Source organism: Carex rostrata, chromosome 34, assembly GCF_964058835.1.
Source record: "Carex rostrata chromosome 34, lpCarRost1.2, whole genome shotgun sequence".
Lineage (NCBI taxonomy): Eukaryota > Viridiplantae > Streptophyta > Magnoliopsida > Poales > Cyperaceae > Carex > Carex rostrata.
Genome location: NC_135951.1, coordinates 1,791,852 through 1,863,940, shown reverse-complemented (window position 1 = coordinate 1,863,940; position 72,089 = coordinate 1,791,852). Strand labels below are relative to the sequence as shown.

At 33.8% G+C, this 72,089-nt stretch overlaps 7 protein-coding genes and 2 pseudogenes across 10 annotated transcripts in view; 4 read left to right on the top strand and 5 right to left on the bottom strand.

The window, feature by feature from the left end:
• Positions 1-26,197, bottom strand: part of LOC144549004 (putative disease resistance protein RGA3) — an 87,641-nt gene extending 61,444 nt beyond the window's left edge. The window contains exons 1-3 of one of the 3 annotated variants that reach the window (XM_078297742.1): positions 25,421-26,195; positions 22,507-25,157; positions 22,146-22,302 (exon numbers count right to left, since the gene is read on the bottom strand). In XM_078297742.1, the coding sequence (XP_078153868.1) occupies positions 23,553-25,133 (1,581 nt within the window). In that variant the 5' untranslated portion in view covers positions 25,134-25,157; positions 25,421-26,195 and the 3' untranslated portion in view covers positions 22,146-22,302; positions 22,507-23,552. Of the gene's footprint in view, positions 1-22,145; positions 22,303-22,506; positions 25,158-25,420 lie in introns of those variants that run through there. The other 2 variants (XR_013509538.1, XM_078297745.1) reach the window with 2 other exon arrangements.
• Positions 10,146-13,316, bottom strand: LOC144548998 (wall-associated receptor kinase 5-like). Its single transcript, XM_078297727.1, has 3 exons — positions 12,336-13,316; positions 11,995-12,153; positions 10,146-11,560 (listed from the first exon to the last, which is right to left on the bottom strand). The coding sequence occupies exons 1-3, from the start codon at positions 13,258-13,260 to the stop codon at positions 10,341-10,343; spliced, it is 2,304 nt and encodes a 767-aa protein (XP_078153853.1). The 5' UTR covers positions 13,261-13,316; the 3' UTR covers positions 10,146-10,340.
• On the bottom strand, positions 14,638-16,081 carry LOC144549010 (wall-associated receptor kinase 3 pseudogene; annotated as a pseudogene).
• A 4,371-nt stretch (positions 26,198-30,568) lies between the features above and the next one.
• Positions 30,569-32,827, bottom strand: LOC144549008 (putative wall-associated receptor kinase-like 16). Its single transcript, XM_078297755.1, has 3 exons — positions 32,624-32,827; positions 30,944-32,101; positions 30,569-30,848 (listed from the first exon to the last, which is right to left on the bottom strand). The coding sequence occupies exons 1-3, from the start codon at positions 32,769-32,771 to the stop codon at positions 30,760-30,762; spliced, it is 1,395 nt and encodes a 464-aa protein (XP_078153881.1). The 5' UTR covers positions 32,772-32,827; the 3' UTR covers positions 30,569-30,759.
• Positions 32,828-36,525: 3,698 nt separating this feature from the next.
• Positions 36,526-40,446, bottom strand: LOC144548999 (wall-associated receptor kinase 17-like). The gene is made up of 3 exons (XM_078297728.1): positions 39,427-40,446; positions 39,128-39,295; positions 36,526-37,951 (listed from the first exon to the last, which is right to left on the bottom strand). The coding sequence occupies exons 1-3, from the start codon at positions 40,304-40,306 to the stop codon at positions 36,750-36,752; spliced, it is 2,250 nt and encodes a 749-aa protein (XP_078153854.1). The 5' UTR covers positions 40,307-40,446; the 3' UTR covers positions 36,526-36,749.
• A 5,268-nt stretch (positions 40,447-45,714) lies between these two features.
• On the top strand, positions 45,715-47,186 carry LOC144548852 (UPF0481 protein At3g47200-like). The gene has a single exon (XM_078297564.1). It carries the CDS (start codon positions 45,715-45,717, stop codon positions 47,146-47,148), a length of 1,434 nt encoding a protein of 477 aa, XP_078153690.1. The 3' UTR covers positions 47,149-47,186.
• Positions 47,187-49,391: 2,205 nt separating this feature from the next.
• Positions 49,392-50,117, top strand: LOC144549011 (pathogenesis-related protein 1 pseudogene; annotated as a pseudogene). The gene has a single exon (XR_013509539.1). The product of XR_013509539.1 is annotated as a pathogenesis-related protein 1 pseudogene (transcript).
• Positions 50,118-56,760: 6,643 nt separating this feature from the next.
• Positions 56,761-60,274, top strand: LOC144548851 (uncharacterized). Its single transcript, XM_078297563.1, has 5 exons — positions 56,761-57,111; positions 57,787-58,221; positions 58,341-58,406; positions 58,511-58,576; positions 60,158-60,274. The coding sequence occupies exons 1-5, from the start codon at positions 56,761-56,763 to the stop codon at positions 60,272-60,274; spliced, it is 1,035 nt and encodes a 344-aa protein (XP_078153689.1).
• A 729-nt stretch (positions 60,275-61,003) lies between these two features.
• LOC144548850 (uncharacterized) lies at positions 61,004-63,743 on the top strand. Its single transcript, XM_078297562.1, has 2 exons — positions 61,004-61,073; positions 61,855-63,743. Exon 2 carries the CDS (start codon positions 61,863-61,865, stop codon positions 63,741-63,743), a length of 1,881 nt encoding a protein of 626 aa, XP_078153688.1. The 5' UTR covers positions 61,004-61,073; positions 61,855-61,862.
• The last annotated feature ends 8,346 nt before the right edge of the window (positions 63,744-72,089 follow it).

Below are 72,089 nucleotides of genomic sequence, written 5' to 3'. Positions count from 1 at the left end.
ATTAATCAAAATATAATTAAACACCATGTTTAGTAATAATACATGATTGAACTCGTGCAGCTTATGTAGTTTCTACACAGTCTGTGCCAAGTTAGAAAATGAGGAGAGTTGTGATAGATGTGACAAGCCAATGTAAAACACGGTTTTTTTTTCTATAGAAATGAAATTCTCATGAATTCCGGTTTGAGTTTCATTTTTAGCATACTCTAACGTGTTTGGCACTAAAGACTTAATTTGTTGTTGTTGTAATAATATTTAATGTGCGATCTATGATGATTTGTGGTGCTCAGCCTCAAGATGCAACAAAGACAGATCATTCATAAAAAGAACCCTAAATTAAAAAAAAAACACATTTATTATCACCCTTTACTTTTGAATTTTGAATTTATTATCCACAAGAAAAAAACCTGAAATGGATGCAGATTTTGGATTTTTTTTTTTTTTTTTGATATTAATAAACACTCTACCGATGCTCTGTTCTTTAGATGTAAGTTGTGAAAATCATGAGAAGTGAGTAATTAAAGAGAGCAGCAGTCTTTTGATTTGAATCATAATCCATCAAATTATCTGAGTATAATATGAGTAGAACTAGGGTGTTCTTAAGCTCACCAAAGTGTTTGGTGAGCTTAACTGCAAAACACATCAAATATGTTTCAAATAATAAATCTGAACTGTTGAAACCCACCTGCCTTACGAGTGATGAGTCTATATATGAAAATTTTAAACATTAGAATTAATTTAGTATTAAGTCAAGCGACAAAAAACGTTCAAAAAATGAATGCACTAAAATTAATTTATTAACCTTCTAATTTTGACCGATTGACTTTATACTAAACTAATTCGAATGTTTAAAAATTTCACATGTAAACGCATCACACGTAAGATAAGCGAGTTTCAACTGTTTGAATTTGTCATTTAAAATCAATTTGATGAATTTTAAAGTTAAGCTCACCAAACACTTTAGTGAGCTTAAGAACAACCTAGTTCTACTCGTATAATATTAGCAATTTGAAATTATACGCATGTTGCCAACTTTTTCATTGTCGATATTGTCGCTTTAAATATTTTTATTTTTACAAAGTGACAACATCGATAAAGCAAAAAGTTAAAGACAGTGGGAAGCGCACCCTTATCGTTGCTTTATATTTATATACTTTAAGCGCTCCCTTATCGTTGTTCAGCTGAGACATAACTAGTATAGTGGGTGATTGGTTGACCCGTGACAAAAGAAACACTATATTTTTTGTATTATTATATTTCTAAATTAATTTATTTTTTATATATAAAGAAATTGAATTTGTTGAATCCACCGTTTAAGAAAGTTACTTTTAATGAGAAGCTAAATAATTTTCTTTAGAGTGCAAAAAATGTAACATACTTTGTTTTAAGAACGGACTATATACAAATGTAAAATGCATATATAATTTGCATATAGAGAAATAAAATTAACGGTTGTAAACAAAATTGCCTCCAGCAATCAAGATGACCTCGTTTCAAAATCTTCGGATGGCTACTTCTACTAAACAGGGTATTAACCACTGAAAATCTTAACAGGAGAGGTTTTAATTTTGTCAGTATTTGCTACTTATGCCGAGCAGAACAGGAGACCACAATACACCTGTTTAGAGATTGTATAATTGCAAGACAGGTATACAATCGGGTCCTCAATTCAGACATGCTGCATTGCAGTACGCAACTGTTCCATGACGTGGATTATGCAACTTTGCTGATTGACGGAAGTAAGCCGAAGGAACTCAGAGAATTAGTGCTCATCACTTTGTTTATACTATGGAGGGAGCGCTGTACAAGATTGTTCAGAGAGCGTTCAAAGTCGGTTGAAGAATTGACGGAAGAAGTTAAAACCCAGTGGAATTATACAAATCAAAGAAGATTCAGATGATTAAGAAGATCATTATGTTTCTGTTATGTTCTAGGTTTTTTTTTTTTTTTTTTTTTTTTTTTTTGCAATCACATGTACATCCATCAGAGGGTTATTTCTCACAACCCTCAACAAACAATGTAACCAATTGCGGTTAATAAAATAGGAGCACGACTCCTATTCTTACTCAAAAAAAAAAAAAAAGATGACCTTCCTTCGCTTTTTTCATTCGTAGACTACTCACAAAATGTATTATCCGGTGCCATACTCACAAGTAGTGCTTTTTTTTTGTTCATGCACCGCTAATAACTCAAAGTTTAAGTTTCAAATAATATATATTACTAAAATATTAAATTCATTCTGAACTGCTTGCGCTTTTTGCATTTATAAATATACATAAAATTGTGAGAAGAATTACATACGATGTAACTTCAAAATCTATCAAAATGACTTCTAATGACAGATTCAAAATTGTTGAAACCGATCTAGCTACTTGCACTATATACTACAAAAGCCACATTTTCTATCGCCCATTTATCATCGGGTGTCCTTCGACAAGTACAGATGGTGTATGTAACGAGCGGCGAATCATGTGTTTACATGTCTAATTTATAAAAAAACTAATACCGAATTTATAAATTAGTACAATGTCCTTTCTAGAGTCATGCATTTACATGTGAAATTTATATTTTAGTACGATGTCAGGAGATAAAAAAAATAGGTTTATAAGTTATATAATTTTGATACATTCATTGTTCATTTTATATTGACTGTTTGATTTTGTATTAAATTAATTTGGTTTCAACAGTTTGGATTCGTCATTTGAAGTCATTTCGATAGGTTTTGAAGTTGTGTGCACTAATTCTTTGGGTAATTAAGTTGAAGATCGAAAATCCTAATTTTTTGGATCAGTGTAATTTTACACCAATTCAAAGTTTAAATTGGTAAAAATTCTACCTATCCTTCTATAGTAGTCTTTTTCTTTTCTTTTCTTCTTTTATATTACTTCCTATAAATAAAAAAATATTCATTTGGTGGAGTGGGTCACTATTTCTCGTTGTTTCTAAAAACACACCGTCCCCCGTTAAGGATTTTCTATATATAGCTTCTATATATAAATAATATTTTATTTCAGAAATTATATAAAAATAATATAGAAATATAGGATATATATTCGATAGATTACGGTAAAAATAATGAATAATTATAGAAATCCCCTCACCCTTGTCCCCCTATTTATCCCCACACTTTTTTTCTCAATATTAACTTCCTTAACTGCTATTTTCTCTCCATTTATTCCGCTTATAATTTTCATTTATTGCCACATTAAATTATACTATCCTTTAATAACAATCCCCGCATTAATTATACTATCATTTAATAACAATTCCACTAATAAATATTTATCTGTTTATTGATGTTCAAGAAAGTATTTATCATTGTCTCTGACATGCCAATACTTTGATTGATTAAACATTACTTATTGACAACTTCAAGAAATTATTTATCATTGATTCTGAGAAATATTTATTATTGTCTCTGAGATGATGATACATTGATTTGATTAAACATTACTTATTGACAAGTCTAAAAATAAAGTTCAAAAAAATATTTATCATTGTTTCTGACAAGTATTTATCATTATGTCTGAGAAGTATTTATTATTGTCACTAACATTATGATACATGATTTGATTAAACATTAGTAAAAATTCCAATTATGTCTGAGAAGTAACTATTCATGTAACATAAAGTATTTATCTATGTAATATAAAATATTTATCATTATGTCTGAGAAGTATTTATCATTGATGTTTCACTAAAAGTTCAAAAAAAAAAAATTTGTGTGGGGATAAGTGACAAGTATTTATGAGAGAATTGTTTATTTAATGGTCCCCAGTTGTGTGGGGACGATTCAAAAAAAAGAAAATTTTGTGCGGGGATAACTAACGGATTGATTTATCATTTCATAAATAGAGATCATTGCAGAGAGATTACTACTTTACAAATTCAACATAAATATTTTGATGCTTCAAGTTAAAACACTAACAGTTTCTATGGAGTATTAATGATTGAGCTGTCCCCCCATGATTGTTTTGGAAGTTTCTGTGGGATTTTTTGCGGGAATAAAAATGTGGAGATTGTTATCAGAATCGAAAAATAATATAGAAACCGCATGGTTCAAAGGAACCATTGCTGATTTGGTTTCTTCTATTGCATCAAAATTCCACCATAATCCATCAAACCTATATTATTATTATTATTATTATTATTATTATTATTATTATTATTATTATTATTATTAGTTCCATGCCACTTCAAAATGGTGAATTTAGAAAAATGCCACCCCAAAATTTTCCTTTTGCTAAATGTCACTCCAAATCACATTTAAATAAACAATTTACAGTATAAGTGAATTGACCAAAATAGCCTTGATCTTCAAAATTTCTTTCTCCATCTGTCTCCTTCCAAACAAAACTTATGATAGCTGCACTCCATTTTCATTCTGAGATTGGACTTTATTTTAGAGTAGTTTTTTGGTTATTAGGATAAGAGTGAAGGGAGACGAGCAGAAAATTAGCATCGTACTAGTGTTTTTCAACCATTTTTGCATATACTGGTAAGGAGGAAGCTAGTAGTCAGAAGCTTGAAGAAGAGTTACAGTTGGACCCCCTAAGCTAGTCAGTATTTGCAAAATAGATAAGGGGCGGCACTCACAGGCTTTTAAATAGGAATTTAGATGAAGGGTTAGAAGTTATAAGTCTTTTATGTTTTTAACTTTACCGCAATTTTCATTAGTTTCTTTTCATTTGCTTTATGCTCAAATGTTTTTGAGCAGAATTGCTTTTCTTACTTAGTTACATATCTTTTGTAACTCGAAAATGATTAATGAAACAAGGGCTAGACCCTTTTTTCTTTGTCAAAAAAAACTTCACCACAATTTTTAAATTTTTCACAGCGAGTAGAAAATGTAATACAAAGCAGTAGACATTGTTTTCTTTAATGCAAAACCTACGGGTATTTCTTCAGAAAAAAATATTTTGGGTGGCTTCGACTGGGAGGGCTCACCACTGCGACTGGGAGACAAAGAGATGAAGAGAGATGACGAATTTCTGATCGGACCCATTAAGGAAAGGAAAGGGTTAGGAACTGAGCGTATTTTTGGAATATACGAAAATACTCAACATATTCTATTTATTTTTAATTAAAAATGTATAATAATATGATATTTGTGGTAATTTTTTTAATAAATGTGATTTGGAGTGGCATTTAGCAAAAGAGAAATTTTGAGATGACATTTTTCTAAATTCACCATTTTAGAGTGGCATGGAACTAATTTCCACTTATTATTATTATTATTATTATTATTATTATTGTTATTATTATTTTCAATCATTATTGTTATTATTGTTATTGTTATTATTATTGTTATTACTACTATTATTATTATTATTATTATTATTATTATTATTATTATATAATTATTTCTGTAAATATTATATGATATTAGACGAATTGTTTCAATTGTCAAAGCCTACAGCAGTAATCGTATGGCCTGGTAATTTAAAATATATAATAATTAGCGTACATTTTAATTACCCTTAATGAAATGTCAATCGTAAATATCGTCATCTCAATTACCTTGAATCCATAAGCCCTAGAAACAACTCTCAACATGTCAATAGGACAGTTATTGATTATGGCGTTATCTATATTTCCATTATACTTTATGAAAGTGCAATGCGTATTAACTTAGAATCATCCTTAAGAATGGCTGCAACAAATTAAACATCATATTTAGAAATCTATAAGAATTAATTAATCGAAATAATCCACAAGAAAATATTTCTATTTGTAATAATACCTAATTAATTGGAGATTTGTGCTGCTCAACCGCAAGACGCAATAAAAATGTATAATTAATTAATCCATGAAAAAAACCTAAATTACATTATAATCAGATTCTAAAATACCCTAAATTAAATTGTACTACTTTAATCAAAATTGAAACTAAATTAAACTAAATTGGCATGTAGCATGTAATTAACGTGGGTCAATATATTAGTACTGGGTTACAACGGCCCATAAGCCCTAGCACACCTGTTTCTCTCAGATTATTAATTACTGGGCTCTATGAAATCCTTGGAACAGGCCTTCAATTTATTATAACTAATTCCTTGTTTTTCCTTCCATGTAAAGCAGAGGATTTGTGTGTGTGTGTGGGGGGGGGGGGGGGGGGGGGGGGGGGGGGGGGGGGGGAGTGAGAGAGAGAGAGAGAGAATGCCAGTTAGCATTTGTTTGATATTGTGAAGATGATGAAAATAATCTTGTATATTAAACATTAACCTTGTTGTGTTGAGTCTATATGTTGACAAGTCTGATGCTTATGGATGTCTTAATAGTGTTTTCCAACAAACGAATTATGTGGTGGTTTGTAAAGGGTACAATATAATTTTGTGGGTTAGTATCTTCACATAAATACTTGTTTTAACCTTAGTCCTAAGTTTGTGGTAGTGATTTTGATACTATTGATTCCTGTTAGGGAATTTTTTCAATGGTTATTGTTTGTTTTTATTTTATTTTTTTGTAATACTCTCATTTTCCTCAATAGATGTTAGTGATTGTCAGTGACATGAGAACATGGTAATATTTCGGGTTATTATTTTTGCTTGATCCTGAGTTTGACAGTTATAAGAAAAAAAGATTTAATTGTGCTTTCAATTCATTTTGCTTTTATTGCCACATAGTAGTATAAATGAATGAAATCAGAGGTTTAAATGATTGATGATTGAGGTTTAAAATCTTTAGAATTTAAAGTGCTCATGGGCTTTACATTAAAAAAATAAATAAAAACAACGACTTGAAAATAACTCAAAAGTATATCTTCATAGAACTAATTTGAAAGAGAAAATCAAATATAAAATATTCGTATTTTTAAATTTGCAAAATTCATCACGGTTCATAGGAAAAATGGAAAAAAATGATCAGAGAAAAGAAAAAAAGAGTGGATGAAAATATTATTTTCTTTTTTGGCTTAGAAACAAAAGTAGTTAAGAGTGAAAACTATCTAGATTTGTGATTTTAATAATTGTAGATAGAAATTTAAATTCTTGGGAGTAACATTTTAAAATGTTATAAATAGAATTTTAAAAATTTGAATATTAACACTGGAATTTAAATGCATGAAATGGTTGTTAATATTAACGCATACATGCATTTATTTTATGTCAATAGAAAATATTAATTTTCATTTCGTTTGAGAGAACCCGAAGAGAAACGATGGAATCTGCATAGGGGATGTATGACAAATTTAAATCACTCTCATAAATGAGGAAAAAAAACAGAAGAATAAATGAGGAAAAAAACAAAAATTAACCAAGACCAAGCAGTCGATCGGAACAAGGTGAATAGTGAACTGTACAGGTGGCAGCACACTGGACAGTTCCATATTGTACCAGCCCCTACTCCTTACCAGTTTACCGGTACCCTAAACCCTAAACAAAGAGAGAAAGAAGAAACTAACTTTGACAAAGAGGCACATACTGTCCCTGATGAACGCTCTGCTTGTATCCAGTGCCAATTTTACAGCCAACCGCCTAACATAAAATAATAGCATCTGGGACGAGCAATTTTTTTTAACAACCAATAGTCCTATTAAATAAAAAATATATTTAGAGAAGCCTGCTGTGGTGAGAAAAAAAGGCTCATATTCTGACTTGAAGTTTGAATTGTGCTAAACGTGGAAAAAGCCGGAGAAAACTAAATTGTGTGTGTCATCCTAGCTTTGTATCTATATGGTTTCCATCAGAATTTAAAATATGCAACATAATTCTTTTTAATAAATTTAAAGATTGGTCTTATTTCCAATTTCCAAACGGTTATGGTCTTTAGATAGAATTTTTTTTCCCAAAAATAATTACAACAAAATTTAATATGTACAATGTAGAAGGAAGAATAAATGTGTAATATCCGAGATGTCTACAGCCTTCGTTCCCATACTTTGAAAATTTTACCTTGGTGAGAGTGAGGAGAGCGATGGGGAGAAGGGGTAAGGGACAAGAGCACTGGTTGATTGATTGAGCAGCCTTGGAGGCACCACCTCTGCTGAGAAACTGAATGGCAGGCGGGAGTTTAGGTCTTGGAGGATTTGGGTTTGAGGAAATTCACCGTAGATTACATCAATCAACCCTCTCAACCCTCTCCTTTGCCTTTTTCATTTCTCTTTGTTTTTCTCATCTGAGAGAGTCGGGGAGAGGGAGGAAGAGAGTCCCAGTGCCGTCATCGTTCTCCTTGGTCGCGAAATGGAAACCCTAGAGGCGCCATCATTGTCCTCCTCTTTGCTCTCTCTCTCGCGCGCGGCGTATTGTAAAAGGAGACGCCTAGATCGGTGCTTCGAATAAAGAAAAGAGACACTTCGCGTTGGGAAGAAGCGAATACAGAAGAAACACGTTTTTCTATTTGTTTAAGTGAAATAATTTTTATGCGGTTTTTCATGTAGCTAGTATATTTCGAACTAAATTTAGACTTTTACACATTTGACAACATGAAACAGATGCATAAAATCAGAATTAATGATAAATGGCTGAGATTGAAAAATGATTTTGATCAATGGCTGAGATCTTTTGAATGGATGACTCAGATCCTCTCTGGACATGTAGAGGTTTGGGTGCCAAAAAATCCAACGTGATATTAATTAGTAGTGCTGATAAGAATTATACAAAAAAATATAAAGATAAAGAGTAACTTTTTATTCCTTAAACCAGTGAAAGGGTTATCTTTTCATTTCACTTAAAAATATTGCATTAACATATGACCTTAGAAAATCATTACTATTTTTTGGTATACTTTTAGAGTACTTCCATGTCTTTTTTTTTTTTTCTTTTTTTTCTTTCTGCCCCTCAGGTCCTCACCTCCTAAGAAGATATGGATGGAAGAATCAGTGGTGCACGCACTCTCGAAAATTGCAGCATTTATGTCCACTTAAAACCAGGACCACAAGGAGACGCTACAAAGACAAGCCAAGTCAAGTCATTACCTACAGGAGACGCTACAAAGACAAGCCAAGTCATTACCTACAAGTCAAAGTAAACCTCCCATGTACTTTATAACAAATCATTAACAACTCTATTATTGTTCTTTGTGCATTGGGAATGAATGAAAGTGAACTTCTATAACTATACAAACAAATTTTGTCTTTTCCAAATCTTACGCGCGGTGAATATGATGAATGAAAGGTATAAAGATTCGATTTTGAGTAGCAAATATCTTGGCCCGAAAGTGCCGAAACATTTCATGAAAATGTACAATTCTGAACACAATTTATTTACAGAAAAAACAGAAAAATAGATGTTCCTATTTTTCTCGGTTTTGTGTATGCTTAGAAGAAAAATGAGAGCAAAGATTTATGGAAACTCAATAGATGAATGAATTAGCAGAAAAAAAAGTACAAATAAATTTGATCAGTCTAGTTGGGTCGGGTGCACTAATGGGTCGTGTCAAACTTGGAGATAAACACCAGAAATTAGTTCAAACAATTTGTGTATATATACCATGTCTAATTGGAAAGAAAAAAAAAATGTAGTTCAACCAAATATGAAGAGTTAAGAAGATCATCATGTTTCTGTTATGTTCTAGGGTTTTTTTTTTTTTTTTTTTTGGCAATCACATGTATATCCATCAGAGGGTTATTTTTCACAACCCTCAACAAACAATGTAACCAATTGTAGTTAATAAAATAGGAGCACGACTCCTATTCTTACTCAAAAAAACCAAATATGAAGAGAAAATCCTCAGTCAACTAATCCAGCAAATTAATATTATTGCAATTGTTATAATTGTAGAACTACAAGCGTGCTGAAAAGTTGCATTGACCTGAGGTAAACGGAAAATATATCAACCAATATGTTTTTATGTTGTTGGTGCTCCATTTACAAAAGTTGTAGGCATCATCAACCAACTTTATTGTTTGTGGATTGCACGGTCATCTATATTTTATTGTACTATTATATTTGTTAATTCGACGACCTACATTTTTGTTTTATTGCGTTTATATATAGTATAAAATTGTAGCATTTCTGTCCCCTTGATTAAAACCACAGGTCCGCAAATTTCCGTTTCATGGACTCCGGATTCTCTATTTAAATTTTTCTCATGTACTTTATAACAAATCATTAACAACGGAATATATACAAAGCCCTTATTGTTTATAAGATCTCAAATTTACAATTAACTGACGAATAACTAGAAATGGGTGAAGAACAGAATAGAAAGTTTGAAAATTATTCAAACTTAGTATTCAAATTACATCTGCTAAATAAGCACACCAATAGTAATACAGAGAAATCATCAAGATTTAAGAATATTACATGATCTATTTAAATTATAAGAATAGATAAAGAACTACAATCATCGAGCAAGGAGGAACTCACAATAAAACTAAAATATGATAATCACACACATTATTAGATCGAACGAGGATCATTTACAGAGAGAAATGATGATAACTCTAGCTCTTGTTCAAACCTACATTGCAAGGTTGTATCAATTCCCGCAATGTAGTCAGGTAACATTAGCTGCCTCTCCTCCAATCTTTGGGACTTCCAAGGATGTTCTTGCTGTTGGTTGGACTGCCACAAGATGCTGAGCTGTACCTCCACTTCCTTCATTGTTGGTCTGTCTTCTCCTTTCATTCTCAGGCACATTTGTGCAAGCTTGGCAACGGCTTCGAGTTGTGTGTTGTTCTCCTCGTTCACAACTTGGGGATCGATAATCTCAAAGAGACGGCTCTCTGTCATAGCAGAACTAAAATAAGCAATGAGACTACCACCTTCAAACTTCCTAGAGGAGAATAATGGCTTTTCTCTTGTTAGCAATTCAGCTAGAATGACACCAAAACTGTACACATCACTTTTCTGTGTTAATCGGCCAGTACAATAGTACTCAGGATCCAAATACCCGTGCGTCCCTTGGATAGCTGTAGTTACACCTGTTTGATCTATTTGGACAGATCTTGAGGCCCCAAAATCTGATACTTTTGCTGTGAAGTAATCATCCAAGAGAATGTTTGATGATTTTATGTCTCTGTGAAAAACTGATATAGAGGCAGAAGAGTGAAGATAGGAAATTGCCCCTGCAACCTCAAGAGCAATTCTTAGCCGATGCTTCCATGTCAAGGAACAATGTTCCTCGACATGGAGATGACCAAAAAGTGTTCCATTCGAAATGAACTCATAAACGAGCAGTGGGACTTCAGTCTCTAGGCAACATCCGTAGAGTTTGACAATGTTCCTATGGTTGACTTGTGAAAGAATAACCACTTCATTTATGAATTGATCGATTTCGGCCGGATCAACAATTTTGGACCTTTTGATGGCCACAACACGTTGATCCGACAAAATACCTTTATAAACTTCGCCATGACCACCACGACCAATAATGAGTGCATTATTGAATCTGTTTGTTGCCTTTTCCAGCTCATGTAATCTAAGAATTCTCATATTTTGTGTTGCATCTTCATGGGAGGCAATCAGTTGTTGGAGAAGCAAACCCCGATTTTGAAGAAAGAACTTTTGTTTTAACTTTTCTTGTTTTTTCCGTTTAAAGATTTTGATACGCTTGGCTATAACAAAATATAATACAAGAATACTAGAAACAGTACCAATTCCAAGCAAGATTATCATACCTGCGTACATAAATAAATCATGTTAGAAACGAAAGAGCCAAGAATAATTTACACATCTAGTGTTGTAGTTAATTCTAATTGGAAGATACTTATATTATGTGTGTAATTCATTCTATAGGCGTTCCCATAAAATGGCCAGAAACGGAACATATAGATTAGTGTTGAATTATTTATGGCCAAACATTTGCCGTGGTTTTTTTCTTTTTTTTGATATGTAGTGTGGAATTGGAAAATATGATTATGTAAGTCATATACATTGTGAATGTGAAATTATCCAGTTTACATATATTAATGTTATATTTGTGTATTCATTGTATATATTTTCTTCAGTCATAATCAAATATCATTGTAATCTAGGTATATGTTTATACGCGTTATATTTTTGTGTATTCATTGTTTAAGAATCTAAGATGAGAAAAATGAGAATTGCATACCCAAAATATAAGCAAGGGGGAATGCCTTCTTGCAACCACTTCCGTCTTTTCTGCCATCACCAGTCATTCTTGAAGGACAATCACATCTGACACTACCTTCTGTGTTGATACAGTTTCCACTACAGGGGTTTAACCCAGGATACTGACATTCGTCAACATCTACAGAACCCACAAAAGATACACGATAAAAAATCAGAGGCAAAATTATATTTCGATTTCTCTTATAATCCACAACAAATTCTTAACTATGTATGCAATGAGATAAGTTTTGGATTTGCATAGTCTAGAATGGAGCTCTCAAGCTGCTCTTAGATGATTAAACTAGGCATATATGCACTTACCCCTGCAACCACCTTGAAGATAAGGATTCCCTTCGTATCCTTGGCTGCAATTGCACAAGTATCCCACTCCATTAGGGGAACCATAGCATTGGCTGTTTTCTTTGCAAGCAAAAGAATTTACATCTTTCTCGGCTTCCACACAGGACTTGTCTCCAATCGCCCAATTCAGAACTACAACGTGGTCAGTTTGGCTGTCTTTAGAGAACGTTGTGCCATCAAGGTATGTGGTGCTGAAATAAAACTCATTGCGCATTGCAAAGAATGCTGAACTACAATTTGGGAGTCGATTGAGTCCATTGACTATTATATTCTGAACTTTATACAAATTCAGTTCAAATCTCTTTAAGTCTCCTGGCCCTGGTAATGGCATCTGGCAACACCCAATACCAGAGCAAGATCCGTTAATTCTGCTCCTAGAATCACTACAATATGCCACACAGCCACTCGTGAAGTTCTCACCACCAACATTACTATCTTCAACAACATTTTTTAGCACTGCAACATCGTTACACCCTATCAGAATAAAAGTTGTATCATCTTTTGAAAGTGTAAATGGAGTCCCAGAGAGATTTAGCCAGCCATTTCCATGGTTAAGGATAATCATTTCAGTTCCAGCATCATAACACTGTTGGTAGATTGGTCCAGTGAGTATTCTCACTTGACCGTGCAGAGAAATGCTTTGAATGAGATATGTACCAGTAGGCAACAGAAGCGAGGGATTTATAAGACTTCCTCTGGTGCTTGTGCAAGTAACCTCAAAACCTTTTAACGCAACACCTGGTGCTCCGAAAGGGTATGGGACTGACTTGCAATGTGAAGTGTTATTTGTTGCACCTCCGTAATGTGATATGGAATTGATTGGCATAGATACAGAGGTGAAGCATATCAAAAGCGACAGTAAAATGGAAAACCAGAGAGAGTCCATAGTTGTCTTCCTTAAAATTAAATCAGTACTGCATATGCTTAAAGTGCTCTCTAGTCTCTGAGATGTATTTCATTTCTCAAATAAAGAAAGGGATCAAAATTGTAGGAATTAGATTGAGACCAGTAGTCTTCTGCATCATTTTACGTGAACCAAAATATGTAGCAAGATGTTGCTTTTCTCTATCTCATGTCCCTTGAACCTTACATTTGATCTGTTGTATATTGTGGTACTTCCAGAGTGCCACAAAAAGTCAAAATCTTGGAGAAGAGTTGGAGTAATTCTGGTCCTACTAGTCACAACATATCATTGTATGGACAACTAAAAGTAATAAATAATTAAATATGCTATATACTGACAACAACATCCTAATTTATTATTTTTTAAGAGTTATGTAAATATAGTGAAAGATGAAGATTAACTTTTCATTGCCTTAACATATGACTAGAGAGAATAATTATTCTCTTTTGTATAGTAGCGTACTTCCATGCCTATATTTATGTATCTATTTTGTTGCAATAACTCTTCATTTATCTTTTGTATAGTAGCGTACTTCCATGCCTATATTTATGTATCTATATTTATATATTTATAGGAGATATGGAATCAGTGGTGCACGCACTCTTTTGACCAGGTCAAATGATAGTGGCTGGGTGACATTAAAATTCTAGCATTTCTGTCCACTTAAAACAACAGGTCCACAACGAGACACTACAATGAAAATCCAAGTCAAGTCACTAGTTGCCTACATGTCAAACCTCAATGTCCGGATTCTCTATTAAAAATTCTCTAATATGTACTTTATAACAAATCGTTCCCGATGAAATTAGGAGATTTTATCATTTGTAGGATCTGTCTTAAATTGTATTAACAAATATGGCAAGTTTTTACGTTGTTGTCTAACAATAATAATGACTATTTCATTATTAAAAAATTCATTATTGGTCAAAAATAAGGTGAAAATTGCAAAATTAGATAATAAATCTATTGTAGCAATTTTAATTAGGGATTTTGAATTGATGGTAGTGGTACTAAGAGATACGAGTTTTTAAGTTCCAATAATTAAGAATTTACCTTGTAAATACATTTGGGGAGATGATGCGTCAACTAATTATAGTTCTCCTTAATTTCCAGTTTTTCTGGGTTTACTATTCAGTGGTTTTATCAAATTTTACTTTTATAAAACAGAAGTTTTGCATTGAACCTGGCATCAGTAGTTAGTTTCAACACCTGCATTATTTTATTGAACAATGAATCCAAACCTAAGTAATCTAAATTTGAGTTTGTGGGGTTCATGTCCAAGACTAAATTATTAGAGATCCACCACAGGAGTCTAACAACATTGCTACTTCTTTATAATAGATGAATATCTAGAAATCGGTGCACTGCAGAATATAAAAGTTCGAAATTGATTCAAACTCAATATTCAAATTACATCAGCTAAATTAGAAAACCGATAGTATTACATAAAGACAAAACAATATGGTGGATTTAAGAAAAATACATAATCTCTTCAGGAATATAAGGAAAGATAATGAATTACATAATTATGTAATGAACAACCCACATTACAACTTAAACATGATAATTAATCACATTATTATACCTAAAAGATCGAGTTCATTTACCGAGGGAAATAAGATGATGATTCTAGGTCTTCTTCAAAACTGCATTGCAAGGTTGTGTCAATTTCTGCAGTGTAGTCAGGTAGCATAAGCTGCCTCTCCTCCAAACTTTGAGACATCGAAGGATGTTCGTGCTGTTGGTTGGACCGCCACAAGGCATCTAGCTGTAACTCCACTTCTTTCATTATTGGTCTTTCTTCTCCTTTCATTCTCAGGCACATTTGGGCAATTTTGGCAACGGCTTCGAGTTCTGTTATTTGTCCCTCGTTCACAACTTGGGGATCAAGAATATCAAAAAGATGGTTCTCTTCCATAGCAGAACTGAAATATGCAATGAGGCTACCCCCTTCAAACCTCCTAGAGGAGAATAATGGTTTTTCTCTTGTTAGCAATTCTGCAAGAATGACACCAAAGCTGTAGACATCACTTTTCTGGGTTAACCGGCCAGTGCAATAGTACTCAGGATCCAAATACCCATGTGTCCCTTGGATAGCTGTTGTTACACCCGTTTGATCTATTTGGACATATTTTGAGGCCCCAAAATCTGACACTTTTGCTGTGAAATAATCATCCAGTAGAATGTTGGATGATTTTATGTCTCTGTGAAAAACTGATATAGAAGCAGATGAGTGAAGATAGGAAACTGCCCCTGCAGCCTCAAGAGCAATTCTTAACCGATGCTTCCATGTCAAGGAACAATGTTCTTCTACATGGAGATGATTAAAAAGTGTTCCATTCGAAATGAACTCATAAGCGAGCAATGGAACTTCAGTCTCTAGGCAACATCCATAGAGTTTCACAATGTTTCTATGGTTGACTTGTGAGAGAATGACTACTTCATTAATGAACTGATCGATTTCGGACGGATCAACAATTTTGGACCTTTTGATGGCCACAACACGTTGATCCGACAAAATACCTTTATAAACTTCTCCATGACCTCCCCAACCAATAATGAGTGCATCATCGAATCTGTTTGTTGCCTTTTCCAGCTCGGATAATCTAAGAATTCTCATATTTTGTGTTGCATCTTCATGGGAAGCAATTAGTTGTTGGAGAAGCAAACCCCGATTTTTAACAAAGAACTTATGTTTTAACTTTTCCTGTTTTCTCTTTTCAAACAATTTGATGCCCTTCACAATGACAGAATATAATACAAGAATGCTAACGGCGATGCCAAATCCAAGCGGGATTATCATAGCTGCGTACATAAATAAACCATGTTAGAAAAATAAAACCATGAAAGTTATTCCACATTATTTTATTTTCTTAAGAAATCAAAATTTCCTCCTATTTTTAATTTTTTATGTTCAGTTCAACCTTGCATGACCTACATATACAAAGATAACTATTGTCCTAGGTTTACAAGTTTGTAGGAGACTAAACTATTAAACTACACACTACATCAAGAAGAGTTACATAACATGTTCCTATGAGTTATACTGAACTGGTATTTTATTCTAATCAACTCAATCCGAAAAAGAAAAAGATATAACGATCCAATTGTGTTAAGGATTTTTGTCAATGTAAACTTCTTCTGTTGACGTGACTACATTTTTATCTTGCTGATATAGATAAACGATGTCATTTGCATCATTAGTTTTTGGAAATTGGAAAGAAATCCAAGGACACAGTACTAATCCAAATGGGTCAAGGGTAAACGCAACCTGACTCATGTAACTTAACTACTTACTTATTGATTTTTTTTATTAATAATGCAAATTAATCCCAATTAATTAATATACAATTTAATATTAATTATTGATAAAGTTGAAATTAAATATAACAAAACACAATTAAATAGATCAGGTCGGGTCATGTACCTGACCCAAGACGGTTAGACGGGTCAAAAATTCTACACCCGGACCCACCCCATTGAGCCATTTGATAGGTTTGGATTGACCCAATTCATTTGGGTAAATTGACACCTCCAGTTCTCTGTGTGTTTAGGACTTGGAGAATTGTTCTGGCGGCAATGGTATTTGTAAATTTTCATGGAGTTGTGTAATAATATTAAACGATCGATGTGTATTGAACTGATGATTAAAGCCTGATTTGAGTGGTCTACTTAAATAGGTAATGGAAGTGGAGAAGAACGTTACTATTATATAATAGAGGAATTATCCTTAAGAAACTTATTTTGTATTAAATATGTGAGAATCTGAAAGATGCTCCCAAGTAAAACTAAAAAAAAAAAACTGTAGAACACTTCATAAATATTAGGATTTAAAATAAAAAAATTACCAACAACATCAAGCCGGGTGTCAGCATTTGAGAAACCGATTTCAGTATTGTTATCAGATTCATGACATTCATTGATGGCTGAAAAAGCAAAGCAAAAACCATTTTGTCAGGAATGATTAAATGCAGTTTCAATTAATGGTAATTTGCTAGGGTTGGAAAATTATGTATTATACCGATGCAGCCATCTTTGACATAGGGATTTCCTTCGTATCCTTGACTACAGTTGCACAAATACCCGGCCATCGATGGTGAGTTATAGCAGTAACTATTATTTTTGCATGCAAAGGAACCAACGTTGTTCCTAGAAGCTTCACATGACTTGTTTCCGATTGCCCAATCCAATTGTATGAGGTTATTGTTATATATGTCTGTATCATAAAATCCACGGTAATGATTTGACTGGAAAACATCTCTTGGAGCAAAAAATGCTGCACTGCAGTTGGAAAAATCTGCACTTGAATTTGATATGCTGACTCGCGTAAATTGAAGATCAAAGCTTTTTAGAGTGCCTGGAAGAGTAGCTTGGCAACAACCTAGGCCAGAGCAATATCCGCCTGCGAAAGTATCCTGAGGGTCACAAAATGTGACACAGCCACTTGTTGAGACTAAATTGTCACAGCCAACAACTGTCAGCATATTATACCGGTCAGATAATGCAAAAGGAGTTCCACCTAAATTGAACCGTCCGATCCTTCAGTCTCCATCCATTTACCATTGGGACCAAAACACCTTTTATAAATTGGTCCCGCAAAGATTTTTATGTAGCCTTGTAATGATATTTCTTGAATTATGTACGTGTTATTGGATATGGACAAGAAGGGAGGGGACATCCAGGGATTCTCCTTGGGGCACCCGATCTCGAAGCCTGGTAAGGCGATGCCGGCAGTGCCAAACGGGTATTGAACAAGATCACATGTTAGATTATTGGAGGAATTGATGCATGAGGACAATTTAAGTGACATAGATATTGGTATGAACAATAGTAGTAGGAAGAGGTGGATCTTTATGAGCATGGCTGATTTCTGGAGGATATTAGATGATATTGTCTAAAAATTCAATGCAATACCTCTAAGGACTGCTTACATGGAAACAAGCAATACAACACCCTTGAAACTTTATGTACATTATGTTTCCTATCTTTGACTAGTTGACTTTGGAGTAAATTTCAGTATTGTGTGTGGTCTCTTAATTATTCTTTCTAGTAACTGATTTATTTTTTATTTTTGTTTCACATATATAGAGAAGATAATTTGTTTGTGCCCGAATTAGAGGTGAAAATTTGTCCGACAGAATGCTCCAAGTCAATGGTTTAAGTCTAACTCACTATTTTTTCCAAACGGAAATGGACTAGTTTTGGAGAGAAAAGTCTGATTGCTCAACTTAGCCCCACCAACAAACGTCTTCCATTGAACAATCCCATCATTTGTGGTTAGCAAGCTTCTCTGCTCTTTGATATTTAAAAGACTATTGAAATTATTATTATATTATTTCCTACATTTCGTTTTGGCATGAAATTGTAACCCACATAAATTAGCTAATCCAAGCAAGCCATTATATTTTACCACATATATTCTTGTTCCTTGTACTCTCTTTTCATTGGTTATGATCCTTCTCTCTTTTTTTTTAATTGGTAATGACACTATTTTTTTTCTGCCCCTCGGACCCTCACCTCCAAAGAAGATAAGGAATCAGTGGTGCCGTCACAACTCAGATTTTAACCATCCGAAACATTATTATATAAGCATATTCACATCTTACCTTGGCACATCAAACTACGTTGCCGACATATTGAAAAAAAATAACAAAACAGAATCAAGTACAAAGTTCAGTAACAAGATATTTAACCATGCGTTTCTCTATAATTGGCCTAATTTAATAACCATTCAAATAGGATGAATTAATCCACACAAATATATATCAAATTATGCATACATATTCAACCAGCGATAACATATGGGTCTAAGCTATCCGTAAAACAAGTCACACAATTTTCACACGTGGAATCCCTGATGTAGGCGATTCCTATATTCTCATAACAGGCGGTTCCCACATTCTCATAAGAATTATAGGAATTAGATTTGAGACCAGTAGTCTTCTGCATCATTTTATGTGAACCAAAATTTGTATAAAGATGTTGCTTTACTCGGTCTCATGTCCCTTGAACTTCACATTCCATCCATTATATATTTTGTTGCTTCTTGAGTGCCTCAAAAAGTCAAAATCTTGGCAAAGACTTCGAGTAGTTTTGGTCTTAGTAGTCGCAACATATCTTTGTCTGGACAAATTAAAGTAATTTATATAACTATTTACCAACTACAACATCCTGTTATTAAATTTATAAGAATTAAATAAAATAGTGAAAGATAAAGCATTATTTTTTATTCCTTATACCAGTGAAAGGGTTATCTATTTATTTCACTTTGAAATATTGCCTTAAATTATTACTTTTGTATAGTTATATTTATTTAATGTAATTAATATAACTATTTACCAACAAAAACATTATGCTTATAAATTTTTAAGAATATTTTTCCGGCAATGATCCTTCTTTTTTTCCTACCTCTTAGGTAGAGTAGGAAAAATGGCACGGCAGAGCCGGTTCCGTCATGGAACGGCATGGCACGTATGTCGGTTACATGCCATAGAAGTGAATTGAGTACCAAAACATATTCCAGTAATTGATTCTAGGCTGTGGGCTGAAAATTTTAAGAGAGAAGTTTTGGCGTCATGCAGCACACGTACAATAGCATCAAAACAGCACTGCACATGGTTGGTGCGCTGCATAAAGTTAAAACTGATCTGTTAAAATCTTTACCCTAAGCTGTGGTTTAATTTGATTTGTACCAAGTTGTATTAGATAGTATTCCTGCAGTTGCTTCCTTTGTCCTTTTGTATGGTGTTGGACTGTTCATAGTCAAGTTTAATCGGTAATGACATGTTTCCCCTATCTCAAAGCGATATGTTTATAATATAAATAACAAAAGAACTGAAGATAAGTCATAAGAGTAACTTTATATGGTATTGTCATCTAGGCCATATAACGAGACATGCATCAAGAAATTGCACCGTTCTCTCCCTTATTTCAATGGGTTTTTTTTCCCTGGATTGGGATTAAGTTTTGAATTAGCATTTATTAGTACCTGCTGCCTACACTAATAAAAGGATACCGAAGTTGTGATGTCTCTGATGCTATTATTTGTCAGGCATGACCTCTGTTAGAAGCAATGTATGATAAAAATGCTCAATAAATAATTCATCTTTTCTCTGAGTTATGAGCAAGGCTAGGGTGCTAACGTTTGCATAGAGGGCCTCTATGCAAAGGCTCAATATTCGAGTTTTCAAAATCCTAACGGTCGATCCGAACCGTTGAACATGATCTCCATATGAATATGTACTTGCAAACCAAATTTTATATTTTTTAGAATTTTTTTTACTATTTTTTTTAGATTTTTAGAAAATCACTTGATCTAAAAAATTCTGCACCATTCAGATAAAAAATTCTAAAAAATATAAAATTTGGTTTGCAAGTACATATTCATATGGAGATCATGTTCAACGGTTCGGATCGACCGTTAGGATTTTGAAAACTCGAATATTGAGCCTTTGCATAGAGGCCCTCTATGCAAACGTTAGCACCCTAGCCTTACTCCTGAGTTATTATTAAATGTTACAGCCAAGGAATGGACACGCCTATACGCGACTGGAGCTTAGGTACAATGGGTGGATCTTACTAGGCATCTTTGTACTAGGTAAAATATTTTTCATGAATGGGATATATGCTTTATTCAACCTCATTGAGGACTAGCGGTTAGGAGATTTGGGGCTTCTCGAGTTTTTTTTTTGGGGGGTGGGTGGGGGTGTGTAAGGGGGCCAAAAATGTCTCTAGCATTTGTTGTTCAGGTCTGTGGAGATTTTGCGATGATGATGAGAATAATATTGTATATTAAATATTAACCTTGTTGTGTTGAGTTATCTGTCGACAAATCTGATGCTTATCGATGTCTTAATAGTGATTTCTATGTTGTGTGTTTGTGTGTGTATGTATTGTCTGTATATGAAGTAAATTTATCTCATATAATAGGAAGACCAGATTTTTTTTTTTCTTCAACACAAGAATTATATGGATGTATGTTTTTAGAGTAAAATTTAATTTTGAAATAAGTGGATGTATGTCTGGTATTACTGGTTGGTATCTTCACAGAAGTACTTGTTTCAACTTTAGTCGCAGGTTTGTGGGTTCTGACACAACAAGAATGAGACACTTTTCGCAAGGATAAAAAAGTGACTTTTTGCGACGGACTACTCTCATTGTTCAGCTTTTTCTTTTTGCGACGGACGACCGTCGTAAAAGCGTTTTTTCTCTCGCAAAAAGTGTCTACTTTGTTGTAGTGTGATTTGATATTTATGATTCCTGTTAGGAAGGTTTTTTTTTTTTTTGGAGTACTCCCATGCAACTCAATAGATGTTAGTTATTGAACATGGTAATATTTCTGGTTGTTCTTTTTGCTTGATGTTGAGTATGACAGTTGAAGAACACTTTTCTTGGAAGTAAAATTTTTTTATGTGGAATAAAATGTAATTTGTGTTTATCAGCCTCTGCCAAGATTTGAAAAAAAAAAATATTGCCACTTTGTTCCCCCAAGGGAAGTTGTTGGACTCAAAATGATTCTGTCACCCATTGGGACTCAAATTGATTATCGAAGTGCTGTTTTATGAATTAATTTTATGTCTAACAAAGAGCAAAAGGCCTTATCAGAAAGTTGAAAATTGGAGATAAATATAATAAAATAGCAGATATCCAAATAACGACAAAAAATTGGCCAATTTTAAATTTCAACATCGCCTTGCTTAATCATTCTTCAAAGTATGTTTGATTGCAAAATAAGAATAATTAAAATAGTTAAATCAAGAATAGCTATCGTTTGTCTTATTATAATTGTCAAATCTCAAAATTATTAGAAATAGCCTATTCTAATATGACAAAAAATTCGGAGAAAAAGAGTATAGAAATAAAAAATGCAAAAACAATGAAAATGAGTCCTCACAAGCCAAGAAAATTCTTTTCATTTATTACAAATCATATAATAAATTGGATAGTAAATTCATTTCTATCGATGGTCTTCGAGGGGACTCCTAAATGTTCCTTGTGGGCGAAAGGGAGACATCATCAAAAGGGCTGCAAAAAAAATGTGGACAAGAGCTTATGTATCAGAAACAAACAAGTAATATAAAAATGAAATATTTATTTGTCGAAAATGGAGCAGCTTGATTAGTCAACAAATCTTACCAAGGCTTATGGTTACATAAAAGCGAAAAAGTTCAGTGGTCAAAATCTAAATATTCAAATAATAATAATTATAATAATAACAAAATTATGAACCTTAATTATAAAATGATCTTTTGTAGTCAGGGCAGCCGCAACCTTGAACATACACATCACAAGGCCCAGATGGAATCAACCCATTTGGCAGAGAATGAAGCGAACCACAGGAATTAATTGTCAACCTTGTTAGTGATGAAATGCTCTGCCGATTAATATGTGGTCTTTCATGAGAGGAATCACTAAAAGGCTCAGTACATTCCACCAAATGCAGTCCATCCATCGTTAGTGATTTCAGGGTTTGACAGCAAAAAATATGCAGTGTTTCCAACATATTCAGATGCCCTAGTCCGGTAATCAACTCCAGGTGGTCAGAAGTATAAATATGCAAAATTTCAAGCTGGGAGGGCAGCTGCTCCAGCTGCATAGTTTGGATACTAGAACATCCAATAATCCTGAGGTCCTTGAGAGTGTGAAGATTGCCGAATGGAAGGGATTCAATATAGCCACAACGTACTAACTTGATTTCTTGAATTGACTTCAATAACAATGGATCCCTCATCCATCCTGGTACTATGGCAGAAGGATAACCTCTTACTTGAAGTCTCTTGAGGTTAGGATGTGATTGGAGGCATTCTAACAAGGAAAAATGTACATCATCTGGACCAACTATCCCGCCCTCACAAGCTTCTGGTATGAGATTTAATACCAGCTTTGAGCCCACGTACAAAATATCAAAGTTATCATCCCAACATAAATCTAAAATCTTAAGTTTGCACTTATTTCTCAGGTTTGCACGCTTGGCATCTTCTAAATTATTAATGTTCTTTAAATTTCCAATACAGATCTTTCCTTTAAGGTCCTTCATATCCTTTAACCAACCTATAGTTCTAACATTCCACTCTGCTGAAACTGTTGTTATTGACGGAAAATTAACAAGACCATGGGGGACATAATCCAAGAATCGACCGTCAATAGTTAATTCCAGTAAGTTAGTAAGTGAATATAGTGATTTTGGTAGCTTTTTAAGGTTGTTATCAGAACAAATATGAAGAAACTGTAAGTTAGCAAGATCACCAATATTTTCAGGTAGATATTCAAGGGTTTCACATTAAAGCCAGTAGGTTGTAAAGGAGGCCAATGGATAATGGTAACACGTTAAGACGTTTAGAAGTAATCCTTAGATAGGTAAGATGTTTCAACTCGGAAATGGAGTGAGGAGTTTTTGTCAAAATATCCCATTTCACTATCAATACCCTGAGCACTTTAAATTGAGTGAGGTTACACAAGGTTACGTCCCCCAAACAATCTTCACAATCTTCCATCCACAATCTTGAGAAATTTGTACAGTTTGTACAATATCCATGCTTATAATCTTTGTTGGGATCGATATCCATAAAAATAGTTCTTAAACCCTTCATAGTTTGTTGGGGAATTTGATTTACATATACCATTGAACCTCTTGCATATAAATGGTATGCTTCTCCTGGAACAGTTCTTTCTTGAATATCAAGTGGATGATTGATCTCCACCGAGCAGTGTTCATTCTCAGAAATAAGTCGACCAAGATCATGGATTATATCATGCAACTTACAAGTTTCATTGGGATATGTATGTGCATCATCAAGAAAGGACCTCTCCTTTAACTCATTATAATATTCATCACCAATTTCTATGATATTTCTTTTGCTCCGGGACTCGATGTACCCATGGGCAATCCACAACTTTATCAAATCCTCCTTTGCTAATATGTAATCTTTTGGGTACATTGAGCAAAACAAAAAACACGGCTTAAGATGAGCAGGTAGATGAGCATAGCTAATCTGAAGTGCTGGGAAAATATCTTCTTTTGATTCTTTTATTTCCCAAATATCACTATCCAAAATCTCCCTCCAAATCTCTTCATCAGCTTCATGCCTAAGGAGACTTGAAATTGACTTCAGAGCCAATGGCAACCCACCACACCTTCTTGTAATCACCCTTCCCATATCTACCAAGTGTATTGGCACAGTGTCACTTGTACCACTAAATGCATAATGCTGAAACAATTGCCAGCTCGAATCTTCAGGCAAGTAAGTTGGGCTAAAATAGGTCGTTGTTTGCATGATATTTGCAACCTTTTCATTTCTTGTTGTCACGAGAATCCTGACCATCTTTGCTTCTTTAAATGGAACTCGAAACAACTCCCAAAGACTTTTATTCTCATTCCATACATCATCTAAAACAAGCAACATTGTTTTTCCCTTCACAGTGCCTGCAAGCACTTCTTGTAATGGGCTCAACTCACTCACACCACAATTGGTTTTGGAGAATGATTCAATGGTTGCTTTGATGAGTCTCTTAACATCAAATTCTTCGGACACACATACCCACCCATTTAAATCAAAGCACTGAGAAATCCTCTCATCTTTGTAGACAAGTTGGGCAATGGTTGTTTTTCCGAGGCCACCTTTGCCAACAATTGAAATGACTGAAAATGACTTATCTTTTTCAGATAGTATGAAATTGATCACCTCTGTTATTTCAGCAGCTCTGCCAAAAATGCTCTCCTCATCCACCATGTGACCCGTTGGGGGTCGTTTGTTGTTGGGACGCCTCTCCCCATCACTCTCTCTTAATTGGAGAGCCTCACAATCCTTTGCTATTTCATCAAATTGACTTCTTGTTTCATGAAGCCGATCTACCATGCCATCAGGAATTGGAACAATGTACTGTCAAAAAGAAATGTATTACATAAGTATGCCAAATTTAAAAATTTGTTAACTAAATATAGTAATTAAGGGATCAAGTGACCACACTGGTGTTATCTTTGGAAAGCTGGTAAGAAAGCAATCGATCACTCAATGAATTTTAATTCAGCTAAAGAAAAACAAAAAAGAAAATAAACATTTCTGTTTGCTTTTAGTACCAAACTTTGACACAAAGAGAGAAAACATTAGCATCCTTATGATTTCTATATGCACAAGACACTAACCTCTATCTGCTTTCTCTTGTGAGAACTGGAAGCCTCAGAAGCGTTTCTTGCCTCTACATGGACACGTGTGACCTAATACTGGTACTCGCCGAGCATATCCTCGGCATCATAGGCAACCTTCTTTAGCTCCTTTGACAGAGCGGTCTGTGATCTCCCTCTGCTCAGCATCGTACAGTGTGGCCTTGATCCGCTCCAGAGTTCGCTTCAGTCTGTCTAGTTCGCCCTCAACAGCTCGAGCACGCTCTTTTTGTGAGTTATTAGAATTTGACGAAGAGGAAGGAGCCTGAGCAGAGGCTGTAATAGAGGGGAGCAAATTGGTGGCTAGAGAGAGCAGAGAAGTTATCAAATTCCGTGCCATTTTTCTCTGTAGATTAATTTTTGTAAAGAGGGAGGAAAGAACCTTAGATTTGAGTTGTGAAAGAGAGAAATGTGTAAAGAGTAAAGAGCAGCAGAGTGTTGAGATGTGAGGAGGTAAGTTCTTGGAATTGGAGTGGAGAAGACTTTGTACAGTAGTCAATGTATATTTCAGGTTTTCATTTTTCTTTTATTTTCTTTTTTAAATAGATGGATGGATACTTTAGGCCGGGGCTGGCAACGAACCGAACCAAACCAAACCTACCCCAGGTTCGAGTGAGGGTTCGAAATTGAAATTGGATTTCAAACTGAATAGTTCAGTTTGAGTTTGGTACGGTACAAATTCGAACTGGTTCGGTTTGGTTCGAAATGAGATGAACTGAAGACGCAAGAATCTCCCTCGTTGCCGCTCACGGCAAACTAATGCACTATCAGACCCAACGAAGCCCGCCGCCCTCCTCCTCCTCAACGGCAGGATCACAAACTACGGTGTATGATGAAACGATGGACCAACCTGGCAGTCACAGAAGGCTCCATGCACCTAGTTCAAAGAAAGATAGTAAATGCTTTCACACAAAACCCAATCAATCTCTCCCTACAATAAAAAACCAGCAAGCAGTGCCAATGGGAACACACAAAGTTTGGGAAAAGGGGTTTCCTTCTCCCCGAAGAAAGAAAAAGAAATGTATTACAGTGGGACGGACCCCAAATGTAAATCCAATTTGATTAAGTCCGAATCCTCTCCAAATATTCAACAAGCTTTGGGATTTGTGTTACTGGTATTTGAACGGTTGAGATTAGTCCGCAAATAAACATGGTTCTGGTTTGAAATTATTTAACCAAACAATCATTTTAATTAAGCACCAATCGATAGCCCTGGTGTAGCATATTTTAATATAGCTTCGGTTATTTCTGAACCGTTGAAACCCTCCTACCTTACGAGTGATCCATCTACATGTGAAAAATTTAAATATTTGAATTAATTTACCATAAAGTCAAGCGGTCAAAATTAGAAGGTTAATAAATTAATTTTATTACATTTATTTTTTGAATATTTTTTGACCACTTGACTCTATGCAAAATTATTATTTTTACATATAGACGTATCACTCGTAAAGTAAGCGGGATTTCATAGTTCGAATTCGTCGTTTAAAACTGATTCGATGGATTTTAGACTTGAGTTCACCAAAGAACTTGGTGAACTTAAGAACACCCTAGTTCAACTCATGTATAATATGTATACAATATATTTGAATGTTACAGCCGAGGAATCTGTTCACCAATATGATGTTTATGGACTAATAGTGTTTTTTGTTTGTGTGTAGTATAAAAGGAAGAGCAGATTAATCATACTTGTAGGTTTTATTTTCAACATATGAATTATGGGGATGTTTTCTGAGAGTACGATTTAATTTTGAAGTTGGTTCGCTGTTTGTTCATTTTGCTTTTCTTGGAAGTAAAATATTTGACGTGGAACAAGATTTAATTTTAAAGCACTAGCTTGAAGCTCAAGGTATAATAAGTATAGAGCATACATCAGAAACAAAATCAGACTAAAAAGAATTTGAAACTTTGCTTCTGACATGTTAGGCTAAAAGGGCTACGAAGTTATAATCATAGAAGGAAAATCGAAATCGGAAACGGTCACTGGATCGTGGAATTGGAATCGGATGAATCGGTAAGAATTGGTTGAATCACATCGAAAACTCGGTTTTTTTTGTCAAAAACTTATTTTGTCTTAAAAAATTGAAAAAAAAATGATAAAAAATAATTTGTTAACAATTTATTTTTAGACAAATAATTCACTAATACAATATAATACAAGCAAATAGCATTTGTACGAAAAGTTGGAATATATTTGTTCCAATAAAATAGGTAACATCTAGTGAAGAAATAATAATTTTCTAGACAAATGAACAACAAAATTTAGTTAATTTCAAATTAAATACGATAAACACCAATTAATTGATAATATATTTGTCTTGAAATAAAGTACGTATGAAATTAGGTATAGTAGAAAATTTATATTTCATAATATGTAAAATCTTATATTAAATTATTATTGGAACTTATTTACAAAATCTTAAAATTTAAAGTTTAAAATTATAAAAAAAAATTTAATGAGACAGCTGGGACCCACATCCCCCACATATCTCCTTTCTTCCTTCTCTAAGCGCTTCCCTTTTCTCTCCCGTTCTTTCTCTTGGAGTTTGAAGAATCGGCTAGAGTTTGAAGAATCGGCTCCAAATATCGAGAATCCGTCCGAATCAATGAAGAATCAGTGAAAAATCGCTTGATTCGACCGGTTTAATTAACCTTTTTTCTTCGAAAAATCACAAACCGTGAAACTCAGTTCAAAATCGAATCGTCGACGGCCAATTTCGGTCCGACTCAGCCGATTTTGGTATGACTAGGCCGATTTTTCCTTCTATGGTTATAATAGATGTATGTCAAAACCTCTAAAGGGGTGTACTGTAGAGAACAACAGTAGAGAAGTCAAGACACCAATAAGAATCTCCTCTTTAATTCAATTTTAATGGATCTTAAAATATGCGTTGCAGTTGCCGGCTATTGCAAAATAAATTGATATGGGTTTTATCTGGCCTAATATTAATAAATGTTCTGTGGGCCTTGATGGCCACCTATTTATAACATTTTAGATTTTTTTTCTTGTATAACAGTTTAGAATCAATTAGATGTAGAAAAAGATATATCTAACTATTTTATTTTAATAGCTATTTAGATTTCATGTTCACTAAAAAATTAAAAATAGAGATAAAATAGAGATATTTAAAACCTCTTTTGTAATAAAATTGATTTCCATTCACTTATTACTTTAGTGAAATATATTTCCTTGTTACTCTATTTATTTTGGAAAAAAAGTTGTAAACTAGCGTTAGCGGTAATCTTTAAAAATGTTTGAATTTTGTTTAAAAATAGTAGTGACCATTTTAAAATTTTGATTGGATTCTTTATGAAATTAAGAGGCCTCTTTGAGAAGTACAACATATTTATTGAGGCAACAAATTATTCCGAACTTGAATAAATAAATAATTTCAGAACTACCCGCATGGAAATCAACAAATTTGAGACACATGTTAATCATTTGAAGCTGGTTTTAGCCAGTAAATATACAAGAAAAAAAGAAAAAGTTAATCTAAAATTGCGAAGGATAAGCTGGTTTTGGCAAGTAAATCATTTGAAGCTGGTTGGACTGAGGTACTTATGTAGTCCCATTCAAACCGACAAAGAGAAGTCTCCCTGATTATGCCCCCACATCTGCGCTCGTTTGGTTATTACAGCGGCAAAATGTTGCATGCTTTTATATCCTTGAAACACCAATTTAATTCCCAAATTCCAACTTAAAAAAACATCCAAATTACTGCTGGCCGGGCCTTGCTGTTGCTTTTCAAGAAGCAACCCTACAAAAGGACAGAATTTTAAATAATAATTAGTGAAAATTCAAAAAGGAATCTAATATATGGAACATAATTGGAGTCCTTGTGTGGGCGAAAGAAAGACATCATATAAAAAGCTGCAAACTAATTGGATAGATTATCACAGATTTGAATCGCACGGTCCACTTCAGATAGATTATCACGAGATGTGTGGGCTCCACTTCGGATATATTATCACCGATTTGAATTAGACCGACCGGATTTAAAATTCAAAGATTGAATTATTTCGTCACTGGATCTGAATTCCCCTTATTAGAGGCATTACCATCCGGACAAGGGAATCTTTTAGAATTAGGACATTCGCACTGTTTATTTTTAAAAAAAAATATTAGTAAAGTTTAGAGGTCCAGTCACTCAATTATTTAATACATTTATTATTATTCTAAAGGATTTTTTTTAATCCGGATTTCAAACTCATGACTTCTCACATAGAGGTCATATGCAATTGCCACTAAACCAAAGACTAGTTCTAACCGTTCTTTTAACTTTGCATGAATCTTAAAAGGACTCCTTCATTACAGAAGCTTACTATATATCTTCAAGGATTAATCAAGAAATAAGAGATAACAAAATTTTCAAATAAACAGATAAAAGGCCCAAGGAAAATAATTTTTTTATGTGAATGTTTTACATTGTTAGAGATCTCCATTAGATCAGAGGGGAATAAAGGCGGCAGGTATTTTAGGGTTTATTTTGGATTCAGTGAATGATATTTTATTGAATATTCTATTCAAATCACAATTTGAATAATTTGCAGGTTATCTCAGTAAATTTATGCGAAAAAAGGCCTTCCTATTGACTGCCCAATTCAGCACCGACAAATTGTTGAATAATTGAACGAAGCCTTTAACAGATGGAGAGGTTCTGTTGCGGTACTATTAGTATAACTTCTATCAAGGATTTAATTTTACACTTGAATCCTAATTTGGCTAGAAACTGAATTGAATTGTTACCCTATAACAGTACCTGAATTCCCTACACTTCTCACTGTATAAAGGTGAGGCCCGTCACTATATGGGCTAAGCCTTTCACAATAGGCTATTAATATTGAATTTAAAATAAACACTTAAAAACGTCAATCCAGTTGTTCTTCAGTGACAATTCTGAATCTGATATATTTAATTCCAAAACATTAAGAAAAAGGAATGAGCTAGAAATATTATTGAATTATTAAGCTAGAGAAGAAGTATCAATCCAAGCAATTTCTAATTTTTGAATTCATGTCCCGGCAGTATGTTCTCATAATCATGCATCTGATTCTGATGACTGTGACATTCTTTTCATCCGCATAATAAATAACAGCTCATATGTGTCGGCTGCTATTATTGACAAGGAATGGCTATGGAATTGTTAAAACCAAGATATTTAATGAAACATACAACCAATTTGACACATACAAGAAATAAAATGAATTCAAGTATGTGGCTCTAGTTGCTGCATGGTACAATTTCAATAAAGCATACAAACGTTTCATGCCTGACCTCTTACTTCTTTCTATTGCTTAAATGGTTTCAAAATATTACAGAATTATCTCGGTAGGTCCATGGATGACAACATGTGGCCTTCAAGGCTAAATTGTTTTGTGCATCCGACATTTTCTGAACTTGATAGGTTCCCTGCAACAAGAAATGGCAATAACATTATTATATCGAATGAGGATCATTTACTGAGAGAAATTTAGATGATGACAGTAGAAGTTCTGCAAACCTACGTTGCAAGGTTGTATCAATTTCCACAATGTAGTCAGGCACCATAAGTTGCCTGCCCTCCAAACTTTGAGACCTCCAAGGATGTTCTTGTTGTTTGTAAGACCGCCACAAGACGTCGAGCCGTACCTCTACATCCTTCATTGTTGGTCTTTCTTCTCCTTTCATTCTCAGGCACATTTGTGCAAGCTTGGCAATGGCTTCGGGTTCATTTATGTGCCCCTCGTTCACAATTTGGGGATCGAGAATCTCTAAGAGACGGTTCTCATTCATAGCAGAACTAAAATATGCAATGAGGCTACCCCCCTCAAACTTCCTAGAGGAGAATAACGGCTTTTCTCTTGTTAACAATTCAGCTAGAATGACACCAAAACTATAGACATCACTCTTCTGGGTTAATCGGCCAGTGCAATAGTACTCAGGGTCCAAATACCCGTGTGTCCCTTGGATAGCTGTAGTTACACCCGTTTGATCTATTTGGACAGATCTTGAGGCCCCAAAATCGGACACTTTTGCTATGAAATAATCATCCAGTAGAATGTTTGATGATTTTATGTCTCGATGAAAGACTGATATAGAGGCAGATGAGTGAAGATAGGAAATTGCTCCTGCAACTTCAAGGGCAATTCTTAACCGATGATTCCATGTCAAGGAACAATGTTCCTTTACATGGAGATGATTAAAAAGTGTTCCATTCGAAATGAACTCATAAGCAAGCAATGGGACTTCGGTCTCTAGGCAACATCCATAGAGTTTTACAATGTTTCTATGGTTGACTTGTGAGAGAATAACCACTTCATTAATGAACTGATCAATTTGGGCTGGATCAACAATTTTGGACCTTTTGATGGCCACAACACGTTGATCCGACAAAATACCTTTATAAACTTCTCCATGACCTCCCTGTCCAAGAATGAGGGCATTATCGAATTTGTTTGTTGCCTTTTCCAGCTCATGTAAATTAAGAATTCTCATTTTTGGTGTTGTATCTTCAGGAGAAGCAATTAATTGTTGTAGAAGCAACCCCCGATTTTGAAGGAAGAACTTTTGTTTTAACTTTTCCTGTTTTCTCTTTTCAAACAAATTGATAGGATTGACCATCGCAAAATATATAAAAAGGATGCTTAAACCAATAAAGCCAAATCCGAACACGATTATCATAGCTGCGTAAAAAAATAAAGCATGTTAGAAAAAAAAATCAATACATGACACGTACAGATTCTGATAAGTGGGTTAACTGGAATTTGTGACAATTAATCTGAGTATTTGTACAACTTGCCTGACTGTATGGAATCGTTAATTTTATGAAAATCATTACATTACATGGTTTAATCACATACAAATATCTGAATTTGAAAGTATTTCAACGAACACCATCATAGATAATTAATCCCACTCTTGGTAGAGCTTGTAAATTGTGATGCAAGACTAAGAAAAGTTGGCAAGAAGAAAAAGGAAGATGATTTTGAGCAGAGGAGTTCTGTGAGACAAAGGAACTACCCTGGAGGTAACTAAGAAAGTTATAAATTTTGCTGCTTTAGTTATCAATTGCAATATTGGCAGGGACAATAATATGTTTCTGCCTCCACTGATCCATGCTACTATAGTACAAGAAACAATTTGTAGTTGGAGACATCTTAGTTATTGTTGGTAAAGTAAATTAGGATTAAAAAAGATAGGAGTACCTAAATTAAATGGGGTGAACTTCTTGTTCATAGTTGGATTGTAACTATCATAATCAAGTGCAGAGGGATCCACGCATGAGGGTAAAGAAAGTGGCATGGATGTTAGTATGAACAATAGTAGTAGGAAGAGGTAGCTCTTTAAGAGCATAGTTTATTTGTGGAGGAAATTAGATGGTTTTTGCCTTAAAATTAAATGCAATACCTCCAAGGACTGCAAACAGGAACTTGATGTATAACTTGATTTCTTTTTTATTTTTGTTTCACATATATAGAGGAGATAATTTGTTTGTCCCCGAAATAGAGTTGAAAAAATACTCCAAGTCAATGGTCTAAGTCTAACTCACTATTTTTTCCACACGGAAATGGACTAGTATTGGAGAGAGAAAACTTTGATTGCTCAACTTTGCCCCACCAACAAACGTCTTCCTAAGAAAAGACATAGAAAAGTGGCAAATATTTTGTTTTCAAGATATACAAAGTAAAATCATTAACGCGTACACGCATGCATTCAAGACATACAAGGAAGATATGGAATCAATGGTGCACACACACTCTTTTTACCAGGTCAAATGTTAGTCTTTCTTTTCCCAAAAGATCATGCCCGTAGGCTTTCCATTTCATCATAAAAGTATTACGGCATCTGTTGAGATTTATGTATGTTTAATGCATTAATAGAAGTCTTAGCACCCTCTAACATATAAATAGATCCACCCCTACCTCAAGTTACTTGCACCTGTTTGGATGGAGAGTAGAGGAAGGGGAGGTGAAGAATAGAAGGGAATGGGCTAGAATAGAAAGGAAGATTAACATATATAAACTCTTCATGTTTAAATGATTATGAGAGAAAATAAATTTAACTTTTCTTTCCGTCTTATTTCTTGTTTGATTGATTAAAATTTAGAAGGTTAATAAGAAATTTGGTTGTTGTTGTAGGTTTGTGCCAAAAAACTTGTATAAGAATTATATTGGTAAGATATATGGTTGAACATTTGTGTTATTTTTTCTAAAAATATTTGCAATAAAATTTCTTTCCATCCGTTATACTCCAAATTGGAAGGCAAATCAATTATATTGATTACAATGATACAAGGTTAAATCTTTCACCTCCGACATAATTTTGTCAACCAAACAAGATTCGACGGAATTTTTTTTTTCTTTCCATTCCCTCCCTTCCTCTACTCTCCATCCGAACAATATATTAGGAAAAATCTCTTGCTTCTACTTGGCAACAAAAAACCTCTCCCTTTAGTATTGGTTGATCTAAAAGCATACTGTTTGTAAGAGGTGAGTTCTTTTCAACTGGGGGGGTGACACCACCCAAATCACATCACAAGCCACATCAGCAACATGGGCCATGTCATGATATCCAGTTCAACTTGATTGGCTCATTTAGATGATACTAAGCCATTACAGGTCCATATATATATTCATTGCCTAAGACATTATTAATCCAATTCGGATCAATAATGACCCTGCTCTTTGAACTGTTTTCTAACTAAATGATAGGGTTGGTATGAGGCATAATTTCTTCATAGAGTTTAGGGTTTAGGGTTTAGTGTTTAGGGTGATTCAAAATTCTGTGGAAATCTAACATAATGTTCTACAACTTTTAGGTTTGGAGTTTTCTGAGAAACACATGTTATCTTGGTCAAAAAGGTGTGTTAAAAAAAGGTGGTATGTTAAGATTTTTTTGTGTCATTAATTAGTTATGTGTGAATTTTGTGTGTCATTAATATGGTTAACAGAGAGTTTATATTAGGTTGTTTCAACCTGTATTTTGTAAGTTTTTAGGAAGGTCTTTTGAGAGCCTTTAGGTATAGTTATTAAGAGTTCTTGGAAGATAGAAAAAAATAGTTCAAGTAATATTAATGTTTACGTGATTTTTTGGGGGTGGTACAATAAGGCCACAAAAGAGCCAAAGTCATCTTGTAAGGAAGCCAATGAAATATTACGAATTTTATATATTGAGTTGAGTTTATGTTTCCTTTGCCTCTACAAGTTGAGTTCATTCCTCTATGAGTGTTTGTTAAAAGTGAACTTCTTGCACTCTACAAACATATTTTGTCTTTTTCAAATCCTACGTTGAACATGATAAATGTCAGGAATAAAGATTTGAATTTGTGTAGCAAAGATCTTGACCAGAAAGGGCTGAAAAAAATCATGAAAGTGTTCTAATCTGAACAAATAATTTTGCAACAAAAAAACCAAAAAAATAATGAAAAATGAAGATTATATTTTCATTGCCTTAACATATGAGAAATTATTACCATTTTTTGTATATATAGTAGCATACTTCCTTGCCATTATTGATGTATTTATTGTGGCAATGAACCTTCATTTTTTCTACCCCTCAAACCCTAACCTCCTAAGAAGATATGGAATCTGTGGTGCACGCACTCTTTTGACCAGGTCAAATAATAGTAGCTGGGTGACATGAAAACTGTAGCATTTCTGTCCACTTGAATCCAGAGGTCCACAAGGAGGCACTACAAAGAAAATTCAAGTCAAGTCACTAGTTGCCCACAACGAGTCCGGATTCTCTATTTGAAATTCTCTCAATTGTACTTTATAACAAATCATTCACGATGAAAATACGAGCTTTTATAATTTGTAGTGTCTGTCTTAAATTGTATTAACAAATATATAGCAAGCTTTTACGTGGTTGTCTAACAATGACTATTTAATAAATTACCAATTTCTATAAAATCCAGTTTCACATTATAATTCACTAGTTCATCGTTCTTGGGCCAGTATTCTCATATTTACAAATGTTCATCTTCTTTTGTACAACACTCTCATGTCCCTTGGACCATATATTTGATCCATTCCATATTTTGGTACTTTTAGAGTGTCTCAAAAAGTCAAAATCTTGGCAAAGACTTGGAGTAGTCTGGACAACTTGGAGTAGTTGCTACCTGGGTAACTTGAAAACTGTTGCATTATTTCTGTCCACTTGAAACCACAAGTCCACAAATTTCCCATGTTTAGCTTCTTATAAGTCGAGTCACCATCTCATAGACTTCGGATTCTCTATTTCAAATTCTCTCATGTACTTTATAACAAATCATTAACACGGAATACATACAAAGCTTTTATCATTTATAATATCTCCAAATTCTTAACCTTTTATTATTTGAAGTATATGTATTTGGAAGGAATCTGCTTTGTTTGTTATTTGACACATTTCAAACATGGTGACTTCTCATCTGAACAATATGACCAATTTGAAGATGCTTTCTTCAGTCTACAATGAGTGTCTGTCTGGTAATTATTTTTGTGCAATTATTGATATATGTATGAGGTTCTTATGGATGCCAAGATTTTGAGCCAACTGAAATTCCAAAAGTACTGCCAGGTAGTTGATGTTCCAGTAGCTCACTAGAACAGAATTGTAGCATGCATTTTATGGTTGAGAACTTCTTGTCAACATTTCAATTCTATGTAAAAGAAAGATCATAGTATATCATACAATGAATGTACTCCTTTGACGCTAAAATTTATAAATTTTAAATCATTTATCAAATTGTTTGAATTGACGGTACTAAGAGATACGAATTTTTATGTCTGAGAATTATGAATTTACCTTGTAAGTATATTTGGGGAGATGATGCATCACCTAATTATAGTTCTTAATTTCCAGTTTTTAAGGGTTTACTATAGGTGATTTTTTTTATCAAATTTTACTTTTGAAAATCTGAATTTTGCATTGGACCTGGCATCAGTAGTTAGTCTGAACATCTGCATTATTTTATTGAACAATGAATGCAAACCTAAGTACTCTAAATTAAAGATTGTGGGGTTAATGTCCATGCCTAAATTATTACAGACCCAACACAGGAATCTAACGACATTGCTAATTATTTATAATTGATAAAAAAAAAACTACACACGGGTCCACTACAGAATATAAAAGTTCAAAATAGATTCAATAAATAAATTACATAAGCTAAATTAGACCACCAATAGTATAACATAAAGACAAAACATCAAGATAGATTTAAGAAAAATACATAACTTCTTCAGAAATATAAGGAAACACAATAAATTACATTATCAAGTAATGAGCAACACACATTACAACTTAAACTTGACAATTAATCACATTATTGTACCAAAAAGAGTTCATTTACCGAGGGAAATAAGATGATGATTCTAGGTCTTCTTCAAAACTACATTGCAAGGTTGTGTCAATTTCTGCAGTGTAATCAGGTAGCATAAGCTGCCTCTCCTCAAAACTTTGAGACTTCCAAGGATGTTTGTGTTGTTGATTGGACCGCCACAAGGCATCGAACCGTACCTCCACTTCTCTCATTGTTGGTCTTTCTTCTCCTTTCATTCTCAGGCACATTTGTGCAATATCGGCAACGGCTTCAATTTCTGTTCTATGCCCCTCGTTCAGAACTTGGGGGTCAAGAATCTCAAGGAGATGGTTCTCTTTCATAGCAGAACTAAAATATGCAATGAGGCTACCCCCCTCAAACTTCCTAGAGGAGAATAACGGCTTTTCTCTTGTTAGCAATTCAGCTAGAATGACACCAAAACTGTAGACATCACTTTTGTGGGTTAACCGGCCAGTGCAATAATACTCAGGGTCCAAGTACCCATGTGTCCCTTGGATAACTGTTGTTACACCCGTTTGATCAATTTGGACAGATCTTGAGGCCCCAAAATCTGACACTTTTGCTGTGAAATAATCATCCAACAGAATGTTTGATGATTTTATGTCTCGGTGAAAAACTGATATAGAGGCAGATGAGTGAAGATAGGAAATTGCTCTTGCAACTTCAAGGGCAATTCTTAACCGATGCTTCCATGTCAAGGAACAGTGTTCCTCCACATGGAGATGATTAAAAAGTGTTCCATTTGAAATGAATTCATATGCGAGCAATGGGACTTCGGTTTCTAGGCAACATCCATAGAGTTTTACAATGTTCCTATGGTTGACTTGTGAGAGAATAACCACTTCATTTATGAACTGATCGATTTCAGCTGGATCAACAATTTTGGACCTTTTGATGGCCACAACACGTTGATCCGACAAAATACCTTTATAAACTTCTCCATGACCTCCCCGACCAATAATGAGTGCATTATCGAATCTGTTTGTTGCCTTTTCCAACTCATGTAATCTAAGAATTCTCATATTTTGTGTTGCATCTTCATGGGATGCAATTAGCTGTTGGAGAAGCAAACCCCGATTTTGAACAAAGAACTTATGTTTTAACTTTTCCTGTTTTCTCTTTTCAAACAATTTGACACGCTTGACTATTGCAAAATATGATAAAAGAATGACCATGGCAAGACTAAATCCGAGCGTTATTGTCATACCTGTATAAATAAATAAAGTATGTTAAAAGAAAAAAAAAAGTAAGTTATTTTACTACGCATTACATCATGAAGAGTTACATAACAATTTCCTACGAATTTCTGAACATTTTTTCTAATTAGCTCACTCAATCCAAAATGGAAAAGATTGAATGGAGAACAAATTCCTCTTCAATCTGGAATTGCTGGAATTGGAGTTGCTTGTACTAGAATTCCATACCTAAATTGGAACAAGAGTTTGGTGACGTTATTTACAGAGAATCCTTCCATTGTTTGACTCAAAAAATATTTGTGCATGGATGTGAGGCAGAGAAGAAGCTATGGTTGTCACTGCTAATGGGGAATAACAAAAACAACCCACTTCTAAAATTTGGTGATTATTTCGGGGACGAGTGCAATATTTATATCCAGTTCCAGCCCCTTAGTGCCTTAGAACATTGAATCTTTCCGGGATTGAGGGGGGTGTGTAATGTATTACGCTTTTATTCAGCTAATATTGATTTATACCATCTCATAGTGCATAAAAAAAATTCTTTCCTAGCACTACTACAAAAATACAAGTAATATAGGTACTTCACAAAAAAAAAAATGCATATTGTATGCTTAGAAAATATTTGGGCTTGTTAAGTTAGATTTGTTGAATGTACAAACGATTTGTATGAGCCTTCACAGCCTTTGCTAAATTAGAAAAAAAAAAAAAAAAAAAAAAAAAACCCCGACAGTGGAACTAAAAGATATAATTTTATCATGCAAAGTTCGAGTTGTTTTGTTCCTTTGAATCAGCATAAAATAATTTTACACATCTAGTGATGTATTTAATTCCAATTGGAAGATATTTTTATTATGTGTAATTCATTATGCATGCGAGACCATAAAAAGCCAGGAACAAAACTTCGTATAGACTAGTGTTGAATTATTTTTTACCAAAATTAGCGGTGCCTATATTTTTTATATGTTGTGCGGAATTGGAAAATATTATTATATATGTATGTCATATATATTTTGAATATAATATTATCTATTTTACATAATTAGATTTAGATTATTGTGTATTCATTGTTTAAATTTTCTCAAGTCATAATTAATTATGATCGTGAACTTATTATTTGATTATGTCATATATATTTTTGTGTATTCGTTGTTTAAGAATATTTGATGGGAAAAATAAGAATTGCATACCCAAAATAAAACCATGCGGATATGCCTTATGTGTTTTCTTGCAACCACTTCCGTCTTTTCTGCCATCACCAATCATTCCTGGAGGGCAATCACATGTGTAACTGCCTTCGGTGTTGATACAGTGCCTCATACAGGAGTTCTTATCTGGATACAGACATTCATCAACATCTACAGAACCAACAAAAAATACACAATAAGCTATCAGAGAAAAGCAAAGTGAAAACCATTTTGAAAGGATTATAATATGCAGTTTCACGCAATATGATAATTTGCTTGTGCTGGAAAATAATGTATTATACCGGTGCAACCATCTTCGTCATAGGGATTTCCTTCGTATCCTTTACTACAGTTGCACAGATACCCAGCCATCGACGATGAGTTATAGCAGTAACTATTATTCTTGCATGCGAAGGAACCAATGTGTTTCCTAGAAGCTTCACATGATTTGTTTCCAATCGCCCAATCCAATTGTATGATGTTATTGTCAAGGAAGTGTGGATAATAAAACCTGGAGTCCTCAAAGAGAAACCTGCTCTGATTTGATATGAAATCATCTCTTTGAGAGAAAAATGCTGCACTGCAGTTGGTATAACTCGCACTAGAATTCGATATAAGTTGGGTAAATGTAAGATTGAAGCTTTTTAGAGAGCCTGGAAGTGTAGCTTGGCAACAACCTAGGCCAGAGCAGGAGAAAAATTTATCCTGAGAGTCACAGAACGTGACACAGCCACTTGTCGTTTCACCTTTTATCAAGACTAAATTGTTGCAGCCAACAACTGTCAGTATATTGTATTGGTAAGATAATGTGAAAGGAGTTTCATCTAAGTTAAGCCATCCGGATTCTTTAGAGTCCGTCCATTTACCATTCGAACCTAAACACCTTGTGTAAATTGGTCCGGCAAAGATCTTTATATAGCCTTGTAATGATATTTCTTTAATTCTGTAGGTTTTGCTGGATATGGACAACAAGGGAGGGACAATTGAGAGGTACTCCTTGGGGCAGTCTATCTCAAAGCCTGGTAAGGCGAAGCCGAGAGTGCCAAACGGATACGGAACGGAGCTACATGTTAGATTGTTGTATCCATCAAGTACAGAGGGATCGATATATGAGGATGAATAAAGTGGCATGGATTTTAGAATGAACAATAGTAGTAAGAAGAGGTGGATCATTAAGAGCATGGCTGATTTCTGGAGGAAATTAGATTTTATTGCCTAAAAATTCAAAGCAATACGTCTTAAGGACTGCATATAAGAAAGCAAGCAAGACAAGTCCCTTGGAACTTTATGTACATTACATTTCCTTTCTTTCACTAGTTGACTTTCGAGTCACTTTGAGAATCATTTGTGGTCTCATAATTATCCTTATCAGATGAAAATTACTCTGACTGTATGCTTCTAATCAATGTTTTTGTCTAACTCACTATATTTCCACACGGAAATGGACTAGTTTTAGAGAGAGAAGACTTTGATTGCTAAACTTAGGCCCACCAACAAACGTCTTCCTTGGAAAAAAAAATCCATTATTTGTGGTTAGAAAGTACTATTATAACTTATCTGCTCTTTGATATTGTTGTCAGAATATACACCATGACACATTGACATGTGTCACAGAAGATCTGAATAAAATTGGTGAACAAGGCAGAATACTCTAGGAGATTTGTTTACCTTCAATGTTATATTTAGGTCATCTTAGATTAAGGAAATATTGTGGAAAAGTAAATATGTACATAAGGCAGGATAGATTAGCAATCACATTTATATATATGAGAGGGTGATGTCCAACAAAATGATATATGAAAATACTCTGTAATTCTATTATGAATTAATAAAACAAAGGGAGTGAAGGGAATTTCATGGGAGTGATTGTGTTTGTGTTCTCTATTATACTATTCTAATAATTTTGTCAATTGTGCACATATATATTATAACTTGTCTGCTCTTTGCTCAATGTGGAACTGAAATTGATATTATCTTCTTCTTTTTTTACAGTATTTTTGCCATGAATTTGTAACCCTAAAAAATTAGCTAATCATAATATTTTACTACTTTCTTTTTATTGCCCTACTCTGTTTTTAAATGGTAATGACCCTTTTTTTTTTCCAAAGTTTCACGCTCTTAGGCTTTCATTACCACATTGAAAAACAGAGTTACAACAAATTGTGTGTACATAAGCTATCACAGCCACTCTGATTTTTACTTGTGTGTAAATGAAAATGATAAATTGGAGATGTAAACCCTGTGTATCCCTTATCTAGTGAACTTTTTATTTTTTACTTGTCGGGAAATCTTATACAAAGAAGATATGGAATGTGTGGTGCACGCTCTCTACCATGGAAAAATGCCAGTAGGTGGGTGACTTCAAAACTCTATTATTGCGGTCCACTTAAATCCACCAGTCCACAATGGAGACACTACAGATTTTCCATAACATATCATTAACGATGAAAATATGAGCTTTTATCATTTGTAGGATCCTTCTTAAAGTGTATTAACAAATATAGGAAGTTTTTATGTGGTTGTCTGGGTTAATTTTCTCTGTACCTTGAAAGTTGTTATATTTATAGGTAATGGATTACAGACTTAATTGTAGTCTTCTGCATCATTTTACATGAACCAAAATATGTAGCAAGTTGTTGGTTTACTTGGTCCCATGTTTGTTGAACGATTGAACCCTACATTTGATCCATTGTATATTTTGGTACCTCTAGAGTGCCTAAAAGTGTGAACATCTTCGCAGAGACTTGGAGTAGTTTTGGTCCTACTACGTACTCACAAAATATCTTGTCTGGACAATTAAAATAGTGAAAGACAAAAGTATAATTTTTACTCCTTATAACAGTGAAAGGGTTATCTTTTTATTTATACAATTTATTTTATTTCACTTACAAACATTGCGTTAACATAAGACTAGAGAAATTTATTATTATTATTGAGATAGTTTTAGCGTTATCTCCTACCCATTCCTTTTTATTTTTTTGGGGGACAATGACCCGTCTTTTTCTTCTACCCCTCAGGCCCTCACCTCCTAATAAGATAAGGAATCAGTGGTGTACAAGCACTCTTTTTGCCAGATCAAATGTTAGTATCTGAGTGACATCAAAACTGTAGCATTTCAAATTCTCCCATGTACTTTATAACAAATCATTAACAACGGAATATAGACAAATCCTTTTATCATATATAGGTTATGTCTTTAAGTGTAGTAGCAAATATAGTAAATCTTATATGTGGTTTTCTAACAATTAATTACTATTAAAACATTACAAAATTACTGACAAAAACTAAAAAGATGAAAATTGCAAAATTACATAATAAATCCTCCCTTTATCCCCATTCAGAGTGGCTCAGTATTAGCTATTATGTCTTACTTTTTGTGTTTAGCAATGGTACTTTTATGGATGGTGTATGAACTCTTTTTTGTTTTTGTGGCTTAAGATCTCAGATACTTAGTCGATGTGATTTCTTTGTTGGACTTCACAAAAATCGACACTTTTGTATTTAACCATTTTCAATCTAATGAAACGGGCTTCTACCTTTTTAAATCTCTTGTAGTAAAATTTATTAGGGGTTTGATATAGTAGTAAATCCAGTTCACATTGTGATCCACTAGTTAATCGTTCTTGCAAGTAACATATATAATACTTGGGCCGGCGGCCGCAGTATTCTCATCTTTACATATGTTCATCTTAGTTTTGTACAACAATTGCATTTTATTTCCTACTACTATAAAACCTACAAGACTGCAAACAAATATAATTGATGATTTCAGAATTATAACATAAATCAAAAGAATAAAAAACTGAGCTGGAGGACACGTCAGAAACCCTTTCTTTTTCCAAAATAATAAAACAAATAAAGAAATAAAATGATAACTCCAAATAAAATACAATAGTAGCAAAACATATAAAGTGTCAAAATGTAGGGTCTACCATGAAAAGCAAGCAGCTTGTTTCAAGGAACAATGTAGGGAAAAAAAGGGGTATGGTTCAATAAACATATCCATATATATATACTTGGCCAAGAATAAAAAGACATGGAGCAATATATCTGCAGTATCGACATGATGGCTGAGGTTGCTCTTAGCAATGTAAAATCTTGATACATTTAGCAAAGGAGGCAGAGATTATAAATTTCCAATTAAACCTTCTCATCACCTTCTATGCTTTTTCTGATAAGGCAAATATGCAACGGCTCTTTAGCATGTAAATAAATAAATAGGCATTTGTGTAGTTTGTAAAGCATGAACAATAATCCAATAAACATTTTAATCAATTTAATTCAGTGATTCAATAGTTGCTGGCAGATTCGATGCTGTTGTCTACAGGGTCCCCACCTTGGCTTTCATGAATGCCTGGCAGTTCCTTCAATGGCTGGAGTGTTGAAAATAGATTAAAAGTTCCTATAATTAACATCAGAGGCATGGGTGCTATAATTAGCAATCTCTATTTTATTAATTTCAGTAATTAGAGGCATGATGTGCCTGAAATAGGATGAACTGCAGTTCTGGTCAGCAGGGTTATTTATGGTAACAGATGCTAAATTTAGATTGTAGAGCAGTTATAGAAAGTAGTGGGTTCTAAAATTTGATAGATATACTTGTTATAAATCTGTAAGAATGTTATGTAATTGTTTGCAAGGTGTAAGTAATGAAAATTCCAGCATATTGAGAAATTAGTTTTCTGTTCAACAGCAGATTTTTCTTTATCAGAAGTTTCTGTCAAAACTCTGTTTTTCGTACCAGCGAGTTTACCAGAAAAAAGGCTGCTGCAATCAGCAAAGTTTCCAACAAATTGGTATGAGAGCCAAGTTGATCCACCTCGGGGAGTTTTAAATGGCAGAAGTTGATCCACCGTACTAAATTTCTATCAATAATCCAACTCTCAATCAATTTATATTATATATATCAGAATCCCATTTTATAAAATAAAAAATAAATAAAACAACTTATATTTGAATAATGAAATTTAAGAGAGAAAGAGGAGAGCAATACATGTATTACTAAAAAAATCATCTCAAAATCACACAGATTTATTATTTTTCTATTGAAAATTGATCTACTTAATTAGCTAGTCTGCATCAGTAGCTACTAATTAATCAGATCATTAACCAGATTCTTGATGTCACCTTGAGAACTCCCATCCTCTTGAACGGCGGCCGGTGCCGATGCGGCAACATTCTGTTATCAGTAGTTGAATTTAATGACAAGTTATTTTGATTTATGTTTATTATCGCCTCTGATTGACCTATATATGATAAATTCAATTTAATTATCATTTATTATGTTCCATTCGATTTTAATGTCTACTATTTGAAATTTTGAGAACAAAATTCTTTTGAAAATGGGGAATTTGTAACACCGATAATATATAGTTTTCAAATATATATACTTCGGATCTAAATATAATATTTATGAATTCCAAGGTTTAAATTATAAAAATGAACACTGTAGATTGTAGAAACAAAAAAATAAATAATAAATTTTTCTTTTAAAATTATTTTGAACTTATATACAAAATTTGAGAATTTAGGGGTCTATTTATTAAATATGTAAACGTAAAACTTAAGGAGGACCATACTGGCATACAAGGAAATATTCTGAATCCTTTTTAGCTTTTACTTTTTTTTAGGATTTGTTAAATTCGTATCCAAGCAGCCTTTGTTTTAGCCTCCTGTATGCAGCTTTATTTCACCCACTTGTACAACACTCTTATTTCTTTGGTGCTATATAATACATCACGTGGCAGCTTCTGCCACTTTCCAAAAAAAAAAAAACTTAAGGAGGACGTGGCATTCAAAGCCACATGGCCACATGGCTCTCACGCCTAAAACCACCTATTTTACCCGCTCCTTGCGTGGCAATATTTTACAGCTCCACAAATCCATTAAATACCTCTATTCTTAATCAAAGTTGGAAAATACAAAAGAAAAATGAAAATTCATTGAAATATTTAGAAGGTCAGAAGTTCTTTAACCTTCATCTCCAATTCCTGGTTCATCTGATCCCCTGCAGCAAGGATCTTAATTATTAATTTCTTTATTTAATATCTGCTAAGAGTCTTCTTCCTTCGGCTGTCTCATAAATTCTTTAATTTGTTCTTCATTTGGGCTGAAGTTGAGTTCTTTGTGGGTTTCGGAAATATTAGGTTCGGTAGGCCCAAGGGCATTTTGAATTTGAATCCGAATAGGTTCAAGCATTTCCTTTCCCTTCCCCAAAGAAATTATTAAATTTGTTAGCTGTAATAAGGCCATTGGAATGTGCGTTTTCAATGCAGGTGTTAAGTACAACTGAATTGTAATTACTAATTAATGATTACTATTTCGTCCACCTAAGAAGATTTTTTGAATTTGTTGAAAAGTTCCATTTGACCGACAACATTTTGCACATAATAGCAAATTTTCTTGGGGCATATACAACTGTTTTGGGAACCGTTATAGGTAGTTCATGACTTAAATGTTACAAAACAACTGTTTTGGTTCTTCCAGCTCAGCGTGATGGGGCACACTAATGATCAATATAAATACAAATGTTTAAGGTCTTTTTGAAGCAAAACCAAAACTCTCCCATTCACGAAAAAAAATAAATGCTAATGGAAGAAGCCCAAATAGACATTGTAGATCTCGAAGCCTGTCTACAACGTGAACTCGACACATTATGGGGTAATGCAAACGAGACAAAGAACTTCACTATCTTTCGCACACCACATAATATTTCCCAAAGCAAGAAGAATATCTTCGAGCCCTCTGTCGTCTCCATCGGCCCATTCCACCGTGGTCAAAAGCACCTCCGAACCGTGGAGGAACAGAAAAGACGATACCTGCAGGATTTCTTGTCTCGTGGAGACCACATAAATTTGAATCTATGTATATCAGAGATGAAGTTGCTAGAAATGAGAACACGGAGGTGTTATAGTGAGACGTTTGATGATGTTGACAGCAATGCATTTGTCAAGATGATGCTACTTGACGGATGCTTCGTACTTGAGCACTTCTTAAAAAAGTACGAAAGAAATGGGAATTCTATTTTGGAGATTGGCTGGAATTATAATTTCATAGTTCGTGATTTGCTACTTTTAGAGAATCAAATTCCCTTCTTTATAGTCGAGAAGTTGTATGAGATTGGTTTAAAACAAGAAATTAGAAAGAATTTTGTTAATCCCCTTGTTCATAATGTGGCCCGCAAACTATCAAATGTCACTAGAGACTCCAAATTTGCATACCAGCCACCAGCTGAAATTCATCATTTGGTCCATCTCTATTACCACTATTTAGTGCCCAACCCAGAGAAATCAGTTGTATTGATTTCCAAATCATTTGATCTTACCAGAATGTTCAGCGCCAATAGAACTATCAAAGACTTGCTTCATCGGTTTCGTTCAAGTGTGCTCAGAGGAGGACCTCCTCATTCAACTTCTGGAAGGTCGTCAGTGCCATTGCCGAATCGTACCGGGAATTTATCCTCGATGGTGATCCCTTCTGCCACTGAGCTCCAAGAAGCGGGCCTGAAATTCACACCAAAATGCAACCCAAAACATATGCTCGACATATCATTTGAATATGGTGTCTTAAAAATCCCTAGACTAGCAATCACTGATGACACTAAGCCTATTTTCGCAAACCTTTTAGCATTTGAACATTCCAACTATGGCAAAGAGAATAAACCTTTTACAAGGTTTGTAGCATTTTTGGATAATCTAGTTAACACACCAAATGATGTGACAATATTACAAGAGTGCGGAATCATTGAGAACTGGCTAGGCAGTGAAGAGGACTTGACTCATTTCATCAACAAGGCCACCGAAGGTACAGCTTTTAGCACATATCACTATTTGGCAGAATTATACACGGAAGTGAACAGATACATCGGATCAAGCTGGAACAGGCAGCGAGCAAAATTGATTCGTGATTACTTTAGCAGTCCGTGGGCAGCAATTTCTCTCATCGCTGCTTTCATACTTCTAGTTCTTACATTGGTGCAATCTTTCTTTGCATTTTTGTCCTACATCCGTCCCCCCAAGCCATGATACTTTAATTTTCCGTACTATTCAGAGCTTCTAAATTGAACAAGAAAAAGGTGATGCTATTACTTTCTATTGTAAATGTTTGGAAGGAGTTATTTCTTAATTTATTTATTTTTCTTCCTTGTTTGTCAATTGTAATTCCTTTTAGTGTTGTATCTTGTATGTCTTTTGTTTTTATGATTTGCTACGAAGTTTTAATCACAAGTACCCTTGTAGCTGTGCACTATATATCTTTGGTTTATTTTACTTTGTTTGCAAAGCAACACATAGATCTATTTATTTCCAATTTCACCTCTTGAAATACTCTTACCGCCGATTCTATTTTAATATCCAATATTAAAATAAAAAATAATACAAATGTCCAAGTAGTCTTGAGAATTTTAAAAATATTCAAACCAACAAAAATTTTGATAGTCGAATAAAGAACTGGACTGCTGAAATTTTCGGCGGCCGTATAACATGAGTTAGGTTTCTGCCCACAACCCTTTTGTATATTTATGATTTTTTTTATTTAATTAGAAATTATTATGATTTTTTATTTTTTATTTTAATATTAGAAATATTTTATATAGATTTTCGAAAATAGATGAAATATTATAATATTGGATTTTTTTTGTCGATGTAAGAAAAACTAATTAAATATTTCTTTGTGTGTTATTGAAAAAAAATATAAAATATTTTTGTTATGAGCAAATAAAGAAAATATTGTAGTTCTTCTAGTACAATTAAATTCTAAAATATGATATCTATTTTGATTTTTTTAAAAGAAGTAATTTATATGTCAAAAACAGAAGGATCTCAATATTTTATGTATTTATCTAGAAATGACATTTGAACCGGAATCAATAACTCAGAATCAAAACATATAGTATTCGATCTACTTTCGAAGAAATATGTAAATTTTTATAATATTTTAATAGAAAAAAATAAAAAACTTATAAACTTTTCTAATAAATAAAAAATCATAAATATACAAAACAATTTCTTTGTTATTTTCGGTGCCCCAATTATTTTCTCAGCCGTCGAAATTTTCGGGAGTCTAGGCATTTTCAAAATTGTTCATAATACTTGAATATTTGCATTATTTTTTATTTAATGTTGGATATTAAAATAAATTGGCCCTTAGCGGCTTGCGGCGGTATCTCATTTCCCCCAAAAATAAATTTACCATACTAAATTTCTATAGGTAATCATCATTCAAAATATTGTTTTATCAATGTTAAAATGAAAATCTGATTAATTATAATAGTACATAAGGAACAGAGAAACACGTAATATGGTAATAATGCTATTTAAAAATTGTTCTTGATTTTCGGATATGAGAATTTATTTTTCACATTGGAATATAATTTTACAAAGCACACTTTTTTCTATGTTTCATATAATGCTTTGTCCACGACTCGTCACACTTTCTTTTTAGGGGCGTTGTATTGTGTAGCGCACATATATAAAAATAGACAAGAGCTGGACTATATATTAATAAGTATTTACAAAGTTTTTTACATAGAAACCTAAGATTCCTTATCAGAAAATGAATATTTAGACTGAGTGCGGATACTGTAGTTCGGATACTATTATTAGCTCCCTTAATAAAAAAAACTCCGAAAAAATAATGAGTATTTAGACTAAGACCATTGACTGTGAACATTCAGTCAAGAGTAATTTTAGGACAGAAATAAATAATTAATCAATTTCATAGGGAACATAATTTATTTGTCCACCAATTACGGGTGGAAATTACTCTTGATTGAATGCGCACCTAGTCAATTGTCTTAGTCTAACCAACTATTTTTTCTACACGGCAATGGACAAGTATTAGAGAAAGAAAACCTCAATTGCTTAAGTTAGCCCCACCAGGCCACCAACAAACAAATGTCTTTCTTAATAGAGAATATATAATTCCATCGATCATTTGTGTTGGCAATAAAATTTGAGTTAAGCTTATAAATTTAGCACAGTGATTGGTAAGTTTAACACTAAAATATATAAGATCAATCGGATTCAAACGACGATCTAAACCGTTAAAATTAATCAATACATTTATCAATTTATAAATTTTGAATTTACTTTGTACAAAAACAAGTGTTAGAAAATGAATAATTATAAATTATTTTAATGCATTCATTTTCAAGTCTAATTATATTAATAGAAAGCCGCCTTTGACGTTTTCCGAGCCTTTCTGCGTAGCTATCTGCACAATGTTATCCATGATCACTGACCTATATATTCCACAGTGATTAACCCCTTTGTAAACCTAAACTATTACCTGATCACCAGGTTATAGAACAATTTCATTTAATTAAGCAGTAGGGTAACATGTCTGTAGCAAAAATGTTTGCTTTGTTTGCATGTGTTGTGGTCCTTACCATGCAAAGCACAACACTAGCCCAGAACACCCAACAAGACTATCTCGACGGCCATAACGCAGCACGATCTGCAGTCGGTGTGGCCGACATATCTTGGGATGACACAGTACAAGCCTATGCCGAGAACTATGCCAACCAGAGAAAAAGCGACTGTAGCCTTGTCCACTCAGGTGGCCAATACGGCGAGAACATTTTCATGGGCACTAGCACAAGCTACTCTGGCATCGATGCTGTTAACTATTGGGTGAATGAGAAGCAATACTACGACTACAACACGAATTCGTGCGCATCAGGTGAGATGTGTGGTCACTACACACAAGTGGTATGGCGTGACTCAACCCAGATTGGTTGTGCCAGGGTGGTGTGCGACAACAATGCCGGTGTGTTTATCATATGCAGTTATAACCCTCCTGGTAATGTGATTGGAAGGAAGCCTTATTGAAAGGGTTTAATTACGTTTTCTTATCTAAGTATGATATCAAGTACTGGATATATTTGAATAAAGGAAGGAAAAGGGTCCATTTGGTTTGTGTTTTCCTGGTTTCCATGGAATCGACAGATTCCATGAAATAAATATTATTGTATGAAATGTGTGATTTTCGATCATGTCCGATATTGTATGTCCATTCTTAACAAAAGGATTTGAAAGAAAATGCTCATGTTTTGGTGTTTGATTAACTTGATCATTAATAAATTATTTCTTAGTTTTATTGTGGCATTTGATTAACTCGATCATGTCCGATATTGTATGTCCGTTCTTAGTATCGATACTCGTGCAGCCAATATCCGTTGTGTTTATCATTCAATATAAATTATTTCTTAGTTTTTTTGTGGCATTAGATGTTCAGAAGTACTCCACAAATGATGGTTCTCTAATCTCTGACATAGATTAGTGTTAAGTAATTCCTTTACTATATATGATGCACTTTATTTTATTAAGGTTATCATTATCTGCGTTGAATATAAAATTACTAGAATTGTCAGCTGTTCTAAATATCTTACAATGATTAAATCAATTTTAATTTAGGAATGCCTAAGGCTCTGCAGTTGTCTTAATAATATTAACTAGATTAGTACTGCATTTGTATCAATTGCTCTGTAGTCTCGAAGATGCTTTACGCGTTCTATATCCCTTGAACCCTACATTTGTTCTATATTTTGGTGCTTCAAAACCCTGCAAAGATTTGGAGTAGTTATTGGTCCTACTAGTCAAAACATATCATTATGTGGACAATTAAAGTAATTAATTATATAAATATATACTAACATCAACATCCTTCATTTATATTTTTAAGCATTTATAAAACATGTGAAAGATAATAATAACTTTCTACTCATTTAACAGTGAAAGGGTTAACTTCTTATTCTACTCATTTATTTTGTTTTACTTACAAACATTGCCTTAACATGTATGATGTCGATCTATAGAAAAATATTATTATTTTTTGGATAGCTTTAGCGTAGTTTCTGCCTAAACATATGATTTTTTTTTTTTAATTTTTTTTTGTCAATGTCGACAATTTGTTTTTTTCTACCCCTCATTTTCCTAAGAAGATATGCAACCAATGGTCTACGCCCTTTTTACCAGGTAAAATGTTATTCTCTGTGGCATTTCTGTCCACCTAAAACCACAGGTCCACAAGGAGACAATCCAAAGAAAAAAGTTATTAGCTTCCTACAAGTCAAGTCATGCAACAACGGAATATATAATTATATATGATTCCTTCATCATTTATAGCTAGCAGGATCTGTCTGAAAGTGTATTAGCAAACATAGCTAGCAGGATCATACAAAAGGAAGTCCAAAATTCAAAAAAAAAAAAATTGAGACTAAAATCTCTGATATGAACCCAATACTTAATTCCGAATTATTCCCGAATTATATCCGAATTATACCCGAATCACGAATTTTTGACCTCGCCAAACCGAACGTGAATAATTCATTTGTCACTATGACCCCAAATATGCACCTAGGTTGAATTTACTACAATTTGGTTTGCTCATCAAGTCGGATATTCGTTATCTGACTTTAGATTGTCTTGGATTTTGAATCGTTTGGGTTCGAATCAGTCAAATTTTATGTTGTTCGCCTTGGCTCATTTCGGATTTGAGTTGCAATCTAGTTTCAGCTTGTTCAATTTTAAATCATCCAAGATGGATTCGGATCAAATAATGTTTTCCCACTACTAGAATAAATAACCAGAGGTTTGATGGAAGTGAACTAGGCCCATAAATAAAGCCCAGATTTATCTTGCAATTGGATTTACCCAAATCCATAACACCAAGCTTGTGACTACACTCAGAAATCTAACGGGTTTACAGACCCGACAACAGAGCTACATTAAAAAAGAAAGAAAAGAAAGAAAGATGCATGCTTGTGAAAGGAGGGAAAGAATATAATAATCAGTTCATGTGCACATGTGCATGGAGGGAAAGGATATATATAATAATCAGTTCAAGCCAAGAACATATTCGATTTTGGTGGAATTTATAAAATTTCCACTTTACACCAATTAAAGTTCAATTTGAACGCACCTTTGAGCAAAGCATAAAAAAAACAAAGGAAGAGAGAAATAATCTACTTAATTGCACTTAGAGCAGATATCCGCATCAGCTGCTTTTTGTTGGATTAATTTTGAATTAATGAATTAATTAATCTTAATTAGGTTGTGAAATATACAACGGACGTGTCCAGTTCATATATATCTCGTTCAAACTGTTAATTGTCAATTCAGATGCATCTTTGTAGCAATATTTGTTTTTTTGGTAAAATATATTTTTTTAATGATGAATATGTAATATAATTAGTAAGATAAATGAGTCTTGTTGCTGGATAGATCGAAAAGTAGATATTAATATTGAAAATCTGATTTTAAATAAATTTAAGTTTTTCATTTTCATGGATAATATATAAATTAACACTCATTTTTTAGAGACTGTAATTCAGAAAGTAAGAAGCATAATGGAATATGGCACACAGAATGGAAATTAATTAACAGAGAAAGTAAGAAGCATAAACCCTAATTTCTTTACACGGAAGCTAAGAATATATACCCCTTAAAATAAGAGAGCTCTAGGAGAGTCAGTTCTTCCAATTCCATTAATTACCATCAACAACCATCTCCTCCTGGATTAATTATTTGGGACAAGAATCGATCGCTACAACTGAACCACATCACCCGGGCCCAATCTCGGAGCTGAGCTCGTCTAAGGAGCACCTCAAAGAGCTTTAATTCAAGTAAGCACTTACTCTATAATTATTGTATATGTTGATATCAAGCACTGCTAACCCCTATTTACAGGGGAATATGTTGATTTTGAATCCAGTAGTTCATGGTATAAATATGGAAACATGGTTATCTGCCTCAGAACTGAAACTAGCTAGTGGAGTCAATGAAACCCTTTTAACTGTTCACCCGACTAGTATCATGTACAATAAGGCAGATATGTGTAAGAATTTTTTTTTGTTAACTTAACGGGTATTGGTAAGGGTAATAAAAAAAATTGTTAGATTATCGGGGTAAGATTAAGGGTAACAACTATTTTGTACCCGTTATCCTATAGAATAATTGATAAGTTATTAAATTATATATGATTTTTTTATTTATACATATAATTTACTATATATTTTTTTATTTTGATTAGATTGATTTATACAACATTGAATTATATATCATTTTAAATCGTTATATTTGATTAATAATTTATTATTATTAAACTAATGGAATAAAAAACTATTTTATTATTTTATCATATTATGTACATGATGTGTTTAATAGAATTACTAGTATTGTGCCCGTGCGTTGCAACGGGAACATATTATAAAAGAAAAACATATTTTTAGAAAGAAAAAAATCAATGAAACAAATTTATTCTCAGAGACCAATGTAGAACTAAACCACTCAAATACTTGACTAATAAGAATCAAATTACTTGTTTGTCTTCCATTAATTTATCTTCTCGATCCTGATAGTATTAATAGAGAAACAAACAATACATTTTTTTCAACTTCTTTAGTCAGAATGCTATGTAAGATCAACAAATAAAAAAATTAACTTTTCTCACCAGGCCCCAGACCGACTGCTTGATATTGTTTATTTCAGTCCCAACGTTCACAATTTTCATTTATACTTTTTAGTTGAGCATCAATTCTCATCTATCACTTATAATCAGTAGCTCTTCTGATGAGAAGTTCAGTGCTCTTCTTTTACTTTTGGATCTCACTGTTCCAACAAAGACACCAAATTAATTATAACCACTGGTACAAAAACTTCATAATTCAACACCATTTATTGACTACAAATTTAAAAATTGAAAAAGTATATCAAATTAGTTAAAATCTTCTCAAAAACTCAATTAAACTCAAAAGTATAATGATTTTAGTAATGGATAAAAAGGAGTATCAAGGATTTAATTTTAAGAATTACGTACTCATCAAGAAGAGAGATAATTCCTCCAAGTTTCTCAAACAAAAATGAAAGTTAAAAATGTCAACAGTAATAATCTAATGTACAATTTTTTTAACAAAATAGAGATACTTGTTTTAAGTTTGTTGAATTTGAAGGGGTTCACAGCTTGACCTACACTTGGCGCATCTTTCTTTTTTTCCGAGCACAAGAACAAGTAAAAACAAAGCTAACAAAGCACACATGTACTCTCTATTTCTTCAGTTGCCAACGTTCAGATAATTTTCATCAATGTTACCTCTCAAGTTTCTAGGGTTTCTCCTTCTACCGTTATCGTATTTGTTGGTGACCTCTCTAATTTTGTTTTGTTTTCCTTCTTTCTGTCCTACTGCTTTGTGTTTCTATGAGTTTTTCTTGGTTTTATTTGAGGGTTTTTTTTTTCAAAGGGCCGTGGGTTATTTTTGTATAGAAATAAAATTAGAAATATATTCTAAATTTCCTACAGCAATATATATAGAAACAAAGAAAAGAGAAATAAGAAAATAAAGAAAAAATCGATTTCCATTGTAATCTCTATAGAAACCAAAAAGAAGTAATGAAACAAAAAAAAAAAAAAATGAAAGTGCAACATCCCAAATTTTTTGAATTATTACTGTTTATGCTTAAAGATTATTTTTATAATATTAAATATACTACACATCTCTATTTAAAACAAAAAATAAAATTTGATATGAACTAATGTAACGATTAAATTTATTTTATTTTATACGTATTATTTAGTATGATAAAAATACAAATAAATTATATCACACTCCAGATTTTGACCAACCGGAGAGTGATTATAACATCATCATTGCACTTTTTCTTGATCCGCCAACCTACGTCACCAATAAAAAAATAACAAAATAACAAAACGGAGTCAACTACAAAGCTCAGTGACCTATTTATTTAACGATACGTTTTTCTATAATTGACTTAATTTAACAAACATTTAAACAAGCCCCATTAACCCACACCAATACACATCGAATTATGCATACATATTTAACCAGTAATAGTACGTCGGTCTAGGTTATCTGTAAAACAAGTCACTTCATATTCACACATGTAATCCCTGCCACAGGCGATTCCCATATTCTCATAACACAATTCCTTAAACCGCTAATTTATCTAACATTGGAAGGCCGTCAACATACTGGGAAGTCCAACCAACTGTGGGAGGCTACAACCACAAATCAAATTTTAATCTCAGACCCGCTATCTCATTAAATATATTATCATAATCCAATATGCAATATTAATATTCAAATCAACCATATAAAACAAAAATATAAATTATAGAGAAGTCTAGTTACCTGATAGCGAGAATTTTGAAACTTCAAGTCAGATTGCAATGACAACTTATAATCACGGTGACGTAGTCAAAATTCAAATTGAACATACAATAAAATTCTCCTTGATCGATCGATTGTGAAAGAAAAAGAGGAAAGATGTGTGATCTTATTTGGATCGTGTTTGGATTCCGTATGAATTCGATACGGTGAAGAAATTGAAATGGGGCAGTACTCAATGGAAATCAAACAGAGAATAAGGCAGGTATTAATTATTTATGGAAGGTTTAATGAATAGATGCGGGATTTTATTTTGTTAATTTTGTTTCTCTATAATCGAATCAAATCAAACAGAGAATAACACTTTAAAAATGAAACGGTTTTACCATTTATACACAATTATCACAAATAGCTGCGAAGGAAATGTTATTATTTTATGGATAAAAATAGAAATAAAATCGTTTATATAGATTTTTGGCAGTTACCATTTGTCACATGATATGCTATGTATTTGTCTCAATCATCAAATTATAACATAAATAATACTTTATCATATTCTTCATTTTACATTGATAATTGAACACAAAAAATAATAATTTATTTTTTTATCATACTAAATAATACATAGAAAATAAAATAAAATTAATCATTATATTAGTTGATTTAAAATTATAAAAATAATCTTTAAGCATAAATAGTAATAATTCAAAATTTTCGGGATGTTATAGGAAGGTGGAGCCTGCTCAATTAAAGAGGGAGCAATAAGGAAATAAAGAAATAAGAAAATGGAAAAATATATAGCTAAATTTTGGATTCTGCTCAATTTTAATGGTAACGTATTGTGTGGCAGTACATGTGACGAGTATGTTTTTAACTAAATTTAGATTTATATATATAAAACACATGCATTCAATCAAAATAAGACAGATTATGTAATTGGAGGGCTGAGATTAAATCTGAAATTTCATTTTTTAATCATAGCTGTTGGTGGATTAGACACCCAACGTGCTTAATAATAGAATGAGGATTTATTTGTTAGATTATAGATTAAATTATATAATTAAACTATTAATTTATCCAATAATTACACATTATTCGTTTTGTTATCATTTAACTGGTAAGGATGGGATATGAGAAAAGCCAAAACGTAACAGATAAAATGAAAATGATTCCACCCGATCCATACCATACCCATTAACATCCATAACTCAAACCTCTCTCTTTTTTGTGAAAAAAAGGTAACACAATACCAATTATAAAAGAGATCTTGAAAAGGCTCTGGAATGCTAAGGAAATGATAATTCTGGTGCTGGTACGCCTATCCTTGCAATTTAGCCTGGTCTTCTTATTTCCCTTGAGAAAGAGCACTAGCCAAAAGCTCCTCAAACTTCTTCTCTGGTTCTTTTACCTGTTTGCTGATTACGTTACCATCTTGGCAATCGGCAACCTTCTCAGGAGGTAAAAGCGACAAAATGTAGGTGCTGGTGGCGTAGGTGCTGGTGGTGTAGGCCTGATGGCCTTTTGGGCTCCTTTCCTACTACTACACTTTGGTGGGCCAGACACCATCACTTCATATTCAATTGAGGATAATGAGCTTTGGTGGAAACATTTCCTCGGCTTGGTTGTTCAGGTTGTTGTATCATTTATGGTATTGCTCGAGTTGGTGGCTATTCCCAGGCTTCGTGTAGCAGCTGCCCTTGTTTTCATTGCTGGATTGGTCAAGTACATAGAGAGAACTTTGGCTCTTCGTTCATCCAGCGTGGATCAATTGAAGGAGCATATACAGGGAAGATATGCACGCCAGAACACAATGGATATAGTTGAGGCCATCACAGTTGCAATGGATATAGTTGAGGCCATCACAGTTGCAACGCACGAGCACTTGACTATTTATAAATAAAGTAAAAAAAAAAGGTCGTCTGGGTTCAGATGGGAATTATGACATGACAAAAAACTTGAATGAATTCAAATTCTATAGTGCCCCAAGCAGAAGAAGCCAAATTAATACACCGAGGCATCTTGTTCCAAATCTGGAATCCGTATCACCACAGGTACCTGAGGTTCAATCGGTGAATTTGGACCGTTCATTTCACTTGGCACGAATCTCAAAGCATCTCAGGTACTGGATTGAGTTTGGCCTGGATGGAACTAATCTGGGCCATCCATTTTTATTAATTGCACCTCAGGTACCTGGGGGGATACGGACTCCCAAATCTGCCCATTTTTTCTGCGTACCAACAGAAGTTCCCACATCTGTGGATCACATAAATATTCTTGAACCGTTTCAAACCGGACCCACACTCTGTGCCAATCGGTGTACGTACTTAATGTACACCATGTGTAATTACATATTTAGTACACTCATTGATCCCATGTGTTATCCAAGGCTAAAACCGTACATTCAGCTTAGAACAGAGAACCACCTTCTCCTTCTCTTCCTTTTTTTTTATGCATTTTTTAATTAGAAAAAGACATACCTTTTTCAAGTAGCCGTTACCTCTCTGACGCTTCAAATTCAAAGTTTTTGAAAAATTGGCAGAAGCTGCCAATGGAGACTCTAATCCGAAGACCCCTACAGCCTAAGAATTTGAACTCTATACCGTCGCTAGAAAACCCACCAAAGAAACTAAAAAAGCTCAATCAGAAAACTACAACCCAACCATTGATTCAAGATAACACGAGCAAGGAGAACCATCTGATTCAACCCAGTGTATGCAAAGAAAACTTGAAGAAGGAGAAGCAAGATGATGAGCTGATGAGGGAAGCGTCTTTAGCAGAGGAGCTGGAGATTGTGAGAAAAAGGAGGGAGAGGCTCAGACTGGAGAGAGAGAAAACAGAGGAGATGCTCAGAGAGAGGGATTTGGTACTGGAGAGGGCCATGAAAAAGATGGAAAGGAGAGGTGAGGAGCAGAACAGCATAGAGCTAGAGATTTATAAATTTATTTTGCTCAAGGATCTCAGAACTTCATCTATGGTTAGTGATTTGCACTTGTTATTTTTGGGTTACCAGAAATTCTTGGTATAATTTGTTATCTCATATCTGTGCATTTATTGATTATTAATTGGTTATTGGGAAAAATAAATGCTTGGCGGAGGGTTTATCCTGTTCAGTCACTGAGAATGAAGGAAGAAGAAAAGAAGAGCAGAGAATTGTCAGAGGTAATTAATTGTTGCCGAGTTCATCTTTCTAGCATTATGAATTGAGACATCATTTCATAAATTAAATGCTCAAGCATTATCCTTATTTTTACTAATGAAACCAGGGTGTTTATTCGGTTAAAACGCTGAGGCAAAAAGAAGTGAAGAAAAGCAGAGGAACCCAATCAAAGGCAAGTTCATCGGTTCGGTTCGGTTGAAACCGAATCGAACTGGACAAACCAAAGTTATAATTCGGTTTCAAAAATAGAACCGAATCGAACCGATTTAGAATTGCAACCGAACAGAACCGAACAGAAGTTTTATTTCAGTTTGTGAGGTTTGTGAGGTTCAAATCGAAATATATTAATTTTTTTATTTAAAGCAATTGATTTATAATAAACCAAAGTATATGAAGAAATAAATCGAGGTATTAAGAGATAAAATGGGATATTAAGAAATAATTCGAAGTATTTAAAGCAATTGATTAAGAAATAAATCGATGTGGTTTGGACCAAATTCATAATATATAAAAGTCCGGTTGGTTCGGTCGTTTCGATTTTCAAAATTTTCAAACCGAACCAAACCAAAGTTATAATTTGGTTTTATAAAGCAAACCGAACCGAACCGTTAAACCAAACAAACTGAACCGTTTGGTCCAAACTAATTCGGTTCGGTTCAAAACCGAAAAAATCGGACCCAATGAACACCCCTACTAGTAATATTAAAATGACTATATTTACAAATTGCCATTTTATATTTACTGCATGTTTCAGTATATCAAATAATTTACAAACATATTCACAAACACCATGAATTAACTCACCTTCTTCACCTTCTTCATTTTTATTTTGTTAGAGATATCCTTTAGTTTTGTTTGTCATAACTCAGGCATGTACATAGATCACAGGGGAGAAAAGTGGTAGATATTTTGGGGTTTATTTTAAATCCAGTGAATTATATTTGACTCAGTCATCTATTCAAATCAGCATTTGAATATTTTGCAGGTTATCTCAATAAATTTGTGAGAGAAAAGACTTCCTGTTGACTGTCCAATTATGTACCACCAAATTGTAGAATAACTGAGCGAAGTCTTTAAGAGTGTTTCAACCTTCAACAATTTGCAGGAATTGAATCTGCTTCTCTCCGCAGAAAGGTAAATTAATAAGCACTTAAAACAGAAATCTAATTGTTCTTGAGAGAGAGAGACAGAAACAATTTGTATCTGATTTATTTCATTCCAGAGCATTATGAAAAAAAAAATAATGAGCTACAAATATTATTGAATTATTTAAAAGAAAAGTAACAATTATGTATAGTATCTCCTCAATTGCTAATTTTTGCAATTGATGTCCAGGCAGTATGTTCTGATCATAATCATGCAACTGTTATGTTCTTCCCATCAACATAATATGCAACAGCTCATATGTATTTGCTTCTACTGTCGTCACGGCATGGCTGTATAATTATTAAAACCAAAATCTTTATTAAAACTTACAAACAGTTTGACACTTACAAGATGATATATAATGTATTTAACTATGTGGCTTTAGTTGTTGCATGGTAAAATTTCAATAAATTGGCATGCAAAAGTCTCATGCCTGACTTGTTTTGAAATTCTAGTAAAATTTTACAGTATTATCTCGACTTGTCCATGGATGAATATATTGTTTTATGTATTCTACAGTTGCTGATTTGATAGGTTCCCTTCAACAAGCAACGGCTGAATTTCTTCATTCCCTATCTGAATCTATTGGATATTGTACGTATTACAGACCCGACAACAGAGCTACTTTAAAAAAGAGAGAAAGATGCATGCTTGTGAAAAGCTAAGTGTGCATGGAAAGAAAGGATATAATAATATAATCAGTTCAAGCAAAGAACATATCTGATTTTGGTGGAATATATATAGTTTTCACTTTACGCCAATTAAAGTTCAATTTGGCCCCACCTTTAAGCAAAGCATAAAAAAAAAAAAAAACAAAGAAGAGAGAGAAATTAATTAACTATAGTTTTCTACTTAATTGCTCTTACAGCAGATATCCGCTGCTATTAATTCGATTTATTTTGCATTAGTAAATTAATTAATCTTAGTTGGGTTGTGAAGTAACGAATGGACTTGTCCAGTTCAGAACATTTCTCATGCCTCATATATATCTCGTACAAAATGTTAATTGTCAAATCAGACGTATCCTTGTAGTAATTTTGTTTTTTGTAAAATATTAATTTTTAATGATGAATATGTAATATAATTAGTAAGATAAAAGTAGATATTAATATTGAAAATCTGATTTTAAATAAATTTAGGTTTTTCATTTTCATTTTCATAGATAATATATATGTAAACACTCATTTTTATAGAATGGAATTCAGGAAAAACAGTTATTATCAATGTATGAATATAATTTTTGAATTGGAATATGACACATGTAATGGAAATTAATTAACAGTAAAAGTAAGAAGCAGAAACACCCTAATTTCTTTACACGGAAGCTAAGAATATATACCCCTTAAAATAAGAGAGCTCTAGGAGAGTCAGTTCTTCCAATGCCATTAATTACCATCTACAACCATCTTCTCCTGGATTAATTCTTCGGGACAAGAATCGATCGCTACAACTGAACCACATCACCCGGGCCCAATCTCGGAGCTGAGCTCGTCTAAGGAGCACCTCAAAGAGCTTTAATTCAAGTAAGCACTTACTCTATAATTATTGTATATGTTGATATTAAGCACTGCTAGCCCCTATTTAAAGGGGAATATGTTGATTTTGAATCCAGTAGTTCATGGTATAAATAAGGAAGCATATATAGTTATCTGCTTCAGAACTGAAAATGAAACCCTTTTAATTGTTTATCCGATTAGTATCATATACGATAAGGCAGATATGTGTAAGAAATTTATTTTGTTTACTTAACGGATATTGGTATGGGTAATAAAAAAATTGTTAGATTATCAGGGTAAGATTAAGGGTAACAACTATTTCGTATCCGTTATCCTATAGATAAATTATTAAATCATATATGATATTTTTTTTATTTATACATATAATTAACTATATTTTTTATTTTGATTAGATTGATTTAAACAACATTTTATATTGTTTCTTAATTATTAATTTTTGACAAAATTAAATTATATATCATCTTATATCCCTATATTTGATTAATAATTTATTATTATTAAACTAATGGAATAAAAATTATAATTTTATTATTTTATGAAATTATGCACATGATGTGTTTAATATATTATTTATTTGTTACATTATAGATTAAATTATATAATTAAACTATTAATTTATCCGATAATTACGCATTATTCGTTTTGTTATCCTTTAACTTGTAAGGGATAAGAAAAACCAAAACATAACGGATAAGAGTAGAGTATGGATATGAAAATGATTCCACCCAATCCATACCATACCCATTGACATCCATAACTGAAACCTCTCTCTCTTTTTTGAAAAAAGGTAACACAATGCCAATTATAAAAGAGAGCTTGAAAAGGCTCTGGAATGCTGACGAAATGAGAATCCTGGTGCTGGTAAGCCTATCCTTGCAATTTGGCCTGGTCTTCTTATCTCCCTTGAGAAAGCGCACTAGCCAAAAGTTCCTCAAACTTGTTCTCTGGTTCTTTTACCTGTTTGCTGATTACGTTGCCATCTTGGCAATCGGCAACCTTCTCAGGAGGCAAAACGTAGATGCTGGTGGCATAGGCCTGATGGCCTTTTGGGCTCCTTTTCTACTGCTCCACCTTGGTGGGCCAGACACCATCACTTCATTTTCACTTGAAGATAATGAGCTCTGGTGGAGACATTTCCTCGGCTTGATCGTTCAGGTTGTTGTATCATTTATAGTATTGCTCGAGTTGGTGGCTATTCCCAGGCTTCGTGTAGCAGCTGCCCTTGTTTTCATTGCTGGATTGGTCAAGTACTTGGAGAGAACTTTGGCTCTCCGTTCTTCCAGCATGGATCAATTGAAGGAGCATAAACAGGGAAGGTATGCAGGCCAGAAAACATTGAGCCGCACACCATGGAATGAGCCGCAGCCTTCCATTATAGTTGATGCCTTTGGTTTATTTATAAATTTCATGCCTCTGGTGGCAGACCTCAGGCTCATCTTCCGGACGCAAGGCAATATAGAATATGCAGAGTATTTCCGGGACCGTGGTGTACGTATGGCATTTAAAATGGTGGACATGGAGCTTTCATTCCTATATGATATGCTTCACACCAAGGCTATTCTTATCAATGGTCCGCATGGTTTCCTCTGGCGATTTGCCTCTCTTGGGATGATCTTCCCTGCTTTCATACTCTTTCTTAAGAGCGAGAAAAGAGGTTACACAAAAGCAGACATCATAATATCTTATGTTTTACTTGGTTCTGCTCTATTCATGGAATTGATTTCCCTTCTTCTAATCATATTCTCTGATTGGATGATAATCGCACTTGAACAAAAGGAACACAGGCTACTAAAGAATCTGGCAGTTATTATTGCCAAAGTTATGTCATGTTTTTTATTCGGGAGCAAGCCCCGGTGGTCAAAGTCGATGGGGCAATACAGCTTGTTGAATATTTCCCTGAGAGATGAAAATACCATCATTAGACGGATTTTGGGTGAACTTAAGGTGGAAAATTTATGGGATAATTTTTTTTTCATTCACGATGTTCCTGTGCCAGGCAAGTTAGAAGAGATTTTATATGAATGGTCCATCCGCATGCCTTTTGAGGATTTTCAAGATTACAATACAGGGAAATTATTCATACATGAGGGAGAGAACGTTTTGCCATGGCGCGACACTGATGTGGAATTTGACGAGTGTATTCTAAGATGGCACATTGCCACGGATCTCCACTTCCACCCCCACGGTGCTAGGAATGACAATAACAGAAGTCATGCAGACCGTGAAATAAGTTTGATAATCTCAAACTACATGGTGTACCTTTTAATCATGCAACCGTCTATGATGCCGGATGGAATTGGGAAAATAAGATTTCAGGAAACCTGTGCTGCTGTCAAAAGTTTCTATCACGTAAAGATGAGTGGGCGTACAGAAGAAGAGGCAAGAAATGCATTATTGGATTATGATATCATAGAGCATGAGACCAATACATGGTCGGTGTTGTCTGATGCGTGCAAACTAGCAAGACAGCTTAATAGGTATGGAGAGGACGAGAGGTGGGGCATTATCAGTAGAGCTTGGGTGGATATGCTGTTCTATGCGGCTATTAATTGCAAGACGTACAACCATGCCAAGCAATTGAGCCAAGGAGGAGAATTTCTCACGCACGTCTATTTGCTCATGGTTCAGTGCGTGAATATTCCTGAAGGATATTTTCCCCGAAAAGTACCGCCTTAGAGATTCCGGGGCCGGCTGTTTGAAGATCCTGAGATACTTTTGGCGAGGATAAAAGAGTGACTTTTTGCGACGGACTACTTTCATTGTTCAGTTTTTACCTTTTGCAACGGACGGCCGTCGTAAATGCGCTTTTTCCCTCGCAAAAAATGTCTACTTTGTTGTAGTGTGTGCTGATGACTCATAAATAATATCCTTACTGCTTGACTTTCTTATTTAATTTCTTCTTAGATTTTGTGCATGTTTTATTTAATTACTACTGGATTTCTTGTGTGCTGTACTACTATATATATGTATGTGTGTGTGTGTTTGTACCAACATAAATCTTTTAGACAGAATAAGGTGAACAGAATGTTTGTGTGCTAAATAATTTTGTTGTTTATAAATTGATTTATATATTGTATATTCATCCTTAATTTGCCTTCACTAATTAAAACCATTCATGTTCTACTAAAAAATTCTGAATATTTCTAATACGAAATCAGGAATTAAATTTCACAAGTTCATTTTGAGTCCACGCTTATAACGCACGGAATCATTTATACTTGGTGCAGATTTAAATATTTGCCCTTATCGAATAAACGACTATGATTGATCTTGAATGGGAGCAGAATTGCACCGGATAACGATTTCAACAGAGCTGGTTTTCCTTCATTCAACACACAGTGTAGATTGAAAAAAACTCTCCATATAGTTCATGCGTTGCATGAAGCAAAAACTACTCTGTTAAAATCACATCCCTAGATAATCATCAAAACTACTCAGGCACATATATATACAGTATGACACTTTCTATTATATATCCTACATATAACAGCAATTATGACCGGGAATAAAAAATTATTTGAGTTCGAAGAATCTAACAAGTGGCGAAGCCACATTATTTCAAGGGAGGACACTTGTTACTACTGTTGGTCAAAAAAAAAATCATAATATATATGAAATTTTTAAGAGCGCAAGTCAACGGTAATATCTAGATATTATTTATTTTCCATATATTGTACATAACTGACTTTTAATTATTCGAATTACATTGATTCATATTTATTTATATATTTCTGATATAGTAAATTGAAAACGGGTCGGGTCGGGTAGGGTCAGTCCGGACCCGGCTAGGCCAAGGTTTCCACGGTTCTCAGGTCCGGTGGGTCTACGGATTAGCACGGGTCGAATCTGGCGGGTCTAATTTGGAGGACTTGGCCCAAATCCGTACTAGACTCATGGTCCAAAATTCACATGGATCAGTCCGGGTCAGATCTGGATCTAGTCCGGATCTTTTTTTTTTTTTTAAACAATGGACTGTTTATGGCTGAAACAGCACTGTTCCTGAACAAAATAGGACTATTCCTAACCGAAACAGGTCTGTTTTTGTTTAGTCCGGTCTGGGTCTAGACGGGTCTCGGGTTTGGACGGGTCAAACCCGCTGGTCTTTTTCAATTAACTAGTCTGATATCCAATATGTATTTGTATTTAAAAATTTATAACGATACAAAGATACATATTTGATCCGTTTACACCTCTAACTTCCACAACATAGGTCACGGAGATCGTGATCTTTCTTTCTGCGAATTTGGATAAATAAATTCGGATATTTGTCCAATACGAAAAAAACATCCGGATTCAGATATGGCTATATTTTTTTACTATGTAAACAAAGCGGATATCTGAAACTACCCGGATCCAAAACCCGCCTCAAAAAATATGTGGTTTTAGTTGTTGCATGGTACAATTTCAATAAAATATGCATGCAAAAGTCTCATGTCTGACGCCTTATTTATTTCTATAGCTGATCAAATGCTTGTAAAATTTTCCAGTATTATCTCGACTTCTCCATGGATGAATACGCGTGGGTAACAACTAATTATATATGATATTTTTTATTTATACATATAATTAACTATATATTTTTTTATTTTTATTAGATTAATTTATACAATATTTTTAATTGGTTCTTAATTAGTAATTTATGACAAAATTATAATTTTATTATTTTATGATATTACGTACAATATGTCTATTATATTTATTTGTTTGTTATAATACAGATTAAATTATATAAACTATTAATTTATTCCATAATTACAAATTATTCATTTTGTTATTTTTTATCTTAACGGATAAGGGTATGATATGAGTAAAGCCCAAAATTAACAGATAAGAGTATGGTATGGATAGCAAAATACCTCCACCGGATCTGTACAGTATCCATTGACACACAACTGAAACCTCTCTTTTCTTTGTGAAAAAAGGTACCACAATGCCAATTACAAAAGAGAACTTGAAAATGCTCTGGAATGTTCAGGAAATGAGAATCCTGATGCTGGTAAGCCTATCCTTGCAATTTGGCCTGGTCTTCTTGTCTCCCTTGAGAAAGCGCACTGGCCAGAAGCTCCTCGATCAAATTTCTTCTCTGGTTCTTTTACCTGTTTCCTGATTACGTTGCCACCTTGGCAATCGGCAACCTTCTTAGGAGGCAAAACGTAGGCGCTGGTGGCGTAGGCCTGATGGCCTTTTGGGTTCCTTTCCTCCTCCTCCACCTTCGTGGGCCAGACACCATCACTTCATTTTCAATTGAGGATAATAAGCTCTGGTGGAGACATTTCCTCGGATTGGTCGTTCAGGTTGTAATAGTTAGAAGAGATTTTATATGGACAGCTCGTACCCGTGATCAGTTTGCAAGAGTTAAAAGATTGCAAAGGCAAGGAAGTAATTGAAAAGGAGGCAATTAACCCTTTGATCACATGGTGCATCAATAAGAGGGAATTTGACCAGAGTATTCTAATATAACACATTGCCACGGATCTCTTCTTCCACACCGACGGTGCTAAGAATGACAATCACGCTCAGTCAGATCAGATCCGTGAAATAAGTTTGATAATTTCAAACTACATGGTGTACCTGTGCCCATGTCAAATTTTACATTCACACAAAGAGAAGTGGGCTTACAGAAGAAGAGGCAAGAAAAGCGTTATTGGATTTGCATTTAGACATGGATGATAATATCTTAGGGGACAAAATTACATGGTCAGTGTTGTCTGATGCACGCTCGCTTGTAAAACAGCTAACTGTGATGGCAGAGGACCGGAGGTGGCGCCTTATCAGTGGAGTTTGGGTGGAGATGCTGCGCCATGCGGCTATTAATTGCAAGACGTACTACCATGCCAAGCAATTGAGCCAGGGTGGAGAATTTCTCACACACCTCTATCTGCTCATGACTCACATGTGCATTAGAGATGCTGAAGATGTTGTTTGATTTTTAAAGTTAAGAAGTAAAACTCTTGGAGCTCATAAATAATCTTCCTTACTGCTTGACTTTCTTATTTAATTTCTTCTTTGTTTTTGTGCATGTTTTATTTACTACTGGATTTGTTCCTGCTGTACAACTATGTATGTACCAATTTAAATCTTTTAGACAGAATAACGTCAACATAATGTTTGTGTTCTTAAATAACCTTAGCGCTCTCAGCGCTTTTTGTCTTGCTTGTGGGACTAAACTGGAGCAAAAAGTAGAGTAAAAAGCAATAGAAAGCAGTGGAAACCGGACAAAGGTTTTGCTCCCGGCCAATTTTTTTTAAGACTTGTTTATATTGATGGGTCATGGGCCTAATATAATACAAAAGGAAGTCCAAAATTCAAAACTTTCTTATCCAAAATTCAAAAAAAAAATTGAGACTAAATCTTTGATATGAACCCAATACTTAATTCCGAATTATTCCTGAATTATATCCGAATCAAGAATTTTTTACCTCCCCAAATATACACCTATGTTGAATTTAGTGCAATTTTGGTTTGCTCAAGTCGGATATTCGTTATCTGACTTTAGATTGTCTTTGATTTTGAATCTTTCATGTTCGAATCAATCGAATTTTATGTTGTTCGCCTTGGCTCATTTCGGATTTGAGTTGCAATCTAGTTTCAGCTTGTTCAATTTTAAATCGTTCAAAATGGATTCGGATCAAATAATGTTTTGCCACCACTTGAATAAATAACCATAGGTTTTGATGGAAGTGGACTCGGCCCATAAATAAAGACCAGATTTATCTTGCAAAGTCCATCAACACACCAAGCTTGTGACCGTGCTCATTAATCTAACGGGTTTACAGACCCGACAACAGAGCTACATTAGAAAAGAAAGAAAGATGCATGCTTGTGAAAGGAGGGAAAGAATATAATAATCAGTTCATGTGCACATGTGCATGGAGGGAAAGGAATATAATAATCAGTTCAAGTCAAGAACATATTCGATTTTGGTGGAATATATAAAGTTTCCACTTTACACCAATTAAAGTTCAATTTGGAAGTACCTTTGAGCAAAGCATAAAAAAACAAAGAAAGAGAGAAATAATCTACTTAATTGCACTTAGAGCAGATATCCGCATCAGCTGCTATTTATTTGATTAATTTTGAATTAATTAATTAATTAATCTTAATTAGGTTGTGAAATATTCAACGGACGTGGTCCAGTTCATATATATCTCGTACAAACTGTTAATTGTCAAATCAAATGCATCTTTGTAGTAATATTTTTTTTTGTAAAATATTAATTTTTAATGATGAATATGTAATATAATTAGTAAAATAAATGAGTCTTGTTGCTGGATAGATCGAAAAGTAGATATTAATATTGAAAATCTGATTTTAAATAAATTTAAGTTTTTCATTTTCATGGATAAAATATGAATTAACACTCATTTTTTAGAGACTGTAATTCAGAAAGTAAGAAGCATAATGGAATATGGCACACATAATGAAAGTTAATTAACAGTGAAAGTAAGAAGCATAAACCCTAATTTCTTTACACAGGAGCTAAGAATATATACCCCTTAAAATAAGAGAGCTCTAGGAGAGTCAGTTCTTCCAATGCCATTAATTACCATCTACAACCATCTCCTCTTGGATTAATTCTTCGGGACAAGAATCGATCGCTACAACTGAACCACATCACCCGGGCCCAATCTCGGAGCTGAGCTCGTCTAAGGAGCACCTCAAAGAGCTTTAATTCAAGTAAGCACTTGCTCTATAATTATTGTATATGTTGATATTAAGCACTTCTAGCCCCCTATTTAGAAGAGAATATGTTGATTTTGAATCCAGTAGTTCATGGTATAAATATGGAAACATATATAGTTATCTGCTTCAGAACTGAAACTAGCTAGATGGCGTCAATGAAACCCTTTTAACTGTTTACCCGATTAGTATCATATACGATAAGGCAGATATGTGTAGAAATTTTTTTTGTTAACTTAATGGATATTGGTATGTGTAATAAAAAAATTGTTATATTATTGGACTAAGATTAAGGGTAACAACTATTTTGTACCCGTTATTCTATAGATAAATTATTAAATTATATATGATATTTTTATTTATACATATAATTATGTATATTTTTTTTTATTATATTGATTTATACAACATTTTATATTGTTTATTAATTAGTAATTTATGACAAAATTATATTATATATCATTTTATATCGCTATATTTCATTAATGATTTATTATTATTAAACTAATGGAATAAAAAATTCTAATTTTATTATTTTATGAAATTATGTACATGATGTGTTTAATATATTTATTTATTTGTTAGATTATAGATTAAATTATATAATTAAACTATTAATTTATCCGATAATTACACATAATTTGTTTTGTTATCCTTTAACTGGTAAGGGTAGGATATGAGAGTAGAGTATGGATAGCAAAATGCCTCCACCGGATCCGTACGGTATCCATTGACACACATAACTGAAACCTCTCTTTTCTTTGTGAAAAAAGGTACCACAATGCCAATTACAAAAGAGAGCTTGAAAATGCTCTGGAATGTTGAGGAAATGGGAATCCTGATGCTGGTAAGCCTGTCCTTGCAATTTGGCCTGGTCTTCTTGTCTCCCTTGAGAAAGCGCACTGGCCAGAAGCTCCTCAAACTTCTTCTCTGGTTCTTTTACCTGTTTCCTGATTAAGTTGCCACCTTGGCAATCGGCAACCTTCTTAGGAGGCAAAACGCGGTGCATCAATAAGAGGGAATTTGATCACCAGAGTATTCTAATATAACACATTGCCACGGATCTCTTCTTCCACACCCACGGTGCTAAGAATGACAATCACGCTCAGTCAGATCAGATCCGTGAAATAAGTTTGATAATTTCAAACTACATGGTGTACCTTTTAACAATGCAACCGTCCATGATGCCGGATGGAATTGGGAAAATAAGATTTCAGCATACCAATGCCCATGTCAAATTTTACATTCACACAAAGAGAAGTGGGCTTACAGAAGAAGAGGCAAGAAAAGCGTTATTGGATTTGCATTTAGACATGGATGATAATATCTTAGGGGACAAAATTACATGGTCGGTGTTGTCTGATGCACGCTCGCTTGTAAAACAGCTAACTGTGATGGCAGAGGACCGGAGGTGGCGCCTTATCAGTGGAGTTTGGGTGGAGATGCTGCGCCATGCGGCTATTAATTGCAAGACATACAACCATGCCAAGCAATTGAGTCAGGGTGGATAATTTCTCACACACCTCTATCTGCTCATGATTCACATGTGCATTAGATATGCTGAAGATGCTGTTTGACTTTTAAAGTTAAGCAGTAAAACTCTTGGAGCTCATAAATAATCTTCCTTACTGCTTGACTTTCTTATTTAATTTCTTCTTTGTTTTTGTGCATGATTTATTTACTACTGGATTTGTTCCTGCTGTACAACTATGTATGTACCAATTTAAATCTTTTAGACAGAATAACGTCAACAGAATGTTTGTGTTCTTAATAATTTTGTTGTTAATTTGATCTTTTATACTGTATATTCATTCTTAATTATCCTTGACTAATTTAAACGATTCATGTTTTCTCCAAAAAAAATCTGAATATTTCTAATCTGGCATATACAATGACAAGGAATTTCATTTCATATATTAAGAGCCTCCCAACAAAAATGATCAGATCAAAACCAAACCCAAAAAATTCCGAATTTTATTTCATATATACAATGACAAATATCCAGGTAACTTCCTCTTTTTATTTTTCAAACTTTATTCTAATAATCACAGAGCAGTTTTAACAGAGTAGAGTAGCACCAGATAAAGATTGAATCTACATCATCTGCATTAACATACCGTTTTAGTTAATTTCCAAACCGTGCGATCAAAATTCAGACCAATCAGGTCCACGCTTATAATGAACGATATCCTTATTACTTAGTGCGAATTTAAATCGTACGGTACAGATGTTAACTCAAAAATTGAGTTAACTCCTCTCACTGAACAGAATCATACAGAATCCTTAATACTTAGTGTGAATTCATATAGATTTGCCCTTGTCAAATAAACAATTATGAATGAGAGCAGAATATATAGCACCGGATATTGATTTTAATTTTTAACACAGAAGTTTTTGCTTCATGCAACGCACAAACTATAAAATAAAAACATCTCTGCAGATAGTTCGTGCGATACATGAAGAAAAAACTGCTCTGTTAAATTCTTTACCCAGCGCCCCTTGTTTTTCCAAGAAGCCACACCCGATCTAATTACGAAACTACCAAAATGGCCTTCTCCCCTCCTTGCTTCTTTGCTCTCCTGCCATTCTCCCTTGCTAAGCGCCTTTCTTCCACTCCCAACCCGGTTTGCATCCACCGGCTCATCGGTTTGGTTTGATTGGGCCGATGCGCTCCGGTTTGTATAATTTGAGATTGAATTGAAACAGAAACAATTTTATTTATTGAGTTTTCAGTACATTGCTTACAAGGGTTTATATAGGCTAATTAACATAGTAGGAAATATCGGCCGATACCAATCCGGATCGGCCGATACGTATCGGTATCGGCCAAGACCGATCCGATACCTTGCCGATATTCGCAGATTTTGTGTTTTTCGTCTATTTTCTGCCATTCTGGTCCGATTCTAGTCATTATTCGTCTGAAAACTTTAACCCGTACGTGATTGATTAAATAGAGTATAAACTATGCACATGCTGTAAACTCGCCACATTCATTGATCAAATAGAGTATCAAGTATCAACTATATATGCTAAAATAGAGAAATATAAACCCATGATTAAAGATGTTAATAATCTTTCATTTGGATCTACAGTGTCTTCTTTTTTTTGTTCTGAACAACAATATCTTCATTTTTATCATAATACAAACGATGATAAAGTGATCCGTCAAACACGACATAGTTTCTGGCAGTGAAAGAGTGTGTTTATAGTTTTAATGCTTGTAGTATATTGTATTAGTGGATTATTTGATTGTAATCATTTATCTAAACATAAATTATTGACAAATTAATTTTTTATCATTTTTTTTCCTTTTTTTTAGTGTAGAACAAGCTTCTGGCCAAA

What these genes read in the sequence shown, in the direction of transcription:
- LOC144548998 (XM_078297727.1), bottom strand. Translation starts at nt 13,260, where the DNA reads ATGGACTCTCTCTGGTTTTCCATTTTACTGTCGCTTTTGATATGCTTC. An exon ending in TCTTCAAGGTGGTTGCAGGG is followed by an intron (nt 12,154 to 12,335) that starts GTAAGTGCATAT and finishes TGGGTTCTGTAG; the next exon opens with ATGTTGACGAATGTCAGTAT. An exon ending in CCCCCTTGCTTATATTTTGG is followed by an intron (nt 11,561 to 11,994) that starts GTATGCAATTCT and finishes TTATGTACGCAG; the next exon opens with GTATGATAATCTTGCTTGGA.
- LOC144549008 (XM_078297755.1), bottom strand. Translation starts at nt 32,771, where the DNA reads ATGCTCTTAAAGAGCTACCTCTTCCTACTACTATTGTTCATACTAACA. An exon ending in GTTCACCCCATTTAATTTAG is followed by an intron (nt 32,102 to 32,623) that starts GTACTCCTATCT and finishes TTTTTTACGCAG; the next exon opens with CTATGATAATCGTGTTCGGA. An exon ending in AATTGATACAACCTTGCAAC is followed by an intron (nt 30,849 to 30,943) that starts GTAGGTTTGCAG and finishes TTCTTGTTGCAG; the next exon opens with GGAACCTATCAAGTTCAGAA.
- LOC144548999 (XM_078297728.1), bottom strand. Translation starts at nt 40,306, where the DNA reads ATGCTCTTAATGATCCACCTCTTCTTACTACTATTGTTCATTCTAAAA. An exon ending in TGACGAAGATGGTTGCACCG is followed by an intron (nt 39,296 to 39,426) that starts GTATAATACATT and finishes TTGGTTCTGTAG; the next exon opens with ATGTTGATGAATGTCTGTAT. An exon ending in TCCGCATGGTTTTATTTTGG is followed by an intron (nt 37,952 to 39,127) that starts GTATGCAATTCT and finishes TTATTTATACAG; the next exon opens with GTATGACAATAACGCTCGGA.
- LOC144548852 (XM_078297564.1), top strand. Translation starts at nt 45,715, where the DNA reads ATGGAAGAAGCCCAAATAGACATTGTAGATCTCGAAGCCTGTCTACAA.
- LOC144548851 (XM_078297563.1), top strand. Translation starts at nt 56,761, where the DNA reads ATGGCCTTTTGGGCTCCTTTCCTACTACTACACTTTGGTGGGCCAGAC. An exon ending in ATATAGTTGAGGCCATCACA is followed by an intron (nt 57,112 to 57,786) that starts GTTGCAACGCAC and finishes AAAAATTGGCAG; the next exon opens with AAGCTGCCAATGGAGACTCT. An exon ending in AGAGCAGAGAATTGTCAGAG is followed by an intron (nt 58,407 to 58,510) that starts GTAATTAATTGT and finishes TAATGAAACCAG; the next exon opens with GGTGTTTATTCGGTTAAAAC.
- LOC144548850 (XM_078297562.1), top strand. Translation starts at nt 61,863, where the DNA reads ATGCCAATTATAAAAGAGAGCTTGAAAAGGCTCTGGAATGCTGACGAA.